The sequence below is a fragment of the Mytilus trossulus genome, chromosome 14 (assembly GCF_036588685.1).
Source record: "Mytilus trossulus isolate FHL-02 chromosome 14, PNRI_Mtr1.1.1.hap1, whole genome shotgun sequence".
In the NCBI taxonomy this organism is placed as follows: Eukaryota; Metazoa; Mollusca; class Bivalvia; order Mytilida; family Mytilidae; genus Mytilus; species Mytilus trossulus.
In genome coordinates, this window is record NC_086386.1 from 54,669,072 (window position 1) to 54,734,431 (window position 65,360).

The following is a 65,360-nucleotide window of genomic DNA, read 5'->3' on the forward strand; positions in this document are numbered from 1 at the left end:
AAACATCGGTCCATTTTCTTGTTTTCCCATCATCTATATACGACCTTCAAAAACTCACACGATTTCGTTTTCATTTTCCATCCAATTCAATCCGAATCTAAAATCCGTGGGAATGACTCGATCCTTTAGTTTACAGTTTTTACAAGTGGTCGATAGTATAATGTTTTATTTTCAATTAGTAAACAATGCTTTTATAACCGTAAACAATTTTCTCACGGTAACATGCAGTTTTAAGACTGAATGAACGACAGGTAAAACTTTAATAGGTAAACTGATGTATTTGATATACTTTTAACTAAGGAATTAAGTGATTAATTTGTTGTCGATGTCTATCAACTTCCGTAAATTTTCAATAATAATGCATTAAAAAATTTATTTCGACGAAGATTGATTAACCGACTTTTTTTTTACACTACTTTTGCAAATGGTAAAGTTAGAAATAGGCTTAAAATTATAAAAGTGGCCATTTCATATTTCCAAAGTCTAGATCAGTTTATTGATTAATGAGTACTTAACATCCAGTGGCGGGTATATTGACAAACAATGAATACGGTTACCATTATATAGTCCTAAAAGTATACCCTGCTTTGTACTGGACAGAAATGATCATTGGACATATTGCACTACGATAACAAAACAACCCAAAACAAACAAACAGCATTATTCTGATCCCGAGACGATACGTTTTTTTCTTACTCTCAGTGAAGCTTGTATATGAAACAGAGAAGCAACAGATACACACTTAAAACAATATTTAGCCAGAAGCACTGCAAGACCTCACGCATCAGAGGGAACAAGAAAAACATGCATAAATTTAGGGGCCAGCTGAAGGACGCCTCCGGGTGCGGGAATTCCTCGTTACATTGAAGACCTGTTGGTGACCATCTGCTGTTGTTTTTTCTATGGTCGGGTTGTTGCCTCTTTGATACATTCCCCATTTCCATTCTCAATTTTATAGTATGACTGTCACAGACTATTCGAATCAATTGTGATTAACTAGTAAGCAGATATAGAATTTATGGATCAGGATCTGCTTATCCGGGGCATATGTGATTCCATCGGTTCTACAAGTTGTTAACTGTTCTATGTGAATTTAATGATTTTTTTTGTTTTTTCGTCATGGCGTCGTCATTTTGGTTTTAGACTTAAAAAATTAAGTTTAAAAATATCTATGACGCGGATTCAAGGTGATAAATATAGAATCAAGCATATGCTGAAATAGACAATAAGGTGGGTCTCATTGGGGTCTAAGCGTGACGCGGGTTTGCCGATTTTTTGTATAAGCGTGACACGTGAAAGTCAAATTATTGTGGCGTGAAAACGGGAAATGCGGTCATGCGCGACCTGGGAAATGAGGTCTTGCTGGACCCGGGAAATGACAATAAAATGAGAATTACTTACGTACATAGTGTAAGCGGAATACGGGAATCTGACAAAGCAGTAAGCGGGATCCGGGATCGGAACCCCCAATAAGAACCCTGATTCCGCGCCGTTTCCCTCTGATATCTTCTACATGTACCTCTCCCTTGTAAGACGCGTACCATCAAAGTTTTAAACGGTGAAAAATCATGGATGTTGTTTTACTTCAATTATTTAATTGGGTTCGAACATGATTTTTTAGCTTTGCATCATTATGTAAACTTTAATTGCGTCCATTTTTGCGTGACTGCGAGTTTCTTTTGTTTATGTCCTATAAACATCGAGTAGTGCCATGTCTGTGGAACGAGATACAAGGATCACTATGATAGTTAAAGCATTTATAATCAGCTACCATGTCTTTACAAGAGAAGCAACATATGTTTTACTATAAAAAATAAAGCAATACTATAAAAAAAATCAAACAAGATTTAAATTCAATCTGAATTACGAAGTTACATTTAAGCTAGCGTAAATAATAATTCAATTAAATGGTTGAACGTTACGGACTGTAAATTATAACAGTTCACTTCCTTCTAGAATCGTGTCAAATCTTCCTTTTTTTGTTTATTGCAGGAAAAACCTCTTTATCTTGTCTGTAGCAGGATGCAAGACATATTGCTTTATTCTATTATACCATCTTGGGGTATGTTTTTATAAGAGTCGGTAATTTTTCATAATATACGAGATAAGTAATTTCCATTGATCTATAACAAATCGATTACGTTCTTATAAACTTTGATGATCTGCACTAATGACTAGAAATAGATATTTTATATAAGTTTCTTACCACAAGTATTTGTAACATTTAATTAACCCATTTTTTTTTATATGAGTTCGGTAATAGGTAGATTGACATTTTACAAATTGAAAGAATACAAGCAAATGTTGATTTTATTAGACAAGGTAATTAAGTTACAAAATGTGATATGCATTTTGGTCTTTGTTTTGAAAAAAAACCGATTAGTGTCCGGCGATTTTGAAAAAAAGAGGTCCATTGGATATCAATATATAACAGACATATTATCACATTCTACAATGTATCAAGGGGCTTCAGTGACCGAGTGATCTACGTAGTCCATCTACCGTACCACTAGCATATCAACACCGAAGCTTGGAGTTCGAACAGTGCTTTTGATTCTAATTTTAATTGACTAGGATTGTATGTTTTCTACCGAAGGTCGGTTGTTTTCTCCGGGCAGTCCGGCTTCACCCACTCACAAAACTGACCGCCATAAAATAAAAAAAATAAGAAAGTCTCAATGATTTCTTTATCCATGTATCTTACAACTAGGAGACCATATGAATTATCAATGAATGATGTATAATGGATATTTCTTTATTTGCTTCGCGGTTTTTTTTTTACACTTTATCTTTATTGCAAAAAACATGAAACCCTGACGGGTTAAAATGCAAACATAGTGCATTGTAAAGAAAATGAAAACATCGTGGCCTTTAGTTTTTTTTTTTAATCAGAATAAGTATTTTCAAAGAAACATTTATACTGTTTGTATTTCTTATCGAATTACAATACCATCAACGATATCTTAATCTTGGTACACCCCAATTGTTGACTGATGTTTGTAAATATGGTCAATTGACCTTCTCCCGTCGGCTATTTATAGTTGTTAGACTTCTTAAAGACCGATACGACTCTGTAGAAGGTCTGAAAGTCATAATGAATACGCAGCCGATCCGATAAAAAACACCTCTTGAACGCTTAAAATAGCTTCTGGTGTTGGATAGGTATATATACAGAATGTAGCGAGGTCATACTTCTGGTCGCTAGACTCTCCTTTATATCATTGGTCAGCTATCATTGTTTTTGTAAAAATATTATTTTAATTTTAGTGCTGATAACTATTTGTATTACTTTGTTATATTTTCTCCTATAACATGTTCCTCAGCTGTAACCGGAGTCAATGATAGTTGACTACACACGTTTTTACAAGACCTTGGCATTATGACTTCGCAAATATATTTATGTAATATTAGTTGATAACTAGCTGTCAATTTGCACTTTTATTTGATGTTTTTGTCAAAAGATATCTTAATATCAAACCTGAAGTTTGACATGTGCGGAAATAATTAAATATTATATTATTATTTTCTTGGAGATCAAACAAACTTACTTGACATCAAAAGAAATAAAACATTTCTTAAATTCTATGTTATCGAATGTCTTAAAAAGATGTCTTAATGATTAAGAAAAAATACAAGGACGATTATTGTATCATCTTATTAAAGGTCAAGGATAAAACACATGGCTTACATTTAAGTGAGAGGTTAGGTGGCTGGAAAAACCTTGGTCAACAAACTTTTTTTCAGTTTTCGCGGACATTTAAAAAAACGAATCCGGAATTATAGTACGATGTGTTGATTTATATCAATAATATAAATCAAAACATAAAGGTTATTCCTGAATAATTTTTCGAATTATTTTATTATTAAAGGCGTTAAGAACCTTTGGTGACCGAACAGTTTAAATTCTATAATAAGTAAGAAGTGAGCAATGGTCGTTATAAACAACCGTTCACCTAATATGTCCCAGTCAATGGGATATTTTAGGTCGTCAATCAATGGCCAGGACCACACTGTTTTGAATATGATTCTATATAATGGTATACCTTGTGGTTCACTTTTCGTTATCATGGTTTCTTTACTTCAAACTGTACAGGATAAAATCTGTAACTTTTAATTATCAATATCAATTGAATAAAAAAAAAAACAATGCTGACAACTGAGCTTGTGATATCCTTGACGAATAACCTCCATTAGGATCTGAGTGGCGGCGAGCTAGTGGTCATGGTTGTGATATTATTTGATTTTGGATGTAACGCGTCTCCTGATTGGCTGACGTTATTTTGTTATGAGCTCATGGACATAATTTAGTCATGTGACCGTGACGTCATCAACGTTTTTTTCATGGTTTTCTACGGTTTAAAATGGAATTTAAAATTAAATTATAAGAAATGACCGTAATATTTTTTCTGTCTATTCGAAATAACATAAAAAAAATGTGGTGTTCATTGTTAAATAACCCGCTACGCGCGTTATTCAGATTGCACCAATTTTTTTATGTTATTTCTTCATAGACAGAAAAAATATTACAGTCAAATAAATTTAAAAAAACCCCAATGATTCTGAGCATCTCTATGTATGAGTTAGCGAACTGGTTTACTATATATATATATATATAATATATAACTGGAATTAAATAATGGGCAACGTATTACAAGTGTTTAGATATCTTTATCGTGTATGGTTTTTTGGATTATAACATATCCGTTTTGTTGAATTTTCCGGTGGGAAATATTTCACACTGCATTTTATACGATATGCATGACCTTTGTTAAGCTAAGGAATAAGAATTCGTGAATAAAGAAGTCACTTTAACTACACGACCATTCAGTTGAAAGTGTAAAAAATCTCTGCTTGCTCAAATTTTTTAAAATATGATCAGTCACAGCTTTAAAAAATGAAGTAAGCGATGATTTAAGTTTTGAATGATCGGTAAATAATATTATGTAAAAATTGATTTCATTGGATAAGAATTACAAGAAATAAGAATAGCTGGTTAAAAGCGTACGACATGTGTATCAATTGAATATTTGTTGAATATCTAATAATACAAAAATATTTCAATATTCAGAATGGAAGCACGTGTAGCAAAAAGCAAGCATTGTTATCTAACCTGCATGAGAAAATATTCTGTTATTACTGTCGAGATCTAGAAAACCTAAAGAAAAAGCAATTGCAAGCAGTAGATCGTATATTCAAATTTAATTTTTTAATAGGTTATTTATAAGCTTTATTAACAAATCAGCTGACTATTTAGTCAGGTGAGTATATATAATAATCATTACTTATATACCTGGCACTATTCCATTCGCGTATTAATATCTCATTCCATGAATGAATGTATACAATACCATAGAGCGTAGGAATGTTGGACGGGTGCCATTACCTACACCTGATTTTCTTCGTCTAGACCAATTCATGTTCAAAATAAATATTTATGTTCTTAATTTTTTGTTTTGTTTTTATTTATTTTATTTTAGTTTATTTATCTTGGTAGGTGAGAATGAAGACGTTTAGGTGTCAGTTTTATTTGAGAAATCACAAACTTGCGACGGAATGTTTTAGATTTTTTAAATAATTTTGATACGAGAGTAGTTGTGAAACAATTGCATTTTTACAGATGGAATATGAGCTACTTGAATGTGACATTGTAAATTTTAGATACTTCTATTAGTTCTATATATAGGGACAGAAACGGGAAATGTAAAACTAGAGAAAAGGGCAAAGTGTAAACAGTAAAAAGATGGACAATGAGTTGAAGAATGTAAAAAACAAAAAGACAAAATGAGATGATGTGGGATGGCTGCTTCACGTCCAGCGGCAAATGCAATGTGTATTCAGGACGAGAACATGTAATTCAATGGAAATATCAACCCTGATTTCTACTAGACCAACTCACTGAACCGGATTTTAAAGTAAGACACGCCTCGGGCACATCATTCTGACTCCGAGTGACCAGTCTTTTATCTAACTTTCTAAATGTAGCGTGCTAAGCGAGGAAACACCATATACCAAATTTAACGGGTCTTTGGTTTCACACCATCTGCCGGGGTTCGAAACCACGACCTCCCACAATCGGTTTTAACACCCCACCAAGACACCCCGTGGCGGGACACATCAGAAGGAAAATGAAGCAAGGAGAATGAGAGGACGAGGCGAGAACAGGAAGATATGTTTCTACCTCAGGCATAGATTACCTTAGTTGTATTTGGCAAAATTTTTAGGCATTTTCGGTCTTCAATGCTCTTCAACTTCGTACTTTATTTGGCCTTTTTAACACTTTTTGATTCGATCGACACTGATGAGTCTTTTGTAGACAAAACGCGCGTCTGGCGTAAATATATAAAATTTTAATCCTGGTATCTATGATGAGTTATTTTTCTATAAATATAATAAAAAATTCCCTTTCCTTTGAACAATCTGGTGTCATGCATGAACAAGTGTTCATCTTGCAATGACACAGGACAGGGTATAAAGCGATGAAGGAAATTTTTTTCTTAAATTTTTCAAATATTGTAATTTCGAAAAATATGCATGAAATATTTTCCACTGGACATTGAGCAGGGTAAAACAAGTTATCCTACGTACATTGTTCTAAATCAAAAAAAGTTGAGACAGGGCACTGACCGACATCGTTAGAAACCGATTATCCATTTTATAGGACAAAACAAGAAAACAGATGCCTTTTTATTTTACTGTCGTCTGTTCATTAGTCTGGTCATATACTGTATAAGAAGTATTTAAAGCTGTAAATGGAAGCAATGAAAACAGATATAACATATCGGTCATCGATATATTTCTCATGATAATACAATATCTATTTTATTGTATAAAAAAAAAATGAAATAAATGAAAAAAATGAAAAATAAAGATCAGAACGTGACCTTTACTGTTTATATGGGAGAATTTAAAGGCAAAATCTTGTTGTTAACATTTTTTGGAATCCAGATTAGTTTCGGAGAAAGACATGCAGTTGTATCCTGGTTGAATTCGGAGAGTTTAAAAATCATAGGCACATGTTTAGGGATGAAACACTCACAGCAGTAAAAATTTGATTGAATTTCTTTTTGAAATCGTTGAACACATAAAATTTAAACTCTTCTTTTTTTATAGCATTGTTTGATACTCATTAAACCAAAATTGTAGCGGTAGAGATGCATTTGAAAATAGTATTTTTCCATTGTAAAGAAAAAACAAAACAAACAACAAAAATGTCCTCCATATTTTTAATAAAATAGTTTTTGTCTCTCTGATTAAAGTCGAATCGATATCGCGTTTGGTATAGACTTTAGTCGGTATTAAAGAGTTAAAGAAGAAATATAGTAAAGCCTATACTACAGGCAACATAAAAATCGTTAAATATAGAGACATTGTAATTTAACTGTAAATTAGTCTAGACATCTTCGAGTTTATTTATATCAAAGGAGGACAATTGATATGATTAGAGATTAAAGGAGGACAATTTGTATACTTGAATATACCAAGGTCACCGCTGAGGTCAATATACAGCCAACAACAGTGAGAAAAAAAGACTCTCCATCCAAATACGTAGAATCACACCATAAACGTAGTATTCTAACAACCATGCTAGCTTCATTAGAAGACAATCTGAACTGCATGTTTGCACAATCTCTTTTAACTTCACTTCATCATATCAAAATAAATAATCGAAAATGAAATGAGACAGCTTAAAAGTGCATGTGAAACCGAATTTAAAGACTTTCATGAAAATCAAATCAGTAAGCTCTTAATACTGCATGCTATTGCAAAGGACAGACAGAATATTTAATGGAGTCTGTTGGAATCAATTCTTTAGAATTCCAAGACTTGCAGCAAAATTATATATATTATTGATAAATACAAAGAGGGGTTGTCACAAATATCGATAATCGATCTGAAAAAGTGCAGACAAAAATTGCATAATTTGCACTGCAACTCTTAGATCTATCGGCTTAATTCCACAAATTAGTAGGCGTACAAGCTTTTGTTACCATGGATATGAAATATTTGTAGCAGAAGAGTGTTACAAAACTGTTTTTTTATGTCCTAATATTTTAAGGATTATCCACAGATAAAATTGCAATAATGTCATGCTCTCATTTTTCATGTATTTCCCGATTAAATATTCATTACTCCGGTCTTGATATCAGATAAATGTTTATAAACTGGGAAAAATTGTTTTTTCGTGAATGAAATTATATAAATACGCATTGATGGTCGTAAGAATGTGTCACGAGTATTCAAGGTCATAGTATATAAGTCAAAAACATGTTTTATATTCAAGTCTTGTTTGTCCTTCATTTAATAATCTGACTGACTCTATTTTTATATAGATAAGGCGACATATGTATACATTTCCATTCTCAATTTTTTTGCTGCATATACATTTTTAGAAAGTTTATCAATTAATTGTTATATATATATATATATGATATAAATATAAACAAGTTCATATCAGAATCTTTTTTTGCTGTCCTTCATTTCCGAACACGCAGATGTTTGAATATCCCAAATGACTCTGTACGTTTTATGATTAAATGTAAGCAAAATGAGATGATACATGTACTACAGTTATATGCCAACGAAACAGCAACCAGACGACACAAAATTCCAAAAAATACTTTGGTTAAGAAAGACCGTCATCATCAGCCATATGCATGTACAATACACCAACCTTTTGAGTACTAAACCATTTAACAACGACTATGAAATAGAAGATGCAGTATGAGTGGCAATAAAACAACACTCCACCCAAGTCACAACTAATAAAAGTAGACCATTATAGGTCAAGGTATGGTCTTCAACACAAAGCCTTGGCTCACACCGAACAGAAAACTATAAAGGGCTCCAAACATGACTAGTGTAAATACATTAAAACGGGAAAACCAACGGTCTAATCTATATAAAAAAATGGGAAACGAGAAACACTTATGAACCACATTATCAAACGACAACTACTGAACATCAGATTCATAACTAAGAACAGGTGCAAACAATTGCAGCGGGTTTAAATGTTTTAATAGGTACCAAACTTCCCCCTTACCCGAACCAATAGTGTAACATCACAACATAGAAAGACACAAGCATGTCAATTGAAATGGCTTAACTCAATTAAAAGACATGTTAACACATGAGAGATGAGAGTCTAGTTTTGGTTAATATTCTATATATGTTTGTTACACCCTCAGCTGCCACTATATGTAATGCTAAAATTGAAACAAAAAAATTGTTTTCGACTTGTCGCGAAAAAATAGATTGTTTTATACAGAAATTGTTTTAACATCAGATTCATAACTAAGAACATATGCAAACAATTGCAGCGGGTTTAAATGTTTTAATAGGTACCAAACTTCCCCCTTACCCGAACCAATAGTGTAACATCACAACATAGAAAGACACAAGCATGTCAATTGAAATGGCTTAACTCAATTAAAAGACATATTAACACATGAGAGATGAGAGTCTAGTTTTGGTTAATATTCTATATATGTTTGTTACACCCTCAGCTGCCACTATATGTAATGCTAAAATTGAAAAAAAATATTGTTTTCGACTTGTCGCGAAAAAATAGATTGTTTTATACAGAAATTGTTTTAACATCAGATTCATAACTAAGAACAGGTGCAAACAATTGCAGCGGGTTTAAATGTTTTAATAGGTACCAAACTTCCCCCTTACCCGAACCAATAGTGTAACATCACAACATAGAAAGACACAAGCATGTCAATTGAAATGGCTTAACTCAATTAAAAGACATGTTAACACATGAGAGATGAGAGTCTAGTTTTGGTTAATATTCTATATATGTTTGTTACACCCTCAGCTGCCACTAAATGTAATGCTAAAATTGAAACAAAAAAATTGTTTTCGACTTATCGCGAAAAAATAGATTGTTTTATACAGAAAAAAACCCATAGACCCCCCCCCCCCCCCAGAAAATCAAATGGTTGCTGCCTAAAGACTAGAGAAACATGGCATAAAAATATCAAACTCAGAATTAAAAAACGGACTTCCATTCAGTCCCTAGACTATGTTAAAAATGTTCATGTCAAAATGTCCGTACCAATAGCGGCTTTGAACATTCTAGTCGCGTTTCAACAAACAGAACTTTCCCCCCCTTAATTTACACTTAATGTAGTTCAATATACGAAAACTCTTAAAAACATGTATTTAAACAACCGAAAATATTTCGATGATTAATTGTTGGTTTTTACCACCACTTTCAGGGTTTTGTTTAGGGCAATATTTTAGCGACCAGTGTTATTGCGGAGGAAGCCGCACCGGCCGGAAAACTATGTGCGATTTTTCATAATTGTCTTGCTTATCGATGAAGGTAATGTAATACAAAATAAATAAAATGAAAACAACAATTTATATGCGTTTAAATGACTTTTCTGGATTAGCTTTCAGTTATGATGTTAATTCTATCATAGCAGGTATCTTGTTCGAATTTCAAAGGGAACGCCAAATATGTGAAAGCAATGGATGTGTTAGAAACGAAACAGCTAAAGTGCTAAATTACCCAAAAAGGAACTTAAAATGTATAGCCAAGTCATCTATTCACTGTAACATGTGCAATGTGCGATCCTTTCTTTATTTTTATTTCAACATATGCTACATTGTTATCTCTTAACTGAAAAAAAACCCATTATAATTATGTTATTTATGTGTAATTATACTAGTATATTACATCTATATCATATTTCAGATAACGGTACTATGAATCTGAAATTTAAATATTGCATACTTTTTAAAAACCTTTAACTACAAGAATCTTCTTATTTATGTGATACGGTATTTATCCTGCTTGAGCATGCCTGTGAAGGTATACCGTACCGGATTATCATATTAAATATATCTGCACTCAATGTGCTTCAATTTATCTGCATTTAAATACGATATAGGTGTATTATAAAAATGTCATTTATGTCAATTTCAATTATCCGTGTTATACAGCATTTCATGTTTATAGTTTTTAAAGATTCTATTCATGTACTGAATAGAACAATGTTGATAAGGTTAAATTATCTTTTCAAATTCTTAAAGAATTTAAATTTAAATTTAACAAAACGTAGATTTTGCGTGGGACTCGTAAATCGTTTCAAAAACAAATTGAATTTTAAATTTTGTTTGAAATGTCAGCTGATTCTTCGTCGGTACATGTACATGCACATTCGGGTACAATTTAAACAAACGGAAGATTTATAATTCTTCAGAAACGAATTAATTAATGTTGTCAAATAGTTTCTTTTCATCGCGTATGTCAAATAGCGTCGTGACCACGTTGCTTGTGCAGGCACGTTACTTTTGCGGAGGAATATGTATACTAGCGGATTCGTTTGAAGTTTTGGTTGATAAGTATATAAATGTAGATAACGGTTATTTGAAGATATAAACGATCTTATATTGACGACATGATAATAATGTAAATATATTAAATATAGATTGTCACTAAGGTCAATTGGAATCCCAAGTTAAATGTCTAGACTTAATACAATTGGTTACAGGGTGGTATATATTGTCAAACTTCGAATTGAGTATATTGTTTATTTTTTCTCCTAAAATTATTTTTAATAAGACAGATTAGAAGTGAAAAGAAGAAATAAAAAAAGCCCGGATAAGGGTCAATTCAGTTGCAAAAATTGATCGAAAAGAAGCGTTGAACAATTTAACAAGAGAACGTGTACATTGTTACAGGGCGGTACATATTTCTGACATTGTCACAGTGCGGATTTAGTATATTTTTATTTTTATCTTCTCAAATAACATATTATAAGATAAGGATATTAGTGAAATGTAGAGCTAAATACTAGTAAAATCACAACAACAAAACACCTTCGAGGAAAATTCAAAACAGAAAGTCCCTTATTTTAAAAAATAATAAAAAGCTCAAACAGTTACACATCAAACGAATGGATATTAATGATTCTTTATGATGGTTTTATAGCTAGCCAAACCTCTCAATCATATGACAGTTGCATGTGATTCCATTACATTAACAAAGATATGTGATTAAAACAAACATATTTAATAGGTTAATATGTCAAAACGAGGGGTACAATAGTCCAATACCTGCGAAAATAGTCAGATTAGTTATTTGATCGATTGCAATTAAGCATTGAAAAATAGTTTAAAAAGTGAAAGTGTATGATATACCAGGAAGGACGAAGCAATAAGTAACTGTAAAACTCGGGAGATTAGAAATAAACTCACCATAGATACCAGGATTAGTTTTTGTATTTACGCCATAGGCACGTTTCGTTTCCAAAAGACTCATCAGTAACGCTCGAATCTAAAAAAAGTTAAAAAGGCCAAATATAGTACGATATTAAAGAGCATTGAGGACCAAAATTTCTAAAAGTTTTGCCAAGTACAGTTATGGTAATCTTTTCCTGAGGTAGAACAGACTTAGTATTTCAAAAGTTCAAAAGTTTTGTCAACAGTTAATTTCACTTTCCTCATCATTTTGAATTATATTAAAAATCCCCAAGGGAGTTCTAGGTTTTTGGGAATTAAAACCTTTATAAATACACTTAATTTTAGAGAACTAGTAGTTCTTGTCAGCTATCGCATTTGTTACTATTATAACCTACTAGTAAATTAATTATACTTAAAGTTTGTATATTTTTTTGCAGTATATTCAAGAACAAAGACGTAATTAGAGTTCGTACTAACAAATACTTAGGAAGGTAATGATAGATTTGTTGGCAAATCAATCTCTCCTAAATAGAGGCGACTTAGATCCTTTTCAGCCAATAGACAACTTGAATGAATGTTATAATGGTTATGCTAAGCTTCAAATCCTTCTTTTGTTATTCTATCAGAATCATGATTCTTTGGTCTGCAAAATTCAACATGAAACTGTTCACAAAATTTTGAGAAAAACTTTTCCTTTATTTGACAAAAAACAATGATTTGCTTTTTTTTAACAAAGTAATTATTTTAGCAGAGGTCTGTTTCGGTGAACTGCAATATGCACACGCTTATTTTAAATTCAAAACTCAAATCAAAAGAAAAACAATTTTACACACAATTATATAAAATAGAATGATTTAAATAGAAATATTTCTTGTTAAACAAAAATATTTAAATTTTAAGTAAATTGACCTATAAAGGTTTGCCTTTGTGGGTTGTGACTTGGATGGAGATTTGGCACTCATACCGCATCTTCTTATATCTTTATAGCAATTTGTTTTAAGGAATATACAATCATTCTATGATTTGCAACTAATCATCATATCAAAATCAGTCCAGTGCACACTAGAACAGCTTTAAACGAAGAAGAAACGAATGTTCTCAGAACTGTAACTTTCACAACTAATACCAAATCCTGATACATTTATTATTGCTATGTTGGTTTTTTTTTACTTCTATGCATACCGTGACTAATATAATATCATCTTTTGTTTTTTCAACAATTTTAATGTAAAATCAAGAAGTGTAATAGTTTTAAATTCGAGGAGATTATTTTGTCCTCTTCGATTAAGATATTCAAAGTGGGATAACTCTGATTTGGATCGAAATTCATGAGAAGCCGTAATATATTTGGGTTATGTCCCTTGTAATGTTGTAAATCTTCGTATTTCTCATATTTCTATTCGAGTGTATGGTCGTGCATGTAATGGGCGCTGGTTTTTTACGTAGACGAAACGCGCATCTAGCACATCGGTATAATGAATATATACATAACTTCATAAATGCTTCATGATTTTTGTGTGTTATCTACGCAAACGTAAAAAAGTTATAAGTCTTCAACATGTGAACATATTTAGTCTGCCCTTCCACGAAATAAATTAAGTAGAATTTATTTAAATGTTTTTGAACTTCAAAAAATTCGACCTGACAACCGATCAGAATATAATTGTAAGTTAATTATACATACAGAAAAGTATATCAAAAGATGTTCAATAGCTAGTAAATAGATACATTTGTCTTTTAAAATATAACTGCCACATAATGATAATAATAATGCTATGTGGATACATTTACTCGGATTTCAAGAGCTAAATTGGTCGGATACACACACTTGAAATGCTGCAAGTACCCTCGCGGAAAAAAACTTTGAGGCATCTAGATTTGTTCTCTTTATATCAAATAGTCTCCGTAGACTTGAAGATGTGCTTAATTATTTCAAGTATCCACATACAAATACCATGTGTCTTTCCCCTACATAATTATAATGCAGCAACGTCCCTTAGAACATTCTGTTTTTAAGTTACATAAAAATTATGCCATTGCAGATGAGGAATCATGATTTTGAAAACATGGGAAGGGAAGAAACCCCCAAAGTAGAAAACGTTTGGTGTGGAACAGGTTATAAGCCTGCACTAAAAATAAATGTAGCTCTATATGAGATGGCCCGGGCACCCTGACCCCTTAATCCAGCTCTGCAATGTATTGCAAAATATAATATTAAAACCTTTTATTGGTTTGTGCCTAACAAAGATGCATTTTACACGCTCTATGCCTTTAAATTTAATAGTTTGAACACTTATGTTTAACTGTTTTTTATTAAACGTTTTTTTAATCTTAAATAATATCTTTTTTTGTTTTGAATGGTGGTATTTTGTTTTATAGGCATGATCATAACAGCACAAGGGATCGCATTTGGAGCAGGATTTGCATTTGCCAACCCTAACGAAGCACCTATATCACTCCTGTTTTCGTGTGGTTCGTGTTGCTCAGTCTTTAATTTTCTTTTCTTTTTGTTTTATTTTGTGTAGTACTATTTGTCTGTTTGTCTTTTTAATATTAGTCATGACTTTATCAGTTATTTTTCGATTTAAGTTTGAAAGTCCTTCAGTATCTTTCGTATATCTTTTTTAATGGAAAATAGTTACATTAGATGTATGTTTCATTATAGTACGTTATTCTGATTGGCTAACTAGCAATCTCGTGATATTCCTTAATCAATTGCATTACACAATGCAACTTTTCATTCATGAGGTCCCACAATAAAGTGCACAGGTGAATGAAATAAAAACTTGATAAAAGGCGTGTTTTCATGATCCTATAGGTAAAAATGTAATTATAAGTATTGAATGCTTTGTTTTGTAACTTTATAGGGTTGTAAAAGCGTTGACCGTGCGCACATTTTTAGTATGGGACGCGCTTCATACAAAATATACTTCGGTCGACGCTTTTACACCCCAATAAATTTACAAAAAAGAGCATTCAATTCTTAACTACACATTTTTCTCCTTCATATCGTACAGGTTACACACAAAACGCTCCGATGACTATCATGGTCATTCTTCAATAATTTGTGAATTGATATATATTTATTCTTATGTTAATTAATATGGACACAATTGTGTGCTTCAAAAACACAAAAAAAGGTTGGCTGGATGGCGTCGGTAGTTTAAGGCGGGTACTGAAGATTTGAACACGTTCTCATCTTCCTCTTCATTTACACTGGTACACGTACCCTCTATATGAAAGTTATTATCGAAGTAACCACATGACTAAGCCAGCTCGAGATCATAATGTGATATTACGATATTTGAATGGTGATACAAGTGTTGTGAAATGTACAATCTATAAATTATTAGGCTCTTTATGTGTGCCACATGATTTGGGGAAAAGTGAAACATTTATATTTTATTTCCATGGTGAAAACAATTTAAATCGGTAATTGTTAGCATGTTCAATACAATATAATTCTGTTTATTAATCACATAATAATTAGTTGTAAACCTCAGCTACTTAGTTATATTTAGATATCAATTTAAAAAATAGATTTTGTTTTGTACTTTGAAAGTTTACCAAGTCGTAACCTAAAGCCTTGTGGTTAAGTAAACAAATATACCCCCTTTCATCAAAGAAAGTACAGCATGTTTGTGTAGTGTTTTGGTTTTGATTATACGTGTTGATGATGCTTTTTTTTATATGAGGGTCCAAATGGGGTTTACAGAATAGCGCTTAGTACGTTCATAATAACGGAAAAAATATATTGAATAGAAAAAAGGGGAAAATTGAAAAAGTTAAAAATAGAAGGTAATGGGGTTATTAGAGAATATAAATAGAAATGTATAAACAAAAGAGAACAATGTCTTTTTAAATCAAAGATTACACAATCAATAAACCCAATTCAGTCTCTTAGATAGATCTATCTCGTACATCAATGATGTCAAATGTTCACATCAGGGTATTTAGTCCGGCGGCTTTGTGAAAAATTGTGCACAACCTGTTACAAGCATGAAATTTGGCATAGACCTTCCTCAACTATTATTCTTTTATTTCAGATAGGGAGGCATTTGAAAAAAATGTCTCACTTCCGGTAAAATCCAAAATAGCGGACGTCATACTTAAATCAGCCCAATATCGAAGGCTAGCGTGTAAAAATGTCCTATTATCATGCTACTATCATAATATTTGGTACAGAACTTTGTTTTTTACTACTTTTGGATAAATTGAATAGATTAGATGTCTTTAGAAACCCCACTTCCGGTTAAAATCCAATATGGCGGACATTGTACTTAAATAAGCTTATTTTTTAGGGAGGGTAATTAAAATGTGTTTCAATGTATTGCTACTATAATTACATTGTGTATGAACCTTTCTTTGGTGCTTCTGATGGAGACAAGTATAAGACTTATGTCTTAAAAACCCTTACTTCCGGAAGTATCCAAAATGGCGGATAGAGAAATATCATTTTTTTATTCAAATTTTCAACTTTTTCCAAAATGTAAAGAAAATGAATTTATTTTGTGCTGGTCATTAAACTTTTGGCTTGAAGTTATACCCAAAACCACTTATTCTAGCATGTTGTAAATGCTAAGATATAAAGTTGACACTTCCGGTAAAAATATGACGTAAATTTCAAAGATGAGTCCTCAATCTATTTCTTCGATGTAGAGTTTTGGATAGATTGATTTAAACAAAATAAAATCACTATAGTACTAAAAAATATTTAAAATTACTACTATTAGGCCAAAAATACATGCTTATTCACAGTCACCACCACATGCACACAAGGCAGTGTACGGGGTACCCGATTTTCCACATTAAAAATAACCGCGGCATCCTTTCTTACATCCATAATGTACAAGCTTCTGAAAAAATGATGAGGTCTCAGAAAGAGTTTTTTTTAAAAGGAACCCTCTTTGTTCCTTCGCAATCCATTAGTGACAAGACTAGTAGGTAGCATAAGAGTCAATCCAAAGATCGTCTCACTAAACACCTGCATAAGTATATTACACGTTTTACATGCTTGAAAAGACTAGAACAAGTCGTGGGAAAAGCCTCACTTAAAATGAGTTTTCCCTTTTGTGCAAAAATTGACTTTCTTGCTTCGTTAATCATGTTAGATCTGATAAGTTTGTACAGTACAACCCCGGTGATTTAGGCTGATTTATCATCATTCTTTATGTTAAAATCACATCTTCAAATACCATCAATGTCTCCAACGCAGTCTTTTTTCCTTTTTCAAGCAAAGAGAGAACAGTATCAAAACCCATTATAAGGTATGGGTCAGAAATAAAAGTGTGTGATCACTCATTGCCTAGTGCATTTGAAAGGCCATTGATAGATATTAATCCAATGATTTTTGCCTCCCCAAATACAATCCATAGTTCGTCTGCCCCTATGTCACGGAATAGCGAAATAGTATTGACAGCATCATTAGTGACTGTTAATCATGACTCGTTTAAGTGCGTGTTTCACTGCATCAGACACATGCACCATGATTTAAGTGTCAGTCTCTTTATGTGAACATGGTGCTACACTTCAAATACATCACGTGGTGAATAAGATAGAATATCCTGAGCATTTGTTGCTACAACTACCATACTCATTAAAGACTTATTCCACTCTTGTTACAGTCTCAATGTATTTTATTAAGGTAAGGACATAATATCCAATCATCATACTCGGTAGGAAACACCTTGAAACTGTAACAACAGTGGATGTAGTGTTTGATGTGAACATAGACAATACTGGTAGATTGAAAGCTGCTAAAAGAAGCAAGGGCAACATTTAGGAGAAAGGGAATACACAGACGAACCCAGGATTAAAAACATCCTCAAAATTGGGAAAGTTTCCTGGAAATGACGACAGTAAAAAAGAACTTTTAAGTTTTCATTCATAGGAGCTTACTCAATACAATTTTGAGTACAAGGTAGTTGAAGCAACAAATGCTCAGGATGTTCAGTGTTATCCACCACTTGATGATGTTTCAAGTTTAGCCCCATGTTTACACGGAGAGACTAACACTAGAATCAAGATAGATGTGTCTGATGCAGTGAAACATAGACTTAACTGAGTCATGACTCAAACAGTCGATACTGATGTCATTGCTGTTTCGCTATTCCGTGACATAGGGGCAAACAAACTTTGGTTTGCATTTGGAAGGGGAAAAGTATAAGATATATATCAATCAATGACCTTTCAAATGCACTAGGCATTAAAAGATAACACGTTTGCTGGAGAAGGCACTGCACTGGTGACATTAATGGAGTTTGAAGATGTGACTATAGCATTTAGAATGATGATTGACCAATTTATGGATGTGAGAAACAATACCACAGTCTTTGTAAATGTTGGAAATCAGCTCTCCGATTGTGAATTGCGGCCTACTGAGTATGCTGATTGGGTATTATGTCCTTACCTAAATAAAATACCTTGAAACTGAAATACGAGTGGATGAAGTCTTGGATGCGTATGGTAGTTATAGCAACAAATGGTCAGGATATTCTATCTTATCCACCAGTAATGTATTTCAAGTTCAGCACCGAGTTCACATTTAGAGGCAGACACTAACATCATGGTGCATGTGTCTGATGCAGTGAAACACGCACTTAAACGAGTCATGATTCGAACAGTCGTTAATGATGATGCTGTCACTACTGTTTCGCTATTCCGTGGCATAGCGGTAGACGAACTATGGATTGTGTTTGGCAGGGCAACAGACTTTGGATTAATATCTATCAATGGCCTTTCAAATGGCACTAGGCAATGAGTGATCTGAGTGATCTGAAACACTTATTGTTATCCATGTCTTTACCTGTTGTGATATGATTCTCATTTTGCTTGAAAGGGGGAAAAGACTATGTGGGAGACATTGATTGCATTTAAAGGTGTGACTTTAACAAAAAGAATGATGATTAGTCAGACTAAATCACCGGGTTTTTACTGTAAGATCGCACAAACTTAACAGATGGGTATAACATGGTTAACGAAGCAAGAAAATAACTATTTGCGCAACAGGAACGGCTTTTTGAGGCTATTCCCTCAACTTGGTCTAGTCTTTTCTAGCATGTAAATCATGCAATATACTTAGGTAGGTGTTTAGGGAGACGAGCTTGGGATTGGCTCTTATGCTACCCACTCCAGGCGGGGACAAAGAGGATAACTCTTTTTGAGGCCTCATCATTTTGTCAAAAGCTTATACATTGTGGATGTAAGAAAGGATACCGCGGTTATTTTTAATGTGGAAAATCGGGTACCCCGTGCACTGCGATGTGTGCATGTCATGGTGACTGTGAATAAATAGGTATTCATGGCCAAATAGTAATAATTTTAAATAATTTTTAGTACTATAGTGATTTTATTTTGTTTTAATCAATCTATCCAAAACTCTACATCGAAGAAATAGATTAAGGACTCATCTTTGAAATTTACGTCATATTTTTAACCGGAAGTGTCAACTTTATATTTAGATATTTACAACATGCTAGAATAAGTGGTTTTGAGGATAATTTGAAGCCAAAAGTTTAATGACCAGCTCAAAATAAAATCATCTTTACATTTTGAAAAAAATGAAAATTTGAATAAAAAATTGACATTTCTCTGTCCGCCATTTTGGATATTACCGGAAGAAAGGGTTTTTAAGACATATGTCTTATGCATTGTATCCATCAGAAACACCAAAGAAAGGTTCATACACAATGTAATGATAGTAGCAATAGGTTAAAACACATTTCAGTTACCCTCCCTAAAAAATAAGCTTATTTAAGTACAATGTCAGCCACATTGGATTTTAACCGGAAGTGGGGTTTCTGAAGACATCTAATGTATTTAATTTATCCAAAAGTAGTAAAAAACAAAGGTCTGTACCAAATATTATGATAGAAGCATGATAATAACACGTGTTTACACGCTAGCCTTCGATATTGGGCTGATTTTAGTATGACGTCCGCCATTTTGGATAATTACCGGAAGTGAGACATTTTTTTCAAATGCCTCCCTATCCGAAATAAAAGAGTAATAGTTGAGGAAGGTCTATGCCAAATTTCATGCTTGTAACAGGATGTGCACAATTCGTCTGAAATATGCTTGTAGCCGCCGGACTAATTTAGGAAATAAGGCAGCTACCATTTTATTTTTTAGGGGGGGGGGGGCGGTACTAGGATGAAAATTTTTGTCCGGCGTTCTTTTTAGTTGTTATCTCTGTCCTACCGTTTGTTCTTTACTCTTTTTAGTCCTGCCTTTTTTCATTAGTTTATCCTGACCTTTATTTTTTTTACATGGATTGTCGTCCTGTTTGTTTTTAGGTTTTTTTTTCTATTGATTTATTCTGAATTATTATTTTTTTATTAGTTGTTTCTGGCTTTGAATTGGTGCTATCAATTGCATGAACTCTCACATCTGAACTTAATATCGTTTTGATTTTGGGATATACAAGTACCTGGCCACGTCCACTTTCTTTTTTTTGTTAGATGTATTTTTATTTGTATCAATCTGATGAGTTAAACCTTTTTCAACCGATTGTAGTAGTCTGTTCTTATGTTGTACTGTCACACCACTGTCTCAGATTAGGGGGAGGATTGGGATCCCTTAACATGGTTAACCCTTCCAAATTCTATATGTATGTGCCTGTCATAAGTTAGGAACCTGTACTTTAGTGGTTGTCGTTGGTTGACGTGTTACACATTTGTTTTTCATTCATTTTTATATAAATTAGTCCGCTAGTTTTCTCTTTTAAAGTGTTTCGCATTTGTCTTTTTAAGGCCTTAAATAGAAGACTATGCGGTATGGGCTATGCTCATACGTTGACCTACATGTAGCTATAGTTGTTAATTTCTATGTCTTTTGGGTATAGCTCTTGTAGAGAGTTGTTTCATTCGCAACCATTCCACATCTTCGTTTATATATATTCTTCGTTTATATATATATATAAGCTTGCAATTTTCATTTTAGTAAACCTGGAACAAAAGGGAACGCAATTTTTAAATAGTTCAAAGGAGAATAAGATACCGTAACCAAAATCATATCTTTACTTGAAAACGAACGTAATGTAAACATTATAGTTTGTATTACATATGTGTGAACAATGAACATGTTTGCCTCTCCTTGTCATCATGATGACCATTTTTCGTAAATTATAACTTGTAAAATATAAAGAATATATATACAAAGCAAAAAAGTAAATTAATAAATTATTCACACTATTAAACATTCAAACAAGATTTATATATAGTCGCCATCCATATCAGCACATACAACAAGTTACGATTATCACTGATAAGTTACTAGTATCATCATGACCAAGTTACGACTATCTAATAATCAGGTTGCGATTATCATATCAAATAAAATTCTTGGAGTTACGACGACCTTCCGTAAAATTTCGATGGCTATATTACATTTTGTATTTCTGTAACAAAGCCACATATGATACTAAGAACACACAGACACAGCAATATCGTGAATATCAACATATATAGCGTCTAAGTAATTCTTGGAATCAACATATGAACTCGGAAAAATAAGAAGGAGACAATTTCACTTAGTACTTGTTTTCGGCTCCGCCATTTTGTTGTTGTTGTTGTGTATCTTTCCTCCACTGTTTGGAGAACTGTATGAATACTCAGCACTACATATATATATATGCACTGTCCCACAATTACTACAAAACTAAAAAGAAGTCTATATACACTAAGAGCGGGATGGTTTCTACTGTGTTTCAATCACTCAATAATTTTAAAGTTATGATAAATGTCAATGATATGCAGGCAAGTAATTTAAGCACATTACTTGTAGTGAATGTCCAGAGCGGTACTACGTGCAATATGGAGGGCATAACATAATCCTCTACTAATACATTCCAGTCTATTGTAAAATTGAGGTAGCACTAGGTGACTAGACGAACAATCCAGTATGATCTGTGTAAGCTGAATTGGTTCCCATGTTGGGATCGTCGTAAGTGCAATTCCAATGATAAGTTTAACACCAGTTATTGTTATTTCTCACTTTTTTGTTTGTATGTTAATTGATATTGAAACAATTATGTGCTTCAAAAAACATAAAACAATTGGCTGGATGGCGTCGGTGGTTTTATGCTGAAACAGAAGTCTCGAATTCGTTCTCCTCTTCTTGTTTAGACATACAGGTAAGTAATAAATCGAAGTAACCACATGACTAAGCCAGCTCAATATTAAAAGGAGATATTATAATATTTGAATGGTGATCCAGGTGTTGTGAAATATACAATCAATAAATTATGAGGGTCTTTATGTGTGCCACATGATTTGAAAAAAAAACCCACACAATTTATTTTCATGGTGAATAGTCATACTCACAATTTATATCGGTAATTTTAAGCATAATTATGGGGCCACCATTTGATTTTTATAGGGGGGGGGGGGGGGGCTAGGATGAAAAATTTTGTCCTGCATTTTTTTAGCTGTAATCTCTGTCCTGCCTTTTTATTTTTCACTCTGTTCGGTTTTGCCTTTTTTTTAGTTTAGTTTTACCTAAATTGTCATCCTGACTTTTTTTTTGCAAGTGTCTCATCCTGCTCTATTTTTTTTACTCAAAACTCCTGTCCTGCCTATTTTTTTCAAATTACATCCTAGCTCCCCCCCCCCCCCTAAAAAATCAAATGGTAGCTCCCTTAATAGAATATAATTTTGTTCGTTTACCAATTCATAAATATGTGTACTTAGTTAAAAAACTTTGTCGTAAAAATATAATTGAAACTTTATATAAAATATAATTTAAAAAATCGTCTGTTGATAGTATCAAGTCGAAATCATTGTTAGGGTTACTTGAACTTATTCACCCCTTTTTTATTTTAGAAAATTAAGCAGATATTTTTGTAGTGTTTTAAATTTTGGTAATGACTGTGTTGATGCTGCATTTCATATGAGGGTCATGGTGGAATTTGCAGAATAGAGCATAATGATGTCAAGTTTTCACATCAGGGTATTTAGGAAATAAGGGACCTACCATTTGATTTTAAGGTGGGGGTGAGGAGGGGATGGGGGCTAGGATGAAATGTTTTGTCCTGCATTGCTTTTAGTTATTATCTCTGTCCTATATTTCTTCACTCTATTCAGTCATGCCTTTTTCTTTTTTACCATTACTTTATCCTGACATTTTTTTTATTAATTTATCCTGACTTTTGTTACATAAATTGTCGTCTTGCCTTTTTTCGCCAAGATGTTATCCTGCTTCTCAAAACTCCTGTTCTAAGTTTTTTTTCAAAATTTATCCTAGAGCCCCCTTGAAATCAAATGGTAGCTTCCTAACATAATTTATTATATTTTAGTATTTGACTTATGTTTTTTGATCGATCTCATGGAGGTTTCTCTCATTTAGTTTGCATGTATCAATTTGCGATTTTTTTTCAAGAATCAAGATTAAATTGATTTTCTAAATCACTCCAGGTTTACTTAAAGGGGAATACAATTACAAATATACACAATAAGTAATATTTTAACAGTAATTTTAAAAACTACATCATGGGAACGACTATATGACTTCAAAGGGAGTTTATGGTTTTTTCCTAAAATAAAATTCTGATGAAATTGTTTTTTTTTGTGGTATTAAAAGCAGATAACAAAAAAACCCACCCCAACTAGATTGTTGAATCCAGATTTTATATAAAATTTCGGGAATAAATGATTTGATTGATAGCGTCGAAAAAGAAAAAAAAATGTTTCTGACTAAAAAACATACTTTTGAAGTTAAATGGTTGCTTCCTCATATTAAAAATCAGTTTTTTTTTTAATTTAACAATGAATCTTTTAATATACACATTGTGACTTGGACGAAGAGCTTTCTCATTGGCACTCATACCAGATCTTCTTATATCTATGTATACTATACTATACAAACATATAATAGAAACTCACCTCCGTATGATAGAAAAGCATCGTATAATAGAAAAGCATCGTATGGTAGAAAAGCCCCATCGTATAATAAAAAAGCACCATCTTATAATAGAAAAACACCATCTTATAATAGAAAAGCACCATCGTAAAATAGAAAAGCACCTTCGTATGATAAGTCTAGTCAATATAGATGAAAAATGTGGCCAACCTCAAAAAAATTGCAACAGAATTATTTTTGGTATTTTTCAATTCTAAAAGGCTTTCTTTGTAACATACTCAAAGTCTACCAAAATATCTGAGTGGGAAAATGGATTTTTTGGGTGAAAAATAGCAAAATTTGACAAAAATAGCGAAAAACTGGGAAAAGCTTGCTTAGCATTCATTATTGATGATAAACATTTCAAATAAAAAGTTTTAAAACAGGTTATACAGTGTTTATAAAATGAAATTATAATTTTTTTATTTTTTTTTGTATAAGCATGAAATTTTAGGTGAAAACATCTGATTTTTGTTGGAATTTGAGATTTACAATGCGTGAATTTATTACAAACCGAACAGCAAAAATATAAATATTGGTAAAAGAGGTTCATTTGATAGTTTAAAAAAGACATAAACCTTTATTTTAACCATTCCAAAACTTTAGAGCAATAATTAATTTGGTAAATGGTGATTTTGGGCAAAATATAGCAAAATCATCAAAAAATCGTTAAAAAATGGAAAAACACAAATTTGGAATTTTAATTGTTTTTAAATCTCTCTAAAAAAAGAAAAAATCAAATTTTAATAGAATAATAATCAGATCAAACAGAATTCATAGTTGAACAAATTTGAAAATAGCTGATTTTGGGTGAAAAAAGCTAAATTGGGCCCAAAATTTTCAAAAACTGGGAAAAACTGATAAAATTCATAGTTTTTCAGAAATCAATTAAGATGTTAGTGAAAATTAATTTATATTCTTTATATGAAAAAGTGCAATGCTTAAATTCATACTATGTTAACCAACAAGTGACTTTAAGGATGTTTGCTTGTCATGTTTTGGAATTTTTGTCAGATTTCGAAATACTCTGGTTTTATCCATTTGAATGCCTTAAAAAAAAATTGCCCATCGACCCCCATTTTTCTTTTTATAAATCATTTACATGCATAATTATAAGCCATTTGTTATAAAAGTCTTATAAAATCTATTTTATTTTTTATTAGTTTTTGAGAACTTTAACTAGCTATGAAAAATCAAGAGAGAACATTTTCCCGCCAAAATTCTAATGGCTAATATCTCAAAAACAACCACATTTTTGCTATTTTGATTCCTCAATTAATCCACTATCAATATATACTAGTGTTATTGAAAGCTATTTATTTTGAAACTGAGACGTATTGACAATGCATAATGAGAAGTAAACAGTCTCATTGACCAAAACTGATCATGATTTAAAAGTAAATGACAAGATACACGGAAACATTCTTTTTAGAGATTATTCCATAATTTTCTGTATACAACAAATATCTGTTCATCAGTTAAGTCAGATTCAGCAATGGGAACAGAACTAGAACGATTCAAACCACAACATTCACCGCATCCTACCGAACACTTTTGAAGACCATTTTGTCTAGACACATCATTTAGTGTTGCAGTTTTGCCTACAGTTGCATCTTATAATGGTAAAACTTTTATCAGGTGCAGGAGGAAGTTCCATCAAAATTGGATAAAGTTTTCCACGACAAATTTCCCAACCATAGTCTGCATGGTCTGTAGGATCTAAGTCAACTTCTTATTACATCCATTTTTGGCACTGATTATACACTCAAACTCAAAGACTGTGAAATTGCCCTGAATCGGATGCCTCTTCTCCTGCTTTGATGGTATCTGCTTTAATGAAGCCTTATCCATGAAAACTTGATCTTGTTTGTTAAGTTTTTTTAATGAAAGTCCTTTGCCTATTCCAAAAAGCCTAGATGATGAGTTACAAAAGTGGGACGAAAGATACCAAAGGGACAGTCAAACTCATAAATCTAAAACAAACTGACAACGCCATGGCTAAAAATGAAAAAGACAAACAGACAAACAATAGTACACATGACACAACATAGAAAACTAAAGAATAAACAACACGAACCCCACCAAAAACTAGGGGTGATCTCAGGTGCTCCGGAAGGGTAAGCAAATCCTGCTCCACATGTGGCACCTGTTGTGTTGCTTATGTGATAACAAATCCGGTAAATAGTCTAATTCGGTAGGTCACATTCATGAAAGGAAAGGGGATGGATTGTAGTTACGACGTAAGGAACATATCTGATTTCATTTGTGAAACGGTTATTCCATAACGGCCAACCAACTCGTGATGGCGTCCGTAAAATTTACGAAGGGATGATTTCAATTTCACCATTTGCAACTCTTTGTTTAATAGCTTCCTCGTGAGCAGCAACCCTCTATCAAGAAAATCATGATAGGAAATGCAAGCACGGGAATATCGTATCAATTGAGAGATATATACCCCGTATGCAGGTGCTACTGGAATGTTGCTACTTAGAAATGGAAAGTTCACAATTGGAAAGCTGAAATCATCTCTTTTGTCGTAAAGTTTTGTTTTTAACCAACCAGACAACCTGTTATAGAATGCAAAAAGAGCAACAAATTACAAACATCCTCCCAAAGAAATCCTTTAGACTGTTCTATGTTCCATATTTTCATTTTTTCAGATTTAAAAAATGACCTGTTTGCACTGTTGATTGACGAGGAATAAGTACAGTAACACTAATAGATCTGTATCTTCACCATTTACTATGACTACTTTAGACAAAGCACAAGATGTGGTTTGTTCAAACTGTTTGACATGAAAAGTTCTGTTTTAGTTTTGCAAGTCATAGATGAGGTGAAATTGATGTTCTTCAAAATAATGCCTTTTGTTCTACGTAAATGTGTAATATCTTTAATTGAAGGAAGTTCTTGATAACTTTCAAAAACAATTACAGGGTCTTTGTTTGTTTAATGTCTCCAAATGATATAACATGCGTCCAATGAAGTCGTTGCAATATGCATCCACCGTCAAGGACATAGTGAAGACCCTCACCATATATTCATATATGCTTTTAGAAAGTCTGAATCTGACTTTGACTTAGCTTTGGCTGCCAATGTTGTTGATTGGTATGACTTCTTGAAGCTTTAACTCTATTTTTTTCGTATGTCATCGATTCTAACGTTTTATTTCAAAAACTTACTGGTTTTTTTCAACGTAAATAGCAGGCTCTGCCTTAAAAACTGTTTCAATATTTCTAAGTGAAACATAATTGGAAAAATATTTTTTTTCACTAAGGTACTCAAGAATTGCAAGAGTTTCTACCCTGTCTCGTTCTTTCCTTGTACGGTTAGCTTCCTCGTGCTTATCACTAGTCCAGTATGCAACACCAGTGAGATCTTGCATGGCACTGTTTTAGTCTACACAAGCTGGCATTGATAGTATTCATTGTGATTGTTGGGATTCATCCATTCCTCTGCCTCAGGTTAGACCTCCATAAGATTTGACACTTCTCATCAAGATCTGTTCTATAGTCAGATCTGTAGAAAACAGTCTGTAAATGTGTGTACTATGTAGTATTGATGATCTATTATCCAAAGGAACTTTTCAGGTCAAACAGTTAAAACAAACAAGTTCTTATTAACGTGCTTTGTGACAAGCTAAAGCATAATAACATTAAATGTAAGATTGCAATTGATGATGCAGATCTTCTTATTGTGCAAACAGCATTGTCTTTAGAATTCATAGTAAATGGTGAAGATAAGGATCTATTAGTGCTACTGTACTTATTCATCATATGGTCCGAGACCACAATTATTTCGTAGTGCATTTCTTTTAGAACATGTGTTGTACTACTTTTGAGACAAACTATATCAAAATTATAGAAAACTTCATCTTCATCTTCATCTCAAAATATGGACAATTGTATGTTTAGGGCGTCAACAATTTTTTGACAGCTTCTGAAGTGCTAAATTTTCACCTTTTTCAGCTAGACCAATTCACTACTTTCCTTGAAAAATCTGGACCCAAATTTTTTTACAGTGACTGTGTAATTTCAACCACCTACTTACAATATGAGGCATTAAACATGGGGAAATAAATTTGGAAGGGGTATAAAAATTTGGCAAGTAACCACTGTCAACACTGTCTTGGACAATGTTAATCAAAAGTGCAAACAGGTTAGGTATTTTTAAATATGAAATAATGAAAATATGGAACAAAGAACAGTCTATTAAAGGATTCTTTGGGAGGATGTTTGTAATTTGTTGCTCTTTTTGCATTCTATAACAGGTTGTTACTCATCATCTAGGCTTTTTGGAATAGGCAAAGGACTTCCATTAAAAAAACTTAATCACAAATATCAAGATGAAGGCTTCATTAAAGCAGATACCATCTAAGCAGGAGAAGAAGCGCTAACATGTTTATATGGAGGAATTGACATTTTTGTCTGGAGAAAATTAAAATCCATAGTTATTACTAGAAACACATTGGTTCAGGTGAAAAGTTTACCACCAACATCAGATACAGGGCAATTTCATAGCATTCGAGTGTATTATCAGAAGAAGTTGACATACATCCTACAGATTATGGTTGGGAAATCAAAATTGGAAAACTTTATCCAATTTTGATGGCACTTCCACAGACCTGATAAGCTTCTTACACTAGTAGATGCAACTATAAACAAAACTATGACACCAAACCATGAGTCTGTCGAAAAAATGGTTTCTGAAAAATATGAATAGAAGTTTTTTCCTGTTTTTGACGATTTTTAGACAAATTTAGCTGTTTTCACCTAAAATCAGTTATTTTTACTATTTGTTTTACAATGAATTTTGTTTGATCTAATTATAATTATATCAAGATTTTCATTTTCTATTTTGGAGTGATTCAAAAGCAGTTAAAACTCCAAATTGGTGTATTTCCAATTTTTTACGATTTTTGATTGATTTTGCTATATTTTACCCAAAATCATAATTTTCACAATAAGGAATTGCTGTAAAGTTTTGGAATGATTAAAATAATGGTGTTTGTTATTATTGGAAAATTAAATGAACTACTTTTACCATTTTTATCTTTTTCCTGTCTGTTTTTGGTAATCAATTCACGCTATGTGAATCTCAAATTCCAACAAAAATCGGATGTTTTCACCTAAAATTCCATGTTTATTAAAAAAACACCTATTTTTTATTATTTTGTTCCGTTAACACTGTATAAAATGTTGTTAAACTTTTGATTTGAAATGATTATCATAAAAAATGAATGTTTAACAAGCTTTTCCCTGTTTTTAGCTATTTTTGACAAATTTTGCTATTTTTCACCCAAAAAAATCCATGTTCCCACTCAGATATCTTGGTAGACTTTTAGTATGTTACAAAGAAAGCCATTTGGAATTGAAAAATACAAAAACAAATTCTGTTGCAATTTTTTTGAGGTCAAATGCTATTTTGACTAATATAAGCATACGGTTATATCACGCATCATTTTTAATTTTTGAGTGCCTCTTAATTAATGGTACCACAATAATTCCCATTTAAAGTAGAAAAAAATCCTACACCTCCCCATTGCCCTCCCGCTCCCCTATACAAGAATAATTATACAAAGACAAAAATATAAATTAGTGATATGAAAGTATTTAATTTCAAAACGCGTTTTCTTTTACTTTACGATCTGCTTTTGTTCAAAAGCGAAATAAAACCTTTACCAACACTTGAATTGTTAACCTTTGTTAAGCATATCGAATCCTTTATCTCTTTTAATTTACTTATCAAAAGATTTTCTATAGGTTTATTCAAGATAGATAGACACAAACCAAACAGGTAGACCTATTACATTGAGGACTTTTATTCTGTGACAATTAGTTCATTAAAAACACAATATGTTAAGTTAGCATTATTTTTCAATTGTATTATAAAAAAATCATGCAGCGGTATTGCTTTGTTCCAGCAATTTATTTATCATTTCTACTGACAGTTTATTTCAATTTTTATATAGAAAAAAAATGTACTGAATTGCTGCTTAGTATGGAACACGAAGCAAACACCTAAGCAGAGTCTAAGGTAAGCAAATACGTTTTTTTAAAGTATAAAACTGATCAAAAGAAAGTAAACACGAATGGTAGTACTCAATCATGTCGTACTCAATCATGTCAATACGTACATTTCATCTACACAAAGACTCACTACAGATAAAAATTTCCTCTTAGTTTCGGGTAATCTATTATATTTTTACAGTAAATTTAGTAAAAATACTTAATCAATGATTATTCATGCCAGCAAAGAAGTGCTTACTAACTAAAAGGCACATTTAAGCAATACAGTGAAAATCAAGAAAACGTTTCATTGCGTGACTATATGTTGCTTGACACTTATCTGGCTAATGTAACCACGTATTTATACATATGAAACTAAAGTGAAACAAAATAGAAATCTTAGCAATTATCAATTTCGGTGAACTTTGAAATGTTGGATTAATCAGACTTTTTCCATACGACTCTATAGCAAGTTGCGGGAAAACCGCTTTGTGTTTATTAATTTTTTATACGCCAGAATTTTGGAATTTTGGGTCCTCAATGCTCTTCAACTTTGTATTTATTTTGCTTTTTCATCTATTTTGATCTGAGCGTCACTGATGAGTCTTCTGTAGACGAAACGCGCGTCTGGCGTATAAAATTATAGTCCTGGTACTTTTGATAACTTTTTACACCACTGGGTCGATGCCACTGCTGGTGGACGTTTCGTCCCCGAGGGTATCACCAGCCCAGTAGTCAGCACTTCGGTGTTGACATGAATATCAATTATATGGTCTTTTTTTTTATAAATTTTCTGTTTACAAAACTTTGAATTTTTCGAAAAACTAAGGATTTTCTTACCCCAGGAGTAGATTACCATAGCCGTATTTGGCACAATTTTTTGGAATTTTGGGTCCTCAATGCTCTTCAACTTTGTATTTATTTGGCTTTTTCATCTATTTTGATCTGAGCGTCACTGATGAGTCTTATGTAGACGAAACGCGCGTCTGGCGTATAAATTTGTTATTGACATGAAACTGACATCTGGTCCACATTTTACAAGATGACTTGGACCAAATTATTAAGTTTTCTGATGTTACTATTTAATAGTGTGTCAGTGATTGTCTAAACAAAAGGTTTAATTGTGTCTATCCTTTAGAGATCCTCTTTGAGCAAATAAATTACGCAATGACATTCGAAACCATTGCCAATACTAGTTTAGATTAAAAAAAAATGAAACTACTATATGTTTTGAGTCCATTGTTTGAAATTACTTTATATTGAAATTTCACAAACCAAAACATAGACCTTACTTATGCATGAACAATTTTTAAACTACATATAGTATATCATTGTTCGTTGAAACAAACACATTACTATATTTATATGTATTGATTTTACAAATTGAATAACATTAACCTTTTTCATTTGATAGCTATTACCAGAGATTTTGTAAAAGTTATATGAAGCGAGCATTTTTGTAATGCCAAGGAAATTATGAAACGAATGCATGCATATAAACGTTTCCACTTTTACAAACCTTTACCGTATTACAGACAAATAATATTGCATTCAGTGATTATGATCGCAAGCTAATTTGTATTTGAGAGATTGTATCCAAAGATCGTATTGATAAACAGCCAAACTAGAAGCAATTGCAAATTAAGGGAATTGCTAAAGCCAAGTAAAAATGTTTTTTTTTTTTTATATTTTCCATGCGTTGCCGTTTGCAGACTTCACTTAATATTCAAATTTCAGTTTTAAAGTAATCTGGTTCGTTTAGCTTTTTGAGAACACCTCTATAGACGTCCTTTTGTTGCATGGTTTGTATTCTTATGCTGCGTCCACACGTAATTCGACCTGGCTTCGCATTAACTAATTCGAATTAGTTTGATTCACATTCAAAACGTTTTACGCTCAAAACTAAATTTTAATTCAAATTACAATACGTGTCAAATTCGCTAAAAAACTGTCTGAACGACGTTAACTTTTTATTCGTAACAAAAAAGAAAAGCCGCATTTCCAATGCAAAATGGATAATGCAATTTAGCCAAAAAAGAAGAGTTTGTGAACGCGACTATCAAATTCAATTCGAATTAAATGAACGTGTGAACAAGGCATCAAGGGACAGACCCCTAGATACGTACCAACGTTTACAGATATTTTTTTAATTCATTATGATTCAATGTGCCACTTATTTTCAGGAACAGAAAATGGACAAAGCAGATGAACAGATCGAAAGAAGTAAAACGCAACACAGAGGTTATTGTTCTTATTTTACATTGCAATGTTATGGCATTTTAATTTGTTACAGTGAATCGAGTGAATATTCATATAAACACCAGGAGATATTTGATTAATATTACACTATCTCGGTATGTTCGTCAGAGCCAATTACACTTCACTTCCTTTTTTAGCGCTTGTAACTACATTTACCGATTACCGTTTTGTTAATTTTTTAAGATATTGCGCTAATATTTTGTTTATGTATAAGAAAATGACTTTCGAATCGAGTTTGCATTTTCGTCAAGTTGACCAACCTTTCATGTTATAAATGACATTGAACACAGTAGGACATTGATTTAATCTTTCACATCTAAGTAAAATAGTATTCAAACAAAGTTATCGACAATGCATGAACATATCAATCGACTTTTTGGTACATTGATTTTACAGGCACTCGTCTCAGATTTTTTCCCACTATATACCTCTATATATAACGTTAAAGGTATATAGGAAAACACATTTCTGAAACGAGTGCATGTGATTGATTTATAATATAACTTGTTAACCGAGGTTCCGTTCTGTTCAGGTTTACCGAATTTCGATAGAATATTGGACTTGTTACTTTCTTGAGAACTGTTTATATCTGAAAGTTTTCTTGTTCGAAGCTCGGAACTAGCTTTTGATTGAGAAAGGTTAAACGGCATATAACGAAATCGAATTTGGGTTACACTTCTTTTGACCAGTTAACACTACACTGAATAAAATCATCATAAAACGTGATATACATATACCAACATAGGTCATTATTCCAAACCGTAAAATAATAATTGTTTCCGTAAAACTGCACATCTTTGTTCAGGCTAAGAAAAGACTATGGTATAAGAAAATATTTTAGTTCTCTGCTATTGCTGCAATCTCTAGAAGAAAACAAACTTCTCATGCTACCTTCGGGTTGATAATTCGCCATGGTAGAGACAGATCAATATTCACATTCTATAAAATTACATCTCCTTTATCTATTCTATATTTTTTATGTAAAAGTTTTACAGGACGACTACTTACAAGAAGTAGCTGAAAGTCTTTTGAACGACTGGTGGCGAACTGTTTTAATTCTAAGCATTCCATATCATGATATAAAAGCTATCGAGAACAGGTTAAAACAACACGTCGAAAGACAAGCATTTGAGGGACTTATTCTTTGGAAAAAGAAGAGGTTGCTAGAGAAGTTGGACGAAAATGCCATGATAGATGAGTTGATAAATGCCCTAAAAAAAGTTAAAAGAGAAGATCTTGTATTCACGATATCAACGGATAGAGGTATGTTTATTTAAAGGATGACTGTCACATATTTTCTTCCAATAAAGAAATAACATAAAAAATGTGGTGCACTCTGAATAGCCGCAAAGCAAGTTAATCAAAGGTTTGCACCAGAATTATATGCCCACGGTACAAAGTTCCATCGGTTATAATGTTTTTGATCTATGTGTCTGTCCATCAGTCAGTCCGACCGTATGTCAGTCCTGTTTTTGTAATATCAGCTTCTGTGAAATCTCACTACAGAAGTTCATGAATCTTTTGGAGATAACGAGGACATAATAAATTATGTGCTTATCAACAGGAAATCCTTTTTTTTAAGGAGTTCAGCCACTTTGAATTTTGCCCAAAATAGTTCACTGCAGCTAGCAGTTTATGGGAACAACTTCTCTGAAACTAAACAACGAATTGTGATAAAAGAGACATACTATTTAGATTTATATTTTCACCAATTTAATTTCCCTGGAATTTTGAGTATTTAACTTACGAATTTTGGTAGTGTAAGTGATATATTTCGAATGAACCGACAAATTGTTATAGTAAGTCCCAGACAAATTTTTATAGTAATTTCTTATAATTCAATACTTTATTCTTAATGTATGGAGTTAATCAAGAAAATAAGTAACTCTGATGATATCACGGTCAGAGAACAAAATAATGTCTATAAACTGATAAACGATCAGCAGACGTGTTTCATCCAAAATGTGTTCATAGTTACAGCTTATAAATTATAATCAATTAGAGATCAGCTACTTGATATATTGCATACAAAAAGGTAAAGTGAAAGTCCCAAATACATAAAAGGAATTATTAAAAATTTATTCGGTACAATGGGCTACGATTATTCATTCGTGATAGAAAAGTTTAGTTTCAAACGATGATTTTCATAGTACGTAGATATATATTATCTGTTAAAAAAGGGTTAGAATCTTCGTTCTACCATTCAGTTACTTAGGAAAATCACAATTTTGAATTCAGAATCGTACGAAAAGTATAAATACGTCTAGTGTTTATGTTTGACATCGGGAGCAACATATTTGCTAAAATGGAATTTATTTTGATAATTATGTGGCATCAGAAAGAAGTTGGCTGTACTTCAAACTCAATTTGCGACACGTATTGGAGAATGTCACTTATGTTCATGGACATCAATTCCAGTTGATGTTATGAAAATGTACGCGCAAGCAAATATGTAGTATGGCGGATTTCAAATGTATGATTTGACGTTATTTTTGATCGGTTTCATTAGAATAAAGATACCAATATTGAATTTTAAGCTCCGACGGCATAAAACGTCGCTAGTAAACTATTTGCGACCATTAAATCACCAATTGAAGCCGTCGGAGCTTAAATAACAATACATTTCCCCTTAATACAACACAAATACCTCCTTATTTGTACATTAAATTAAGTTTTTAAATAGTTAGTATAGATAGTTTCTTGTGGATGGGATGCAATCCCGATGGCTTTTGTATAAAACGTAAAAAAATAATGGCGAGAGGCATCATGAAGTATAGGGTATGTTTTATGATCGGCGTTGTATATACTTCAAGGGACAGTAATACTGACCAGAACAACAAGATAAACAAATAAGTGACATAGTTGAAAAAGTCAGTGCTTCCTCATAGGAGATGTTGCCTTTAAAATATATTTTTTGCCATATTTGGTTAAAACTATAGTATACAGAAACTGTAAAAAAATATGATTAGAAAAAAACACTTTTAGTCATGAATTATTTCTAGTCGTTTTTATTGTTAAAGATTCATAATACCGTTTCTATCCTTTTTACGAAATAAACTTCAGAAAGATGTGAAATGAAATATTAAGACCTTTAAGATAATATATATATTTGAATATAACAGGACGAACGAACTTGGTGAGAATCGTTATAAGGAATAACTGATCCGTTTCAGTTTTTTTAACAATGTTTGCAATACTATCATTTATTGTGAAAATGGCATCATTTGAATGAAACGGATCATTCAATCCGTTCTATGCAAGTTCGCATCATCGAAAAAATACATTAAATGACCAACAATACCAATCTTGCAACACCTCTTCGCAGACAAAAAACAAGACTACTGGATTTGACAATTTGGATCTGCAACACAATTTATCGTTGCAATGACCAAATTCACTGAATTGGTATTCTATCTATCTATAAACTAAGGCTTTTCTACCTCAGGAATAGATAACCTTATGTGTATTGGCAAAACTTTTAGAAATTTTAGTCTTGCGTAAATATAAATTTTAATCATGGTATTTATGATGAATTTATTTGCAACCACGGGGTCGATGCCACTGCTGGTGGATATTTATTTCCCCGAGGGTATCACCAATCCAGTAGTCAGCACTTCTGTGTTGACTTGAGTTATCATTGATATGTGAACTGTAAACGAAGTTTGAATGTTTGAAAAAACGAAGGCTTTTTTACCTCAGGAATACATAACCTTACCTATATTTGGCAAAACTTGTAGGGATTTTTGGTCTGCAATGCTCTTCCACTTCGTACTCTTTTTGATCTTTTGAACATTGTTTTGATTCGAGCGTCACTGATTGATGAGTCTTTGATAGACGAAACGTGCGTCTGGCGTTAATATAAAATAATGTCAATCCTGGTGTCTATGATAAGTTTATTTCCTTCTTGTAGCTCGGTGAATATGATGAATATTTCAACTTTAATCTTTGACATCGTATTTATAAACCACCTCACCTACTCTACATAATGTTTTTATGAATAACCTGCTGCTATTTATACAAAAATCGTTAGGTATTCCTCATATTCACAGGAAGTTTTATCCATTCTCCTTTCCAAAAGTCCATTCTCTGTACAACTTATGTTTGGAAACCAAATTTGAAATACCCTTCTTCTAACCATGCCAATTTACAGCTATCATTTCGGATATTGTAAGTAACAGCCTTTTCAAACCTGTTCACATTAATTGGAACACATGGAAAGGATTGAAAACACGTGTTGCAGAATCTCAATATTGATGACTTCAAGTTTAAACGTCATGATCGGCTGGCCATGTTATTACTGGTGACCGTAACATTGTCTATGTGATTCTCTGCGAAATGTGTTATCCAAATGCCTGATATATCATGAGCCCAAATCCATTAATTAAACAATAACTTCAAAATAAAGATATCTTCAGAATAAAGATATCTTCAGTCGAGGATCATGCCAGGCAATGGAGTAAACGATAAAAGAAGACGTAGATACTCCGTCAGAATGGATTTAGATTGTGGGGTCGTTGATACAAATCAGAATTAAGAATCTGAATACCCATGCTACATCAATCAAATGTTTCAAAACATTTTGTCCTACCTGAATGGGGATTAATAAATCATCGTACTATTACAAACATAGATGATAAAGATAGAATTAAAACCACAGATGATAGGACATATAACAATTGTATACATCAGGGTTGCACATAAACCATCATAACTAAATGCATGATTGCTGGATATAAAAATACCGAGACACGTTTAACATGTCTAATAGCAGTGCGAATTCACACTCAGGAAACCGTCATATTCCAGAATAGGTCACGTTCAATACTTAAAAACCTGCAGAAGATGTAAATAGTAAACGAAAATCTTAGAAGCGGTATAAATGTTGTACATTGTACAATGTATGTTAGTTTAGACACAAGTGCATCGTACCGATCAACCACCTCCGACTCGTGATGGTGTCCATAAAATTTAGGGAATGTTATGTTTAATATTTTCTCCTTATAACTCTGCTGGAGCAGTATTTGCGTAAGGGGACCACTCCGGTATATGAAGTCTGTAGAGTGTGGCGCATAATGTATCAACTGAGATATGTAAACACCATGAGATTGGACCAGAGGATATGTTACTACTGACTGTTTGTTGAAATATCCAAATGTTTGATTTCTTGATTGACAACATATTTGTTACGTTTGGAGGACGTTTTTTTTTCAACAAACAATCAATCGGCATCCTTATAGAATTCAGTTGTGCACCCCTGCGTGCCGATTTGTTCCTTTATTCATACGAGGCTGAGTATAAACAAAAACGTATTTGCGAGAGAGGAAAACAATTAGCAGTATCATTTAACGTTACTCTCCGCTACATAGATGATGTTCTGTAACTAAATAAATCATAATTTGGTGACTTCTAGTACAAACAAAATGTATGTTGAACGCGTCTATTCAATTGAACTTAAGATAAACGATACAGCAGACACAGGTAGGTCTGCCTCGTATCTTGACTTACATCTAGATATACCCAATGATGGAACGGGTGAAAACAAAACTTAACGACAAATGGAATGATTTTAACGTTCTAATTGTGTACTTTTCATTTCTATATAAAATATTCCAGCAGCGCTTGGATAGGAGGTATATCTCCTATTCGAAACGACATTTTAGGGCTTGTATCTCCTACATGTATAATTTCTTTGATATGGTGTTGCTGCTCACAAGGACTCTTTTACACCAACAATTCCAATTGGTGAAGTTGAATTCATCTCTTCGTTGATTTTTAAGGGACGCCATCACAAGTGTGTTGGGGGTATGGAATATCCGTTCACAGGTGATATCGGATATGTTCCAATAAAATCAATGGTACCAATTTTCTTGCACCAGATGCGCATTTCGACAATAATATGTCTCTTCAGTGATGCTCGTGGCCAAAATATTTGAAATCCAAAGCTTATATAAAAGACGAAGAGCTAAAATCCAAAAGGTCCAAAAAGTATAGCCAGATCCGTGAAAGGAATCAGAGCTTTACATGAGGGAGATACATTCCTTAATTTATAATAATGTCTAATATTTTGTAACAGCAAATTTTAATAACACAAACAAATTCGTATTTCCATGCCAGTACCGAAGTACTGGCCATTAGGCTGGTGATACCCTCGGGGACTTATAGTCCACCAGCAGAGGCATCGACCCAGTGATAGTAATCAAATTAACGGTACCAATTTTCTTGCACCATATGCGCATTTCGACAATACATGTCTCTTCAGTGATGCTCGTGGCTAAAATATTTGAAATCCAAAGCTTATATAAAAGATGAAGAGCTATAATCCAAAAGGTCCAAAAAGTACAGCCAAATTCGAACGTCGAAACTACAATCTTGTCCCCTTTCCGCCGAGTATGACCTACCAAATAACTGGGTCCGAAATAATACGATCAACACAACACATGCCACATTTAATAGGATAGAATAGGTTCTGCTTACCACTGGAGCACCACCAGTTTTTGGTATAATTTAGAAAATTAAATATTTGATCATATTTGAGTTTTACTGTTCTTTCTTCGTATTTTCTTGATTAACAATAGAACCGTTCTTACATTAATTTCAAAAGCCAAGAAGATTGAATAACCAGAATAGTGTTCGGAATCATTGAGTTAAAATACATTAAGTTGAATTTACATGATCGTGTGTGACAATATAAGTAAGTTTTATTGACATTTGGGTGATGTGAATTCGAAACACCTGAATGATAATCTCAGTTATATTGATTTAGATTGATATATGTATAATTCAATATTAAGAAATGCTATACTGTCGTTTTGAATATTTTGTAGAAACTGCATCGAAAATGACACTGAATCGTAGCATGTCATCATCTGCTATCGTTCATGGTACGTAAAACAGTATTCTGTAACACAATGTTTTATTATCAAATTGTTTCCATTAAAGGATATGTAGCCCCCCCGGAAACAAACCAAAACAATTGCACTCATTTTGCATAAAAACGATGGGATTTTTGTCATTGAATTAAATTGATAAATGTATAGTTCAATATAAAGGAATGCTTTACTGTCACTATGTATATTTTGTAGATGCTGCATCGAAAATGACACTGAATCGTAGCATGTCATCATCTGCTATTGTTCATGGTACGTAAAACAATATTCTGTAACACAATGTTTAATTATCAAATTGTTTCCAATGAAGTACCAACATTTCTGAGACAAACAGAACTTTCTATTTACTTATTTCTGTTCGCTTAAGGTATAAAACTACTAATTCATAGCCCCATTGCTATCTATGTTATATTCTGCAATTTCAAGCAATAATGGCTGCTTCGTCTTAAGTACAAATAAAGTGGCAGTTATCTCGTGTCAAAACTGTACCTTATTCTGACTTGTGCTGAAAAAATAAACATACCTTTAGTTGCGTATTAGAGCGTACCGGTTCCCGGAAGTTTGATAGTACATAAACAGGAACGTCTGATCTGAACAACAGGCCAAATGTGCTCTCCTATAAAAAATCATTTAATTTTTTATTAATCGAATAAATCTTTCAACAGGTGATCTACAGTGGTTTTAAGTCCCCAAGCATTCATTTGATACCAACACTACCCTCATGTACACCATTTTGACAATGATACAGCTATGCGTAGGAACTATTTTGTTTGAAATATGCACTACTTTCTTGTATGTTCTGTACGACCGGGTCTTAATTAGTGGTTCTATACCTGAAATTATAAGTAGCCTCCTCAAAATTAAAACGATATAATTGCACTCATTTTGCATAAAAAGCGATTGTAAGTCTTTAAGTTTTGTAGAGAATATAAACAATTGTTTTCTTATCATTATGCAGTTTTTCAACATAGAAAAATTCTCATTTAAAGATAAACAAATGTGTCGAATTATATACCAACTGACGAAGTCTATAGTGAAAAAGTAAAACTTACGGACAAGTTGAATTGCATGCGAGGTCTTAGAAACATCGACTTGTTGACAACAGGAATATAAATATAAATATATCAGTTACTTTAAAAAGAGGGGCGAAAGATACAAGAGTCAAACTCATAGATCGAAAATAAGCTGACAACGCCATAGCTTAAAATGAAAAAGACAAACGTACGAATAAAGGTACACATGATACAACATAAAAACCAAAGACTTAGCAACACGAACCCCACCAAAACTGGGGGTGATCTCGGGTGCTCTGGACGGATAGGAAGATACTGCTCCACATGTGACACCCGTCGTGTTACTCATGTTATTACAAACCCGGTAAATAGTCAAATTCGGTAGAGCACATTCATGAAAAGGGAAGGTGGTTGCAGTTACGCCGTAAGGAACATATTTTATATAATCTGTGAAACGGTTATTCCATGATGGTCAACTTACTCGTGATGGCGTCCGTAAAATTTACGAAGGGATGATTTTAACTTCACTTCAAATCTTGGTTTAATAGCTTCCTTGTCAGTAGCAACCTACTATCAAGGAAATCATGATAGGAAATACAAGCAGAGGAATATCGTATCCGTTGGGAGATATATACTCCATACGCTGGCGCTGCTGGAATGATGTTACTTATATATAACTAGGATGGATTTAGTGTCACATTAGTAAAAATTTGGAGAGAAAATACAGTTATTTTTTTTTTTTACCAAAGAGTATTAAAGTATTGATGCAATGTAGGTATGCATCAATAATAAGTCATGGAAAATTTGGGGTCAGTTCAAACCTATGACTCAGATTCTATATTTCAGTATGAAATTAAAAGAGAAAATGTGGAACCATAAAGTAATTACAGGTTGCACTTTGTAAAAACACTAATGAATATTTAATTTCTCCCGTTTCTCAAAACAGGCCTCTTTTGGGGAGAAATGAAATATTCATAGAAAATTAATTTTGTTTACATACTGGTTCCCAGTACTGCTCTCTGTGTTCCATATCGCAGAGACAGAACTTGGAAATGTTACCAGTAAAGAAACACGTGCACATTGTTTACATTGAAATCTGTGGTAACCTTTCATTCGAGGTAGGGGTAGTTAAGAAAATTAATGTAAGTTTAAACTCTGAGAAGTTCAGGGCGTATAAACGGTGAAAATATGCCTCACAGCTCTATATTTTGACCTTTGAAAAAATGTGGTGCAAATGAACTTTCAATTCTAGGATAAGATTTTTTTGAAAACTTCATATTAAAAGTGGTACAGTTTAAGCCGTAAAAGGAGTTCCTATGGGAAATTGCATTGTCAATATTCACAGAAATGCAACCTATATAGGGTGAAAAAGGGGAACATTCAGAATTTTACTAAATTTGCTTTATTTCACAGATTTTAAAGAAATTAACTCTAATAAGAAGTTTTATAAATATTTAATGAAGATTGATAGAATCCTGGGCCTTGAATATGACGAATCAGCATAAATTCACAATTTACAGTATGCATAGTTTACTGAAAGTCCTGGATACAAAATTAAATCATAATATTTGCATATTTGTTAGTTAAATTGTTTAGAAGTGCTTATATTTACTCTCCGCAGTCATATCATAGATCCTTCCTGAATATTATTTATGGGGTATTTGTGTCCTTTCGATAACCCAAAAGTAAGCCGCAACACCTAAATCTGCTTTTTTGTCACCACGGCATAATAAATACAAGCTAGAAAATCAAAAATATCTCAAGAAAACTTACAATAGTGTGTTCTATCCTGAATATGTACTAAATATTCCAAATTGCTAGAAAAAGCAGAATGATTTAGGAAATTTGAGGACCCAGGGACAAAAAGACATAGAAAATTGCCTACCCCCTGGTCATAAAACAAATAATTTAACTTTTAAATACTATGATTTTATGATTTTAAAGTTCTTGATATAGAAAAAAACAACTATGCTTGGAATGTATGCAAAAATCAGATGTTAGCAGTCATCTCTACAACATTTTAAGTGAATTTATATCTCAGACTGGTATCTGCATGCATACAACTATTGCAAATATGGCTTTGTTTGAACACTTCTAGTATATATAGTAGCTAAATTGTGTCAGATATATACCTACAGATGATACTGTTGTGACAATAATTCTAAATTGACCATTTGAAGCAGAAAATATGTTTTTTAATTGACAAATAGGCATACAATAAGATGTGGACTGGAGACAGAGGCTGGATGGGATACTTTATATAATCTTGAATATGTAATGATTGACTGCTAAAAATTACATTTATAATATTTTGATATGCTTTCAATATGGTATCAAAACAGTTTTTATCAGGTTCTAGGCATTTTTTATAAAAAAATATGCAAATAGGGTAAGCTGGCAATAATTAAAGTCTTGTTTTTTAAATTCTTTAAAAAAATGAAACAGGGGAGGGGGTATAAAATGTATAGTAAAGAAAAACTTAAGAGTATACACAGTGATTTCTTTAAGACTATAATTCTGATAAATGAGTATTGCGTCGGAACTAAACACATTTATTCTAAAAACAGTTGTTGGCATGACACGGGTTATGTTCTTCTCATATATGTTATGATGGTATGATACTAAACCCCTTACGGGAAGGATTGTGCCTGATGTTCATATGATGAAATCATAATCTTTCAATCAGTTTAATTGAAGTCTGGAGCTGGCATGTCAGTTAACTGCTAGTAGTCTGTTGTTATTTATGTATTATTGTCATTTTGTTTATTTTCTTTGGTTACATCTTCTGACATCAGACTCGGCCTTCTCTTGAACTGAATTTTAATGTGCGTATTGTTATGCTTTTACTTTTCTACACTGGTTAGAGGTATAGGGGGAGGGTTGAGATCTCACAAACATGTTTAACCCCGCCGCATTTTTGCGCCTGTCCCAAGTCAGGAGCCTCTGGCCTTTGTTAGTCTTGTATTATTTAAATTTTAGTTTCTTGTGTACAATTTGGAAATTAGTATGGCGTTCATTATCACTGAACTAGTTTATATTTGTTTAGGGGCCAGCTGAAGGACGCCTCCGGGTGCGGGAATTTCTCGCTACATTGAAGACCTGTTGGTGACCTTCTGCTGTTGTGTTTTTTTATTTTGGTCGGGTTGTTGTCTCTTTGACACATTCCCCATTTCCATTCTTAATTTTATTAATATGAGAAAAACTGATTTTAGAGAGTTTGCTATTTGAATATATGTCTGTATGCACTTTTTAAATACAGCTGTTTCTCAAAACACGCCTCTTTTGGGAAGAAATTGAATATTCATAGAAAATTAATTTTGTTTACATACTGGTTCCAAGTTATGCTTTCTGTGTTCCATATCGCAGAGACAGAACTTGGGAATGTTGCTAGTAAAGAAACACGTGCATATTGTTTACATTGAAATCTGTGGTAACCTTTCATTGGAGGTAGGGGTAGTTATGAAAATTAGTGTAAGTTTAAACTCTGAGAAGTTCAGGGCATATAAACGTTGCAAAATATGCCGCACAGCCCTATATTTTGAACTTTGAAAACAAATGTGGTGCATATGAACTTTCAATTCTAGGATAAGATTTTATTCAAAACTTCATAGTAAAAGTGGTACAGTTTAAGCCGTAAAAGGAGTTCCTATAGGAAATTGCATTTTCAATATTTACAGAAATGCAACCTACATTTTTTTTTTACAAAATGGCATAGTTTTTGGTACATGGAATATTATTGTAGTTTTCGACTGTTTTCAGGTGTATTTACTGATAAGTATTTGTACAGAATAGCATTACAGATATCAACCGATTTGAGTGCTATATTTCTTAATCTGGGAATAAATCAAGCTCAGTTGGATGCCATTAACTATAGTCACCGAACTGATATCAATAGACAGGCGTTGGAAGCACTCATCAAATGGAGGGACCAGACTGATAGGAAAACAAATGACTCGGAAAGTATGATTTCAACACTGATCGGCGCCTTTATGGAGGCGAAACGGCAAGACCTGGTCGATTTCGTAAACGGATTAAAAGGTATGTTAAAGGTATCTCTATAAGTTCGAAATAGTTTTAAAAGATTTTACTTCTTTACTAACACTGACTAAAGAATGTTACATTTGTATTTTTAATTTAGAATGTTTTGAAGTATTTAATCCCAAAAGTACTTTTAAGCATATATGTAACTTATAATTATAATTAGTAGGGATGTATCCAAGTAGTAATGAGTATTCATAACCAAAAAGATATTCGACAAATCGGTTTCCTGTCAGAATGTTGCTGCTTTTGTGACATGCTTGACCTTAATCACATTTTTTTTTTATTGAAATCGATTCCCGAAAAATTTAATGAAATAATAATTTAAATACGATTCGAATCTTTCCGCTTTACTGTCATTCAAAATACCTCCATAACAGTTAAAGATATACGAACAATTTATAGGTTGATGTGACGACGAATACCTTTAATCAATACATTTTAAACGGGACATACGGACGGACAGACAAACATCATTGAGATCATGAAGTGAGTCGTACACTGTCGTAGGCTAAACACCTAACATATGTATATATTCATAGTTAATGATAACACTGAATCTATAAAAAAAACCCCATGAAGTACACACTTAAATTATCAGCTGTTTTATCAATTTGGAAATATTCTTACTTTTTTGTATAAACTTTAAATCGGTCGGTAAACAAGTTTTTAAACATTTATCTTTTAATATCTATATCAAAATTTAAGTAACGGATTTTGCATAAGAAATGAATATGCGGTTTATTGCAAATAATACAAAAATTGCTCGGCAGATCAATATGCTAGATATTTGTGGAGGATTTTATTTCATATATTTATAATACTTTTTCGAATAAAGACTGATAACTTTTAAAAACCTTATGGTATAGTGTTAATAATACGTTTCAATAAACTTGTTCCAACATCGTTATTCATTTGCTATAAAGCATTATATTTACATTTCTTTTTATAAGGGAAACTTTGTTTTTACCAAAACTGACGACAATAATTATGTATCATATTGAAATCTTTTTTAAGCTGAAGTGTCAGAAAAAGACTCCGGCGGGGTAAATTCCGATGAAGTAATTCAACAGACGCAGCAGGCACCCAATGCATTGAATGTTAAACATACAGATGAAGCATCTTCAGGTCACAATACGAAAACAATCGATAAAAAGAAGCACCCATCTATTCCATCAGTAAAAAAACTTACATCTTTCTTCGAAAAGAAAATCAGTGAAATTGAACATGCATCGAATAGCACTTTTGCTACAAAACAAAGTATAAAGGTATTTATTTCCTATTGAAATACCAAGTTTCAATTCTTCCTTTGTTTAGGTACAATCAATAATAAATTTTGTCATTATAATTCCAAATGTCCGTCGAGATCTAAATGGAACTCATTAGGTGCAAAAATAAATTTGGTCTTTCACTTGAAAATTGTAGCAGTTATAGCTGTTATATATCTTAACGCAAACACTAAAGCTTACACTGGTTTAAAACGGAATATAAAAAATAAACAGAAGATACAAAAAAGAGGTCAAAATTGAAAATCAAGTCGAAAAAAGACTGACAAAGATAAGGAAAAACGGAAGACAATTTAAATATCAACATTAAACCCTTCGTCGACTTACACTTATTTTAAAAGGTTACCAATGAATTCATTGAATATTGTTTTTATCGGTATAAAAATTGATTATTTTTTATCAGTAAATTAAAAGCACGTTAATTATTACTAGTATGTTATATACATATACACAAGCATGGATCTACAATCTATTGATAAAATTAAGAAAGGAAATCGGGAATGTGTCAAAGCGACAACAACCCGACCATTTGGTCTCTTGTTGAGAGTTGTGTCAATTGGTAATCATATCACATCTTCTTTCTTTATCTTTATATTAACCCATCTTTTTCAAACGATTTTTCCCCCTAATTACCTCAATGTAGTTCATTGTAGTTGTCGAAACGTATTGTTCTCGGTTAACATTGAATATAGATGTTTGATAAAATATCCCGCTTGAACTTACTCACGTATCTGTAACTGTGTAAGCAGGTAATTTAAAAAAATGAATTATGAAATGTTCTATTTTTTTTTTTATATCAAAACATTTTCGAAGCAAGTTGCTTTTAATATCTTTATATCTTAAACTAGGGTCACACATTCACGATTTTAAATGCCGTCCTTGACAGGGCCATTCCCGATTTAAATTTGTCAAAAGTCTGATCAATATCCTGTGAATCATGGATGGAAATTCAAACTTTAATTAACGACAACAATCAGAAATTGTTCAGGAAACATCGATAATCAACTGTTTCCAAGCGAATTTGTCCCGATAATCCCGTTTTTAATCCGCTTCTAATCCAATTTGTATCTTTCACCAGGTAAAAAACTCGACCGAGTCTGTCACGACTGCGTCCCGACAGAGATCAGACAGTGACCAGACAGTGAACCGATGCTGACAGAAGTTATCCGTTCCAAAAACTGTCGGCATATTTGGGATGAACAGGTACTGTCGGAACGTAATTCTATCACGGTCCGCTCTATGGCATTGCAAACAGTTTTTTCTGGTCTTAGTCGTATTGTATTCTGTAATTGTCGGGACTCTGACGTTGGTATCATTAATGAATTTCGTAATAATAACGGTACTGTTCCGAAACGTTTTCGGCTAAAACGGTTCGCAATCGACAAGATCTGGATGGAATCTGTACTTAATCGGCAGAAAAACAGCAATTAAAATTGTCTCCAGATCAGTCCCGTTCCACAGGACACCGTCCAAAATACACAGAACATTGTTAGGATTTTGATCCGATACAGCAGAATCTGTCACGACATAGGCATGATTGTAAACCGACTAGAAAAAATCGGCTGCGTTTCCCCGAATTTTACGGGACGCACCTAACTGTCGGTGTGCTTTGCTGAACTATTCGGACCGTTACCGACCAATAGGATCCTGTTTCAAACTTTTACGACTGCTTTTAGACAATGGTAGGACATTCCAGATAATTGAGGATAGTAATCCGACTTTTTCACTTTTCGTGTCGTCTCACTGTCTTATCTTAAACGGGAGCAATAATCGGCAATGAATGAACCCTGCATTACTTGTAAAGTACCACACATATGGCACATGTGATTTTACCAACGTTCGTCTATTTAAACAACAGCGTTAAAGCCAACATAATAAAAGATATAAATAAGTTCATTTATGATAAAATAATCATAAAAGCAAATCAGACATGAACTATTTTGAATCCACTGTACTCAGCTCTAATGTTTGCATTGAAAGCAGCTTGCAAATTGTATTTTGCTCTATTATCATTTAAAGATTAAAACATTTTCATTTAATTTAGCATATAACCTTAAAAAAAATACTACTTGTACGTGAAACAGTATACTTACTCTACACTTAAAACTATGATAAATATATACATATATGCAAAAAATAAAGAACAATTGCTGTTTCGTTATACTAATTCCCCTGTTTCAGTTTCAAGAATTATCAATATAATCCGTATTTTATAGGAAGTACACCACTTATTCATGATCCTTTGAGTTCTTTTTAATTTCTCTAATTTCAAGCCTTTTTGTTTAAAGTTCAAATAAAGTGACAATCATTGCATGTGAAGCAACATTTATGAAGCCATGTACTAAAAAGTCGGCATACCTACAATGGAATATAAAAAAGAAATTTCGGATGTACCAAAGCCTAGACTGTAGTATGCATACAGGCAAAATGTACCCTCTTTTTTTATTTCATTAAATCTTTTGATTATTTTTAGTCGACAAATTGTATAAATTTGAGCGCATGTCGTTCAATTTTCCTTTGATACACAAATTGTCGAAATATTCAACATATTTTTAAACTTTCACCAATGCGTATGAACTGTTGTCTGTAAACATTTACTTCTTTCTGGTATGTGATTCATGGTGTTACACCTATTTGATAATATTCATACACTACACACACATATTTATGCATACACAATTGAACTTTAATGATTTGTATACATCTTGAATATCTTTTAAGCAGATTGCAAGACAATGGGATTATTTTTTTAGTGTCAAATGTGTGAGTTATGAGTATAAAAAGCTTTTTGTCAGTTGAAAACTCGTTTATGAGTAGTATGATATTTATAGTTGGTATATGAGATCCTTGTAAGGTCTACCCTATCGCGAGGTAGAGTTAAACATATCCATGATTTCAATATACAATGTGATTTAAAAACTTCGTAGAATTAAACACATATTTCACTATAAGACACAGTTTGTTTATTTTCTTTTTTCTTTTAGTTAAATTTGATCTGCTTATTTTAATGCATTTCCAAAAGGGAATAATACATAATGATATCGGCGTCTTTCAAAATGAATTCCTTCATTTATATTTTAAGGGAGCTGTAAAACTGAAATCTTGTCAAAATGAACTGAAAAGAAATTCATTACCAAATGAAGGAACAGCTAACCAAGAGGTAAACAGTAAATGATAACGTTGAAATTTAATTCAATCTAATAATGCACTAGCAATGAACTAAAGATACATTAAAAGAAGCACAGTTGGTTTTCTATGTAATGGTTTGTCGACAAACAAGACCTCAAAATGTGGGAAAAAAAACCAAATTAATAAGATCAGAGTGAGAGAACCTCTTGTTTGAATTACAGTGTTTTTTGTTAACATAGAATAGTTTAATCTCATTAAATAACATTTTGTTTGTGCATTTTTCAAATATCTTAATCAATGTGGATATTTGTTTTACTTTTCACTGGTGAAATATCTGTTCTATACAAAGGATGATTCGTCATGTAATTATGACTTTTTCCTCGTTACTTCTGAAATTTCTTTTGTGACGTCACTATATCGCCTGTATTACGATATTTTTCCACTCATGACAATCACATTCTTATTATTCGAAAAGCCCAGCAAGGATTGTGCTTTCAAATTTAAAAAAAAATTTCGACTGTTTCGAATTGGGAAAATATCGTATCACACTTGTCGCAGTTGTGCAATACTCCATAAGAAAAGAAACTTACTTTGACCATTTATACATGAAGAAAAACAAGACCTAAGCCTTTAATTTGTCATTTAGTTCAGCAGGAGCTACAAAAGGGTGTCTCAAATTATGTTCTATCGTATTTCATTCTATCATAAATCTGTAATTAGTGTAAACATCCTTACCACATAAAAGTAAGTAATGTCTGATTAGGTGTATAAAAAAATATTTTTACGTTCTATCCAAAATCTGAGACACCCTTTTGTAGACAATGGCTCTAGGAACAACATATTATAAAATCGAAACTCTAGGGGTAACCATGAAGAAGCTAATTTCAATTGAAAGAGGAAATTGCTTGTAAAATTTTGTTGACACATTATAATTGCTTACACAGTTGTTGTATACTACTATGTTGCATTAATTTGATAGAGTAATATGTTAGCTATCCATACATACCACTTTTAAAACAATTCAAGCATTATAAATAAAGTTACAGCATCAAATCTAGGGAATTGAAGGTATAAAATCTTTGTATTGTGCTACCCTTAGTTACTCTATGGTTATCTCCTACTTGTAAACTGAAGACACTTCAAAAAAATAATTTAGTTAGTCAATACCGTACAGATAGTAAGTTTGCAAGTAAAAAGTTTTATTTTCATTGTTTCTGATATGACAATACAATAAAATAGAAAAAAAAATATGAGGAAATAACTATTCCAAGACAGGAAACGGCAGCTATTTTTAATTCAATTGATGTGGTTCAGTTTTTGATGTTTGCATTTGATAAGGGATTTTTGTTCTTATGTTTCTTTGGTGTTCTCGGTGTTATTTTACGTTTTACTTTAAAATGCATGGTAGAGCGAACATTGTCTGTGTATATTAGACCTTCGGAAGATAACATTTGAAATATATCTACAAGACTATCACAAGGAAAATAATACTAAATGGGTTGTAAGAAATGGTTAATGTTAATTAGAAGAATTTATTGGAAAATTGACTCATATTACTAGCAAATGTTGATAAAAAAAATGAAAACAGTAAGCATAGCTTAATAGAAAAAGGGATATTATCTGATTGAAAAACAAATTATAATTTATGTTGTTTTCCAGAAAGAGCGAACTGTTCATCCAGAAGAAAGTGATCCTTTGGGTGGTCCTAATGGCAGTCCAACACATGAAGATAAAAGTACATTATTACACAGATTAGGTTTAGAGAAGTTTTATCCAGAAAAATTGACACTTGAGGATGTGGTTGGCATACACAATATATCAGACAATGTTAGTTATAAAGACGTTCCTTTTATTTTTCTAAGGAATATTATGATGGTTAACTATAATGGTAGAGATATTTTGATTGAAAAGGTATTGGATCAACTATCAAATTCTCAATCGAGGGGTGGTGATTGGAATGTGCTTGATGTAAATAATGAACTTCAATCCAATACCTGTGAACAAAACTTCAGTCTTAATCCTTTAGATTTAGTTGTTTCTGTATGGCTATGTAGTTCATCAGAATTAAGACAAGCACTAGCGAGCAAACTTTTTATGTGTCGTTTAGCAGTACCATTAGCCTTGCCATCAGATCCAGGGTGTTTGCCTATTTTTAATTTGTGGCCTCTAAGATCAATTATTTTAGAACAAAAGGTTGAAAATACTTACTTACAAAGTAACCCACTGAATTGTCCAGTTCATGTTGTAACCTGTGTTAGATTAGGAAAAATATGTATTTCAAAATCTGTATTGATGAATCGGCTTCTTTGTGACAAAGCTCACAGTTCCTTCTTTAATAAAGATTGCAACCTTGGATCAACGAAACGGACAATTAGTGAAGGACTTATAGAAATTGCGTGGCAATTACCCACAGAAAAAGAACAACACATCACAATGTTCACAAATTTGCGCGGCGATTCTTATCATCTTGAGAACGAATTCAACGCTCTGTCCCAACTATCATCGATAGTAATCTTGATGTTGAACATACAATCTTTTGATAACCCGGAAACAAGACGACGTATAATGGCATTGCACCAATATGATTTGAGTGTTGTGTTAGCCGTAGATGCCCATACTGAAAAGGAGTCTAATGCACAGCAAATATGTCAAAACTATATCAAAGAATTAGGGACATACGGTTCTAAAATCAGAATTTGCAAGGTAGCATTTAATAAGGGGATTCGGGGATTTGCAGGTATAAAAAAAGATATCATGAGAGAAATAAATAGCACATTGAACAACAAGAAGGGGGTTAGTTTGAGCAAGAGATTAACTTTAAGAAAACATTGTTTATTCAACACCGACGAAGAGAATAAAGACTTCACCGAAGCCAAAGAAAGAGTCAAAGGAGTTATGCTTCTCATTAAAAATCACCATGTCAATGTTAAGAATAACGTTGTGCCATTGCAAGGTCAACCATGGAAAGAATTAAGTAGACTTTTAAAGACAAAAGAACGACTTTTCAATATTACAACATCTGTTCAGAAAGATATATTTAATACAGAAGAAGGAGAAGGTAAGGCGTTTGAAACGTACTATGCAATTAAAAACGAGATGTCAAAGCATCGGAAAGAGCAACTTGAAATGTATAAAGAGAAGGGAGAAATATTGAGATATTTTATTGACAGCTATTGTGATTGTAAATCAGATAAAGATCGAATGCTGTTTACAAACTTTTTAAAAATGGATATTGACGATATATCAAGAACTGTTTTCTCTGGAGTTGTGAGCTTGAATAAAAAAACATTGGAACAATTTAAAAGGATTCATGACGTAGATGAAAATATTGTTGACCCTGTTCTAACAGAAAAAGAAACAGTCGAGATGAATTTTGTAGAAGCGTCACTGGGTTTCGAACATCTTTTGCGAGAATGTGGTCAATTGTATGAGGCATTAAGAGCAAAAGAGGATTTTGAAGACAATGATGTGGCTATGTGTGACAAACTTACTCAAATGGCAGTTGAATTGCTTTTGATGGGAAATCCAATTGAACTAATGGACGGCGATATAGCAAATGTACCTATGCAGTGGATTAAAGCAGTGATGAGCAAATTGAAACAAAAGATTGGTGACAAAAAACTATTGAATTTATCTGTATTGGGAATTCAAAGTTCCGGTAAATCAACATTACTAAATACAATGTTTGGATCCAAATTTGCAGTAAGTGCAGGTAGATGTACCAGAGGGGTTTATATGCAGCTGCTTCCGGTTAAAAACACAAATTTCAACTACATCGCAGTGATTGACACAGAAGGATTGCGAGCAATAGAATTAAATCATCAAAAATATGACCACGATAATAAACTGGCAACGTTTATTATAGGAATAGCAGATGCAACAATCATTAATATCAAGGGTGAAAATACAACAGAAATGAAAGACATTTTACAGATAGCAGTACATGCATTTTTAAGAATGAAACTTGTCAATGACAAATTAAATTTTAAACAAAGTTGCTTTTTTGTGCACCAAAATGTACCTGCGTCTGATGCAAGTATAAAAATGGGAGCGGAACGACAAAAGTTAGTAGAGATACTAGATGAAATGATTAAAGAAGCAGCACGGCAAGAAAAAATGACAAACATACAATATTTTAACCAAGTTATAGAATTTAATTGTGAAGAAAATGTATGGTATTGTTGTGATCTTTGGGAAGGAAATCCCCCAATGGCACCAACCAATCCAGGATATAGTAAAAATGCTTCCGACGTAAGAGATGCAGTTATCACAAAACTTGCTTCTTCTAGAGACACATATCTCACCATAACGGATTCTTTTATTCGCATTGAGGACATTTGGTTAGGAATTTTACGCGATGACTTCGTCTATGGCTTTAGAAACAGTCTTGAATTAAAAGCCTACGATACCGTAGAAGAAAGATATCAAGAAATTGTACGGGACATGGCCAATTTCTTTTATGAATATCTAATACAAGCAAAAACTGTTATAGGTGGCAGTACTGCAGTAGAAGTTCTGAATTACCAAGCTGAACAGGTAAAAAAAGAATTACGAAAAGAGGCAGAAGAGAAGCTAACAATTTGCATATCGAATTATGAGGAATTTATTAAGGAAAGTGACTTGAAGGATGTGATGTCTCAATGGAGCAGCACAAGAAAAACCCAACTTAAATTGAATAATGATTCTTATATTACAGAAACAGAAAAAGAGATTGCAGACCTAAAAGAAGAACAGAAAGATGAAATCAAACAGAGTATAGAAAAAATTAAAAACGAAAATGATATAAACGAGAGAGCCCGCAAAGTAGCCATAAAACTACAAGGGAAACAAGCAGACGACGAAACCATCATTAAAGAATTTGAAGATATATGGAGAGATTTTTTTCAGCAATTCTCTTCGAGTTTCAAAGAGTTAGAAGATACGAGTTTTGTTGGAGAAAAAATACAACTATTCGTGTGTCAAATAAAAAACCGAGTATTAGGTCTTTTCAAAGAACCGTCACAGACTTACAATTATGAACGGATGACTTGCCTCGTTGGCAGCATGAGTGCCGATATATTTAAAATCGGCGAACACATAGTTGTTTTAACTCCCGTAGATGTTTTAGCTGATTGTGGAAAGTATCAAGAGAGCGCTGTTGATATCACAAATAAAATATTGCAAAGAATAGATAACGAACTTTACAGGATAACTAGCGAAGACAGGAGGTTTAACGTTAAATGTGTCTCAGATATAATGAAAATCATAGATGAGATCATTGCCGAACATAATGCGACAGAAAAATTAAAACAATTAAACTTTAATTTAATGGATCCATACAATGCCCTCGTAACAACTCATGTTGTTCGATATATCACTATTTTTCTGACGCGAAATGAGAACGATTACATTAAGAGACACAGTCTAAGGTGTCGACTTGAAAACTACAAGGAGACAGCATTAAAATTATTTCGAGGAGTCGTCGCTAAGGAGACAGAAGATATGATTGCTGCAAATTTCTTCCAAATCGTATTAGTTGAAAAAGTAACACAACATGTATTAGATTTAATACCTTTTGATGTTCACAAATGTATGTTAAAAAAGTATTCTAACCGGAAGTTGTGCGTCATGAAAGAAGTTATGAAAGATCTTGCAAGAAAGAAAGACTTTAACAATTGCTTCCATTATATAATGGATCCTATTAGTTTTGTTGAAAAATGGCTCACTGAAAATATGTTAGCAACCATCTTTAAGAAAAAACAATCAGGTCTGAGTGAATATGAGCAATTTGCTAACAGGTATATAAAGAAAATATTTGACGAAACAAAGAACAAAACACAAATGACAACGCAACAATGCAAAGATTTTTCCCAATTATCAGTAAATGAATGGATTAAACGATTTTGTACTAATCTCTCAAGTTCAAAGATTTTACCAGTATCGGAAGACTTATTTGGTCATGTAACAAAAAGGGAAAAGACTGATATCTTTAATTTTGAAGCTACAGTAATGAACAAATTTGATAAAATGGAGGATTTAGTTCGCGATAAATTTAGAGAAACAACTTCTCGAAATGTTAAATGGAGTAAAAATCCTATATCAGGAGTGATGAGTGCTTTATGGGGATGCAAAGCAAAATGCCCATTTTGTTGTGAACCATGCACAAATACAAATCCGAATCATTTGAACGAGAAAATTAGACATCAGTGCCTACAACATAGAGTACAAGGTTTAAGCGGGAGACATTGGGTGACATCTCAAAAGCTAATACTTAAGTTTTGCAACACTGGAATTATGGATAATGACTTTATTTTTCTTGTTAAAGAAAGTAGAATGAAATTCCAGAACTATCAAGATTTTTTTCCGGAATGGTATATTGAACCTACAATGGACACCTCAAAATACTGGATTTGGTTACTTTGTCATTTTAAACAGGAGTTTGAAACAAGACATGGGTTAGAATTTGTCGATATTCCAGCGAGATGGACAAAGATCACAGAAGATGAAGCCTTATATAGTCTTAACGAAACAGACAATCAATATTTCTCCTCATTTTTTGTGTAATCACTTGACAAGCGAATACATATCCACTGCGGAAATATTTGTTTTATCCGAACACAGCAAATATGAATCTGAGAGAAAATTGTATCATTGAGTGCGAAAAGTTCCGTCATTGATACCGTGAATCATGATATAACATTTACTCTAATTCTCGTTTCACGATAGATGACACTAGTAGTAAAGAATAGTCCTACCCTCCGGAGTTTTAAATGGAGTTTGTATTTTGCTCAAACATAAGTCTTTTAATTTTTGATTATTTCCTGTCGTCTGTTGTTTTCTTCCCATGGCTTTTCAATATTTTTCAAATTATTCTACTACATTATGAAGGGTGAAAAATATATATATCTGAATTTTAAAATTTTGTACATAAACAGGACACAAGACTTTGTACTTGTATGTACATAATACTATGTTCAAAGATGTCCGGATTTTTATTTTAAACATCGTTCTTTGATATGAATAGTAAAAATTAACTTGTCAATGACTCGTTTATCAACAAATTTAAAAATTTGTAAACAGTAAATTTATAAAGCATAAATATAATGAAGTTTACCAAGCTATTTAAAAAATATTTAAATAAACACAAAAAAAATATTGGGAAAGGCTTTTTTAAATTCAACTCTGACTAAAACAAATATAATATACTAATTTATTAGACGAATGTTACCTCTATTTTAAAGCAAACGGTTCACTCTTCGTGTTTGTCCATCATAGGGGATTTACTCATTTCCTATAGTTGTCGTCAGAAGAGTTCAAACAGTATGTTAGTTTATTTACAGTATATTATTTAGTAGCTCCCTAATCACATTTTAGTTTTTATATAATGACATGTTCCTTTGTAACACATTTTACGTTTGCATGTTTATAAGCTTTGTATCATTTTATTACCGATTATATTGTGTTTTTATAGGAATTGTGTATGTTAAAACTGTATTTTAAAAGTTCAAAGTTTACTTTTTGTACACAATTATCAATTTAAAATTTGTAACTTTTGATTTTTTAAAAGAAATAAGTTGCTTAAAAAGTGTTGAGGGAAAACCATGGTATAGTTTCAGCAGTTCGATGTTGTACAATACTTTGCTAATAAAATATGCAACGCAACTAGAATCTACAGGAAAGAAGGAGGAGTTCAGCTATGGTACAACATATTCATTTTCATGTTATTCAAGCTGCACCCTAATTTTTGAAAGAAATCCAGCTCGAAAACATTTTACGATCATGAATATTTGTTTTCATTTTATAACAAAAATCAATAAATCATTTACACATTAAATGAAGGCAACAGTAGTATACTGCTGTTAGAAATTCAAAGATCGATTGAGAAAAATACACACCTTACTTTTCAGTCAAGAAACCTTACTTCAAGTTAAATAGGATTTTTCACGTTATCCTGCAGTTTGAAAAAGGTACTGAAAGATTCTTCTTTCAGTTCTGAAAACTATCAATACATTTATTTTCTCTGCAAAAAATCGAATGCATGAATTCAAAATATTGGTGGGTTGGGCTGGATGTTTGATGGTGGGTGTCTAACTTCAAATTGAAATAAAAAGAAAAAGATATTATCGAGCGGAGCAAGACAAACATTTTTTGGACGATTTTGTTCTGAATCGTAAATAAAATGACCAAATTAGGGGGGGGGGCGTGCGTTATCTACGATCCCGGGTCAACCACTGTTAAGTGTTTGACAATTTGCGTTCAAAAAGGCGCTTTTACAATTGATATTATGATTTGATGATAAAATTTATAACATAACTAATCAATGCAGTTTGGATGAAATCGTTTTTTCAATGAAATGTACAATTTGGAATACGATATACTAGTAATTCATTTGAACGATATCTTGAGAATTAATAATACAGCAAATCTAAACCGCCGTTAGAATAATGTTTTATAACCGTTTTGCTGGTGTTTTTTTTAAATTTCTAAATGAACAGCATTACTGACTTGTGCATGCTTTCGTCTCATTGGATAAAACAGTCACGTGATCAGTTTCTTATATTAGTTCAAGCTGTGAAGCATTTAGTTTATATTACAAATGTTACTAACATGTGTCTTCATCATTAACATATTTAAACAAACTCATCATATGTTGACTCTTGATAACCATTGTATATATAATAACATGTCACCTGGGATAACTATTATTAAAAATTAATGGATTTATTTAGACCTAAAATTGAAGTTTATGATAAATACAAATCAATTTTGTAGTCATAGTATTGGATGTTTTTGAAAATGATAAAAATGCCATTTTTTAGCTACAAAATATTTAAGGGATAATCAAATCGAGGCAAAGAACTTAAAATGACTTATAAATCAATATTATATATACTACACAAGCCAATTAATACTGATCAACACGTATCCAAACAAAACTAATGGTGATTTGAGATATTCTGAAAGGGCATACAGGTCCTGCACCTGATGTCTTTTTCGCCATATTATTCACAGCAATGTCAGATATTTCTTTTATACAAATGTTGTTATCATAGATTTTATAATATAAGAATAGATGAAAAAACGATATTTGTTATCATTTTTGTTGAGGTTTCGACTTTTGTCGAAAAAGCGAGACTAAGCGATCCTACATTCCGTCGTCGTCGTCGGCGGCGTCCACAAATATTCACTTTGTGGTTAAAGTTTTTGAAATTTTAATAACTTCATTAAACCATACTAGATTTCTACCAAACTTAGACAGAAGTTTGTTTATGATCATAAGATAGTATCCAGAAGTAAATTTTGTGAAAATAAAATTCCATTTTTTCCGTATTTTACTTATAAATGGACTGAGTTTTTCTGCGGGAAAACATTATAGATTCACTCTGTGGTTAAAGTTTTTCAAATTTTAGTAACTTTATTAAACTATCCTTGGTTTGTACCAAATTTGGACTGAAGCATGTTTATGACCATAAGATAGTATCCAGAATTAAATTTTGTAAAACGACAAATCTATTTTTTCCGTATTCTACTTTTAATGGACTTAATGATTTTCTGCCGACAACCCATTCACTCTGTGGTTAAATTTTTAAATTATTTGATAACTTTCTTATACTTTTTTTAATTTGTACCAAAATTGGACAGAAGCTTGTTTATGATCAAAAGCTAGTAGCTAGATGGAAATTTTGTTAATATTTTGTACCTGTGTATCTGTATTTTTACTTATAAATGGACTTTTTTTCCAGTTAACATTGCATCCAGTCTGCAGTTAAGGTTTTAAAAACATTTTTTGGATTCATAAACTATTCTGGATTTTTACCAAACTTGGACAGAAGCTTTTTACAATCAAAAAATAGTATCAAGCGGAATATTTTAATTGATTTTTTCCATCAATTTTGTTGAGCCTGCAATTTACAGCAAAAGTAGGCGAGACATTGGGTTCCGCGGAACCCTTCCAAATTTTTGTGCATTACATTTAGTTTGACATATTCTTGTATGTACATTTTGTAAATATATTTTGTTATGATTCATATCATATTCGAATATTATCTTCAATAAATACAATATCTCTTGTGTTGTGATTTTAAATTATTAAGTTCGACCAAAAAACAAGTCAATATAACACTTATAAGAAAGAGGTATTTGAACCCCAAGCCCCCCCCCCCCCCCCCCTAAAAAAAAAAGAAAAAGAAAAAATGAAACCAGTAATGTTTTATTTGTTGTTGACGCACCTTTTGAATATTAGGACAATATGAGTATTGGGATCATTCTCGTATGGTCCGACTTTACGCGTATTTTTTCAGGGACATTTAACTATTTCATGCTTTTCATACAATAACAAATTATCATAAAGCACAGAAACCAGAATTACACCGTTTGTATTTTCATGTGTTTCTTGTAATTGACCGAGTCCAGACTGTCTCACCATAGAGTTAACAACCTGTCGAAAAATATAGAACCTGGAGTCAATGTCGGTAATATGAGAATAGACGATTGCTTAAAACGCCTTTACCAATGTTCATGAAACATTGGTGAATTATTCATTTAAATTTAGGTTATCTCCTTTTACCAACAGTAAAACCTTTGATTTTTCAACTCTTTATACCACTTTCCCACATACTTAACTTTAAGCTCCACTGAAAGAATTTTCAGCTTATGTTTCTTTAACAAAAAGGGCACTAGACGTTTTAAATATCTAGTTTTGGGCAGAAATTCAGCTAACTTTGTGAAACATCATACAGAGTCAAGGAAAAACTACACCGAAGAGGACATCACTGCAATGCTGGAATTTTTAATTGACAACATATTTGTTGAATTTGGAGGTTTGGTCTTCCAACATACTATTGGAATCCCCATGGATACCAATTGCGCTCTTCTACTTGCAGATTAGTTTTTGTATTCCTATGAAGCAGAATTTATCCAAAGGCTTGTACAGAAAGAAGAAAAGAAATTAGCCCAGTCTTTTAATTTCACTTTTCGGTATATTGATAATGTGATGTCTCTTAATATTAATAATAGATTCAGTGATCACTTACATTTAATATATTAAAGTGAACTTGAAATTAAAAATACTACCGACACAGATAAATCTGCTACATATTTAGACCTTTTTCTCGAACTGACTACTGATGGTAGATTGAATACCAAAATTTATGACAAACGCGATGATTTTAATTTTTCCATAGTGAACTTTCCATTTCTGTGTAGCAACATCCAAGCGGCACCAGCATATGGAGTATATGTGTCTCAATTAATACGTTACTCTAAAGCTAGATCAAAGTACATTGAATTTGTTGAACGAGGAATACTCCTTTCTCAAAAGTTGAACATAGAAGTATTCACTATAGAATAACACATTAAGTATATATGTACAAAACGATAAGTAAGAAAAGTATGGGAAGTCAGACATAAGACACAAGACTCAAGACAATTTATTTCATCAAAGCCCTTGTTTGAACAAACAATAAAAGTGTGAACAGATTTACACCAGAAAAACATGTAAAACAAAGATGTAACACTAGTTTACTAGTATATAATGAATACTGAAGGTGACAGGCAGCTTAAAATATATTATATTATTTAACACTTGTGTTTAATGTGGAACAGAATCTGCTAACCCTTCCAGAGCATCTGAGATCACCCCAAGTTTGTGTAAGGTTCGTGTTGCTACATCTTTAGTTTCCATGTTGTTTCTTGTGTATATTTTTGATTTTGTTTTTCATTTTAACCTATAGCGTTGACAGTTTATTTTCGACTTATGAGTGTGGCTGCTGATCTGGAAATTTTCGTACCTTCTTTTTAAAGCTTTTATTACCACTTTTTCAAAACTCTTATATACTCTTCTGCAGGTATATCGAAAACTGATGTATTGATCATCTTTGTTAAATACTTAAACATTCGGTATCTTTTGTTTCTGTTACAATGTTTAAAGAGGTCATTTGAATAAGTAACGATTACTTATCGCCAAGTTCATTTAACTCCTTGAGGTATCGCCAGCCCAGTAGTCAGCATTTTTGTGCTGACATGAATATTCAATGATATGGTCGTATTTTTAAAATAAAGTGTTTACAAAACGTTGACATTTTTTAAATTAAAAGGCTTTTCCACCTCAAGAATCGATTACTTTAGCAGTATTTGTCAATATTTTAAGACATTTGTGGTCCTCAATGCTCTTCAACTTCGTACTTTATTTATCTTTTTTTTTTTTTTTTTTTTTTTTTTTTTTTTTTTTTTAACTTTTTGGGATTCGAGCGTCACTGATGAGTCCTCTGTAGACGAAACGCACGTCTGGCGTAAATACAAAATTTAATCCTGGTATACATGATAAGTCAACTTCAAACAAATACAAACTTACAGCTTTCGGTTTGAGTTTATTTGCATTACCAAAATCCCAATGTCTTTCATTTCTACCAATAGCATAACCTGTCTTTGTAATTAACGATTGAGTTATCTCACGTGCACCAGAACAATCTGAAAAAGGAACACCACAAAGGAGAATATTCCGGTAAGTGAAATTCCGATCCGTCTGTATAATGTTAAAAAAAATAAGAGACGTTTCTTGGAACTGTCCCCTCTGGCACATATCTCTTTCCTACCGGCTCTTTAGTGGAGGGTATCAAATAATATCCTATGGTTCACTCTTGTTTCAAGAGGAATCCCCTTCACTTCTGGTATCAGAAGGGAGGTGTCATCTCCGTAGTACACGTAATTCAGGTTGTTTGCATTAAAAAACTTGTTTTCAGAGGTCTGTGTTAACAGAGAGGGTTCTCCGTCCAGTCCACTTTTGCACGTAGGAGAGATGTTTTGACACTTTAAATCCTTTGGCTCTAACGTATGAACAATAAAATAGTTGATGAATTGGTCTCATTTAATTTACTTACAGCTATTGATCATTTTAGTGTTATTTTTTGGCAACTGTAAAAATCGGTCCTGGTAAATCGTAAATTGTTCTCAATAGTAATATCTGAATAGCGCGTTATATTATTTAGGCTTTAAACAAATAACTTTGCTAGTACTAACCTTGAAGTTTTTAAATTACGTTATTACAACTTGTAAGTGTTTAAAAACGTAAAATAACACATTTTATAAAGTGCCTTATACTCTATTGTTAACATTGGTACCGAATATTTAATAATAAATGCAGTTGTCATAATCAATACCAACCCGAAAACATATAACTCCTAAGCAAAAAAGTGCAAATACTCTGATTTGTTTATACATTTAATGAAACAAAACAATTCTGAAATCAATCCAAATCAATTTTTAGTGAGAGATTTGAACTCTTTTTTATACATACATTTTGTATACATCGAATATAATTAAATGATCTTTTAGGATAAAGTATTTCCAAGCAAATTTTTATATGGTTTAAAATAAATGTTTAATATATATAAACACACAAATATATGTATGTCATGGTCCAATAATTTAAGCTCTATTATTTTAATGACAATCATCTGAAAACTAAGAAATCTCACAACTGTTTCTATTAAGCTGTCCACAGACTTTTTCTCTGTTTCGTGATCCACAGATTCACTGATGTAATACCTATAGGACAATCAACATCAATATCTGTGATAGGATTTATGATTGGAAAATAAGTATTTGGAGGACTCGCTAGTTAATAAAGTAGTGAAATTCTTGAAGGATTAAAAATTGGACCTAATTGAGACTCAGAAGTTAATAAGATGTCATCCATAAACGTTAAAATGATAATCGCAATTATCTCTTGGGAGATAGAAGGGATATTCTTTTAATATTACGTATGCATTTGCTGTTTAAAAAAGATAAATGAAAAAGTGGCGTTGCATATGATATGTGTAAAAGTAAAATCACAAAAACACTGAACTCCAAGGAAAATTCAAAAGAGAAAGTCCCTTATCAAATAGCAAAATCAAAAGCTGAAACACATCAAACGAAAGGATAATAACTGTCATGTCCAATAATAAAAGAGGGACGAAAGATAACAGAGAGACTCGTAACTCGAAAATAATCTGACAACGCTATTAGGCTACAATCGTTAAATTAAATTCCATTAACCATACATCTGCGTCTGAAAATTCCCAATCAATTCCTGATCCTAGGAGGTTTTAAAAGGTTTTATTCTATTTATTTTACATTCGAATTGTTTTCAACCAAAATTGAAGATAACATGTTAACTACAGCTGTAAATCTCATCTAAACTACGAATCGCCTCATCCTGTGTAATTGAATTCCACTCCTCAGGGATATTTGTTGCATAAGTTCTAAAGAACTGCCGTAGTTCATCTTTCCTGTTGCACATGAGCCCTTTCCAGTATTTGCATTCATCACTTGCTACAACAGGAAGGATTTCCCAACCAACGAAGACTTGGTCATTTTTCGAACATTTCGGAGCATTGTCTTCATTAATTAGTTTTAAATATCTATCCTGTGAATTTATAAGGCTATTGCAATTTTCCAACATGATTGTATGACTATCGTCCTTTATAGATCCGCAAGCAACCAGAGGTCTATGTTGGATACATTTATGTTTATTTTCATGTGTAATATGTTCTATATCACTATACTGACATGGTTCGTAACAAAATGGACAACATTCAATACAACCCCAAAGAAATTCTATTATATAATTATATGGGTCCACTCTCCATTTAACGTCATTAGCGGTAGTGTTTTTGAAGTTTGCAATGATTTCGCTTTTCATGTTCTCTAAATTTGAAGCAACAATGTCAATGAATTCTTTCACGAAGTCATTTCTAAGGGACTGAAATTCACCAAGCTCGTTTGACGAAAGAGGCAGCGATTTTAAATTTTGCAAAAAAGATTTTGCCCAGTCAGATACATTATTTATTTCACCTCTTCTATGTTTTGTTGAAGTAAACATTATTGCCAACCTAAGTTCATCAAAAATCTTTTCGACTTCCCTTTTAGCAATCTTTGCGTAAACATGCAGCTTCTTCGGACTTTTCCTAGCAAATATTTTCTGGTCTGTAAATGAAACAAGCCATTTTTTTAGCAAATTCATTGGGATCAAAAATAAATTTGATAATATTGCTGACGTCAGTAGAATCAAACTCAATCATCATCTGTTTCAATACAAATGATTTCTGGCAATCAAACGTGAATGTTATTATAAATTGTTGTATTTTAAAAGGCAATAAAGTTGATACATGGCAGCGAACCTTTTTTGAAATTATACATTTGAAATCCTTTGCATAACTTGTCATTTTTTCTCTCTCAGATACTGTTCCTTTTTCATGAGTTGTACTCAACGGGATAATATGAAGATCTTGAATGCGATCTGTCTTTACTTGTAATAGTTTATCGTTTGCATTATTTAATAAAATTTTGCTTCTCTCATTTAGACCTGATATAATACGCTCATTTGCATGTCCTGTTTTTAAAACAGATTTCCTTAATTTCTCGTTATATTTGTCAACAATAATTTGCAATTCAGCGTTAATTTCTCTAATCTTTAAAGCAAGAGTTTCAGGTGATTCGCATTTCATAATCTCACACGAAACTGTGCGTAATAAGGTTTCTTGAATCATTGCATACTGATTCCATTGAAAGTTCCGTAGCATCGTTCTGGAATCGACTGTGAATGAGGGTTCTTTGGAAAAATCTCGAAAAGGCTTTTGCCGAAAAATTGAAACTGATCTTGATCTCCAACGCATTTCAGAACCTGTGAAAAAAACAATACCCTATCAGTACAAGACACACTCACAAATAGCTCCTCTTTTTTTTCTGTACTAACACAACCTTGGCTTGAAATATCTTACTTTTATTTTTCAAAAAAAGGTCAAGCAAAAGAAAACCGCCCGGCCTCATGAAATATACTGAGTAAATGTTGATCTATAAGTTTCAATGTCCCTATGGTATTTTGCGCCCCTCTTTATCAAACACAAGAGTCTAACCCATTTAGGCAAACAGAGTAAAGACTTCAAAAAGAAAATCCATTTTATAAGCAGAAAAATGACCACTAATGGAAATATCCTGCAGACGAAAGCGAACTTCAGTTAACAATAATATATACATGTGTAGAAAAATTGATGCCACAGTAAAGCTCCGGAACATACGATGCGTTGAACTAATAGATTTAAGTCCTTCGATTAATTTACCAATAACTTTACCGAAAAATGAACAAAATACTGATATATAATGTCAATACATAGGTGCTGACTACTAGGCTTGTGAAACTATATTGTGGTCATTTTTATGAATTTTTAATGAAAACAAAACTTCGATTTTTTTTAAAAGTAAGGAAATTCTTATCCCAGACATAGATAACCTTAAAGCTTGGTAACACAGACTACATCAAGAAAACATACGAAAACACGTTGACGTAGAACAACAATAAACAAGTAAAATTGTTATAGCGTAGTGTTGCTGTGTTTCTTTATTAATGATTGTGTAAACTGTATGTAAATCTTCATACCCGTTTGATTATTGCCTATAGGCATTTGATTATTGTTACATACGATATATATATATATATATATATAGAACGAGAGAACCTTTCATACATCTTAAAGTAAAACGACATAAAAACACTGTAATACTAGCTACTCAATATGGCTGTATTGGAATACAGATTGACAACTAAGCATGGTCCGAGATCATGTAATATTTGCCACATGACGCTCATATTTCTTTCTACCATCATCATTTTATTCATTTAGTGTTGCTGTAAAC

General features: G+C 32.4%; 1 protein-coding gene across 1 annotated transcript; it reads left to right on the plus strand.

The window, feature by feature from the left end:
- The first annotated feature begins 18,448 nt into the window (after positions 1-18,448).
- LOC134697893 (interferon-induced very large GTPase 1-like) lies at positions 18,449-55,250 on the plus strand. The gene is made up of 8 exons (XM_063560180.1): positions 18,449-18,589; positions 32,279-32,336; positions 33,342-33,617; positions 39,437-39,493; positions 44,014-44,214; positions 45,310-45,560; positions 48,661-48,738; positions 50,367-55,250. Exons 1-8 carry the CDS (start codon positions 18,449-18,451, stop codon positions 55,248-55,250), a joined length of 5,946 nt encoding a protein of 1,981 aa, XP_063416250.1.
- Positions 55,251-65,360: the final 10,110 nt, after the last annotated feature.

What these genes read in the sequence shown, in the direction of transcription:
- LOC134697893 (XM_063560180.1), top strand. Translation starts at nt 18,449, where the DNA reads ATGGAGTTTGAAGATGTGACTATAGCATTTAGAATGATGATTGACCAA. An exon ending in CACGATATCAACGGATAGAG is followed by an intron (nt 33,618 to 39,436) that starts GTATGTTTATTT and finishes TATATTTTGTAG; the next exon opens with ATGCTGCATCGAAAATGACA. An exon ending in GAAAACAAATGACTCGGAAA is followed by an intron (nt 44,215 to 45,309) that starts GTATGATTTCAA and finishes ATCTTTTTTAAG; the next exon opens with CTGAAGTGTCAGAAAAAGAC.